Source organism: Sorex araneus, chromosome 5, assembly GCF_027595985.1.
Source record: "Sorex araneus isolate mSorAra2 chromosome 5, mSorAra2.pri, whole genome shotgun sequence".
In the NCBI taxonomy this organism is placed as follows: Eukaryota; Metazoa; Chordata; class Mammalia; order Eulipotyphla; family Soricidae; genus Sorex; species Sorex araneus.
The window spans coordinates 170,828,725-170,889,672 of record NC_073306.1 but is presented as its reverse complement, the minus strand read 5'-3'; the positions used below and the strand labels follow the sequence as shown (position 1 = coordinate 170,889,672).

At 48.0% G+C, this 60,948-nt stretch overlaps 1 protein-coding gene across 1 annotated transcript; it reads right to left on the bottom strand.

Moving 5' to 3' along the window:
• Nucleotides 1-5,096: 5,096 nt before the first annotated feature.
• PGM2 (phosphoglucomutase 2) lies at nucleotides 5,097-41,595 on the bottom strand. Its single transcript, XM_055140680.1, has 14 exons — nucleotides 41,461-41,595; nucleotides 38,525-38,692; nucleotides 33,014-33,120; nucleotides 28,925-29,009; nucleotides 25,958-26,041; nucleotides 25,659-25,852; nucleotides 24,086-24,275; nucleotides 22,415-22,512; nucleotides 20,427-20,607; nucleotides 13,710-13,803; nucleotides 11,713-11,842; nucleotides 10,163-10,352; nucleotides 8,697-8,830; nucleotides 5,097-5,377 (listed from the first exon to the last, which is right to left on the bottom strand). The coding sequence occupies exons 1-14, from the start codon at nucleotides 41,551-41,553 to the stop codon at nucleotides 5,275-5,277; spliced, it is 1,851 nt and encodes a 616-aa protein (XP_054996655.1). The 5' UTR covers nucleotides 41,554-41,595; the 3' UTR covers nucleotides 5,097-5,274.
• Nucleotides 41,596-60,948: the final 19,353 nt, after the last annotated feature.

The following is a 60,948-nucleotide window of genomic DNA, read 5'->3' as shown; positions in this document are numbered from 1 at the left end:
TTTTCTTATACAATTCTACGAGTGTCTTGTATATCCTGGATATTAATCCCTTATCATATGGGTATTGGGTAAATATTCTTTCCCATTCTGTGGGTTCTTTCTATATTTTTGTCACTGTTTCTTTTGAACTGCACAATGGAATCCTATGCATCTGCTAGGAGAGATGAAGTCATGAAATTTACTTATAAATGGATAAACATGGAGAGTATCATGCTAAGTGAAATGAGTCAGAAAGAGAGGGACAGACATAGAGGGACTGCACTCATTTGTGGAGTGTGGGGTAGCATCACATGAGGCTGACACCCAAGGATTGTAGATACAAGGGCCAGGGGGATTGCCCCATAGCTGAAAGACTGCTTCATGAGTGGAGAGGAGAAGGCAGATGGAATAGAGAAGGGATCACTAAGAAAAATGATGGCTGGAGGAATCAGTTGGGATGGGAGATGCATGCCGAAAGTAGATAATGGATCAAACATGATGACCTGTCAGTGTCTGTATTGCAAGCCATAATGCCCCAAAGTAGAGAGAGAGAGTATGGGGAATATTGTCTGCCATAGAGGCAGGGGGAGGGTGGGAAAGTGGGGGTATACTGGAATATTGGTGGTGGGGAATGTGCACTGGTGGAGGGATGGGTGTTTGATCATTGTGAGATTGTAACCCAAACATGAAAGCTTGTAACTATCTCACGGTGATTCAATAAAATTACAAAAATTAAAAAAACTAAACAAAAAAACAAAACAAAAAGACAAGAACATGGATCTGATGTGGACTTACATTTTGACTCTGGCTGTCTGGAGAATTTTCAGATTCTGCACCCCTCGGTTAAGGTGCAGCGGTTCCGAGCTGTCGCTCTGACAGACACGACCAGGCTCAGCACCTCTCAGCTGCAGCCCCACCCTCCCCTGTGCCAGGCACAGTATTCGGAGACGATTTCAAAAGCCACTTAGCCCTGTGGCGGGCTCTGAGGGCTGAGCCGGGCTGCTCCGGGGCCTCACTGGACTCCCCAGAGCCTTTCACCAGATCTGAGTGGCTGGTGGGTTTGGTTTGTTTATTTTTTTTTCTTTTTTGAGTGAGAGGAGCCGAGGAGGCCAGGCCAAAGACCCACATTCCCAGCCCCATTCTCCATCCTGGGTAACAGAAACTCATCTGAGACACGTGCCCTCTCCAGCGAATGGGGTGGTTTGGTACTTGGCCCACGTGGATAAATCTACAGAGGGTTGTTCCTGTACACTCGGGGTCTCATCTCTCCAGATGGTGGCATTTTGCTTCTTTTGGGGGCAGGTGGGTAGATTGGGTCACATGAGGTGGGGTGCTGGGGGGAGGGGTGTTGTGGGCGTCACTCTCGCTAGTATTCAGGGGACAGGAGGTACTGGAGATCAAACCTGGCTTTCCTCATGCCAGCAATGCACTTAGACCATTGAGCCACCTCTCCGGCCCTACACAAATATTCTTGTAGCAAGAATGAACAAAGGGGTGCTGTGGGAAATATTAATGTCCAAATAGCCTCCCAGAGTCACTGTTTTGAACAAAACTTGGAAACTTGAAACTTTGTCTTAAAAAAGATGAGAGGTGGGAGAGAGAATAGAGAGGTAAAGGCTTCGACCTAGCATGTGGCTGTGGCCGTGAGTCTGACTAGAATCCTGGCACTGCATAAGGTCCACTAGCCAGGTGTGGCCCTGGAGCCCCGCCAGGTGTGAGCAACAATGACAAGAATACAAGTCTGAAGGGGCCATTAGGGGGTGCTGCCCAGCCTCAACCCTTCACAGTCGTCATCTGCGTGTGTGCGTGTCTCCTGTGAGGCTGAGATCAGGGCTGCGTGTTTACAGTGAGTATCCAGCAAAGAACCTGATTCAGACCAGGACTCAAATATGACTCCATCAATGAACACAGAAATGAATGCATACTTGTATGCAGTCGACCTGGGCTCGATTTCCAGCATCCCATATGCTCCCCTGAGCACTGCCAGGAGTAATTCTGAGCGTAGAGCCAGGAGTATTCCCTAAGCATCACCAGGTGTGACCAAAGAGTCAAAAAAAAAAAAAAAAAAGAAAGGAAGAAAGGAAGAAAGGAAGAAAGAAAAAGAGAAAGAGAGAAAGATAGAGAGAAAGAAAGAAAGAAAGAAAGAAAGAAAGAAAGAAAGAAAGAAAGAAAGAAAGAAAGAAAGAAAGAAAGAAAGAAAGAAAGAAAGAAAGAAATGCACAGTAGCTGTGAGAATTCTGGATGTCAGGATGTAGAAATCACAAGCACCATTCAGACCTCATCTTTCAAAAGGCCTTCAAAAGTTAAGACATCTACATTTGTTTTGTCAAAGCATTTATTTAAAAAAAAAAAAACACAAAAAACAACCAAGTTTCTGATGTCATCAAAGAAAACTTTTCCTTAAGAGGATGCTGATTGAGTAAGTGAAGGAGAGACACTTCCATAACATCATAAAGAAGGTAGGTACAGCTTCTATTTCATAGAAAGGCACCAAGAAAAAACATACAACCATGCACCCAGATCCAAAGGGCTTCCACAAACCAGCTTAAATGTTAATGGAGGGGCTGGAGCAATAGTATAGTGGGTAGGGCATTTGCCTTGCACGCGGTCAACCTGTGTTCAATTCCCAGCATCCCACATGGTCCCCGGCGCACCACCGGGAGTGATTCCTGAGTGAAGGGCCAGGAGTAACCCCTGTGCATCTCAGGGTGTGACTCAAAAAGTAAAAAAAAAAAAAAAAAAAAAAAAAAAGCTAGTGGAACGATGCAAGGAGCAGAACAGGATGGAGATGGAGTTCTGCTCCCCCCTCACTCCCCTGCAGACCTGCCATCTGGGGGTCTGTGGTTCCACTTGACTCGTCCCCCGGAAACCATGAGGCTGCAAAGCTTGGCAGTGGGGGAATGTTTGGCCGCCCCTGCCCGCTGCAGACCAGCTCACAGAACCTCAGCTCTGGCCTGGGCGTGGGTGAGCCTTCTGCCCAGGACAGCTGCGCGGGACTCATCGCTGTTGACGGGGGGGGGGGGGGGGGGGGCACAATGAACTGCCATGTAATTGAATGACCCGAAGCATGAACTATCCCCAGAGACCTCGACGTCCTTTGAAATCCCTTCATTTCAGCATGACAAAGCAGTCACCCAGAGTCTATTGATTATATCAATAGATATAATCTATTGATATAATCAATAGACTCAACTCTCTGGCCCTAGGTTCACTCCTAGGGCCAGAGAGTTGATGGATTTGGACAAATGTCTCCCAATATACACTTATCGTGATTTTTGTGTCACCGCATCCCAAAGAGGTGGCTTGTACTGCTCGAGAAATCCTGTATTTGCCCATTTATCATCTCTCCCTGCACATGCCTGGCACCAGAGAGATATACACGCTGGTGGCAATGTTGGCAACAGAGGAGGCCATGGGGTGGGGTGGGGGATAGTGCTATACCTCCCCCTCAAATTCCAGTGAACCTACAATAGCCCAGAAACAATAAAACAAACAAACAAAAATCCTATTTAAAATAACAATAAAGCTGAGACTTTGAGAGGCTAAGTGATTCGACCAAGGTCACAGAGCTTGTTTGGTAGAAGACCAAGAATCAGGCCCGAGTGTTTTTCAAGTGCCAGAGGTGAAATCCAGGGACAGAATTCCCCAACACTCGAACACATAAGGGACACGTTCCACTGCTGAGCTGCCACCCCAGGCCCCCCAGAGCCCAGGGCCCGCATGCTGCAAGCTTTATGCACCATACATCAAGCTACCTTGCCTCCCTTCCTCGTAAGGAAAAGCCAGGAAATATTTAGTGAGCACCTGTCGCAAGCTACGTCCTAGAATTCTGGATGGGAGGAGGCTAGGGTAAAGGTCTCTAAGTTTACATTTAGGTTTTATTTGCAGGGGTGCGGGCAGTGAGAGCCACACCTTCTTGTGCTCAGGGGCCATTCCTGACTCTGTCTCTGGAGTGACCCTGGCCCTGCTGGGGACCACGTGTGTTGCCAGGGACTCAAACTGGAGTTGGCCACATGCAAGGCAGGTGCCTTTATCCCTGGATTATCTCTCTGGCCCTGGGTTCTATGGGTGCTGTTCTTTAATCCCTTCCCCAACACACACACACACACACACACACACACGTGCACACACCCTGCTACACCTCTGTTCTCTGTTAATGCCGAGCTTTCTCCAGCGTCAGCTGCCCCTCACCTTGTAGGCACAGTGGCTCATCACTGCTCCCTTTGGGGGACAGAATACACCACCTGTCACTCTCCTGAACTCCGAGTATTTGTGCATGGCCCTGCTGCAAAATCTGAAGATGCAGACTCATCAACTGCCTTGTCAGACTGTGGCTTCCAGTGGTGGACAGCATCTGAGTGGCCAGGGGATGTCCTGGAAATACACGTGCTGGGGCCAGCGAGTGGACTCAGAACGTTTGGAGCAAGGGTTTGGTTTGGAGCTAGGGTTTGGTTCTCACTTTTTCCCCAGGTTACAGTCTGAGACTAGGAAACACTAAAAAAACTTAATCTAACTAATAGCATGACACAGCTGGCAGAATACACAAAACACCTGAAAATATTTCTTCTTTACAAAAATATTTTAATAGCATTGCAAGTTTTCATTGTTTGGAACTATTGAAAAAAACCATTTAGGTCACAAAAATAATTTGCTTTAAAAAATAGAAAATGATATCGATATATAAAGCATATCAAAAACAGTTTGGGATCTGCAGAGATAGTAGAATGGTTAAGGCACTTGCCTTGCACGTTGCCGACATGATTCAATTCCTGTTATCACACATGGTCTCCCAAGCCTTGCCAGGAGTGATCCTTGAATGCAGATCCAGGAATAAGCCCTGAGCACTGCTGAGTGTGGGCCAAAACCGAAACCAAACAAGAAAAAGAAAAACAGAAGTATAATCATAAACCTAAAAGGGGGTGCTCTTACACAATAATTTAGTAAACCAGACTTTCTATTTCAAATACTGTATCTGCATAAAAGGATTAGAGAGAATGTCTATGTTTGTGACTCATCCTAATCAATTCATATCCGTTATATTTTTGAAATTTAATTATTTTTTAAATCTTCACTTTTGCACTCGGAGACTGCCCAGGCTCAACTTTTTCAGAGGAATGTTTGTTAGTTTAACCATCATTTTATTTGTCTTTAGGATCAAACAATGAGCAATGTAGGTCTATTTTAAAAATATAAATACTTGTGGCGATCGTTTAAATCATTTGGTCCTTAAACATATTGCTTGAGCGAATCAGTTTCGGCGCATGTGAACTTCATGACGCCTGCGGACGGGATATTTCACTCGGCCTTTGGCTGCAGGTTGTATTTCTGTGGCTGGAAAAAGTGTTCTTCAATAGCACTGACTAGTTCGTTGAGCTCTTTCTTCAGCTGCTCGGGATCACTGAAGAGTAAAGGGAGGAAATTCCAGATCAGTGGTCTATGGCGAAGCATGTTTTAAACTCACCCTACATCAATCAAGAAATATGCATCTGTTGCCCTGGACAAAAATAACCCAACTAAACCCAAGAGACAACATTCCAAATTTCCCCCCAAGAGCTTCCTGGAGTCTCCGCTCTATAAACAAAACCAGCCCTCTGCGCTTCTTCTAAGAATTCCGAGGCACCCCTGCGTGCCTGGCCTGGCCCCGTGTGCGCTCTGTAGCATTTGTTCCTTCACTGCGGAGAGAAAGAGGCTCCTGACTCCAGTGCTTATTAAGCCCCGCTGCACTTTGATGATCGACATCAATGGCATCTCTGGAAGCCTTTGATCTCCAGGACACAAAGGTTCCTGATCCTGTTTGTTCTCAAACCCTTGCCCTAGTCTGCGGGGAAGGCCCTTAGAGATGGAGATGGGGGGCCCCCTAGCGGGCGTCCCACCCCAGAAACGCGGACTCCCCTGGGGCTTATCTTCAGTACTGATGAACAACTGAAGCGGCCAACTAGAACATGGAGCGCACCCCTTCGCACCCCTTCGTAGGCAAACGGGCGGTGAGCACCGCACGGCGGGGTGGCCGCGGGACTGGGAGCAGCTCGCGCACAGCCAGGGCTGCAAACCGGCCTTCCCCAGAGTGCGGGCACTGCACCTGGCGGGCACCGGAAGGACGGGGAGAGAGGCGCAGTGCTGGCATGGAGCAACTGATTTTCTCTTTGTTTGCCTAAAGAAGGCAAATTTCCCCGGGAGTGCTGAGCAATTTTGTTGTCCTTCTGAAAAGGCGGCAGGCAGGCCAAGCAAGTGTGGGAAGCTTTGAACCAAAAAGTCAAATATGAAACACTGAATTTTTTTTTCTTATTTTGCTTTTGGGTGACATCCAGTGATGCACAGGGGTTACTCCTGGCTCTGCACTCAGGAATTACCCCTGGAGGTGCTGGGGGGACCATATGGGATGCTGCGAATGGAACCCGGGTTGGCTGCGTGCAAGGCAAACGCCCTACCCGCTGTGCTATCGCTCCAGCCCCCAAACACCGGAATTCCTGAATTCTTAAGTTCAGAACTCCCAAGGCTTCATTCCACCTAGAGCAACATGCAAACTGAATTGTGAAAGAAATGGCAGGCCTTGTAATTAGCTCAGGTAGTTCTTTTTTTTTTAAAAAAAAAAAAACCAACACTTTAAGAGTGAAACAGTATAACTAAAACCATCCTTCTTGAGATGGACATTAACTCGGACACCTCCCCTCCCCATCTACCCCCTGTGTGCCCCTGAGCCCAGAGGCTTTGCCTCCCTGAAGCCGGGAATCCGCATCTGTCAAACTGGGATAAAGCTTTTACCTTCTCCAGAGAGTTACTGTACAGATTAGGGCAAATTATATAAAGCAATTAGCACAGAACCTGCCCCACAAACCTGAATAAATGTAGCTATAATGGTAATTTTTTAATACCCTTTGGTAACATATAAAGTAATTTTGCTTCATTGCTCATTTGAATCACAGGTCTTTGTTTATTCCCCCTTCTCCAGAAAACATGACAAGGAAAATAACAGTTATCAAGAAGGCACATCACTAGTAACTTTCTTTTTAACACACTTAAATCTAAAACTCATATATATGTATACGTGTATATAAGCATTTAGAGATATTTTATATATGTTATTAATCACATAAAACACACACATATATTATATCTCTGTTTAAGCCAGCTGATTTTCTCTCTGGCTCTTGGGTAAGATAATTATATCTAAGTATTTATATTTGAGACAGTAAGGAAGTGTCCTTGATCTTTTATTTATTTATTTTTGCTTTTTTTTTCTGGGGGGGTTTACACCCATTGATGCATGGAGTTAATATGCCTGGTTCATGCACTCAGGAATTACTCCTGGCGGTGCTCGGGGGACCACATGGGATGCTGGGAATCAAATCCGGGTCAGCCGCATGCAAAGCAAACGCCCTACCCGCTGTGCTATTGCTCCAGCCCCAACTGTCCTTGTTCTTAAGAGAGAAAAATAAGTCTGTGACTTCCTTCCAAATAGTTCAGGGTGGGGAGCGAATACCCCATTTTTAACAGATACAGTGGGAGGGAACACATCTTACAAAAGCTCTCGAGGGCTGGATTTTGGAGGGGGTAGGTGACCCGGGCTCCCCAAAGCCTGGGTTTAGGAGCAAAGTTCCAGTGGATATGGCCAGACCGTTCCTTTATGTCTGTGGCTGCTTTTCTGCTGCCACAGCAAATCAAATAGTGGTGACAGGGATCACATAGCCCCACAAACACTCCAGCCTGAACTCGCTAGCTCTTGAGGGAAATGGTGAGCCAACCCTGGGTCCAGGTGAGGAACACGTGGGTAGTCCTTGCTTTATTGTTCAATGCATCTTTGGTTTGACATTTTCCAAAATCCACAGGTGGACCGCCCTGAAGACATCTATGTTTGGGTAAGAACGTGGCTCAGGGGAAGAGCACAGTATGCGCTTTGTAGGTGTAACGCCCTGGATTCGATCCCCAGCACCACCAAAACAGAACCTCTAAACCTAGAAACATTTACCCTACCCAAAGTGATTTTATGAGCAGGGTTGTATGCAAATCAAGGGCTTCTACTATCTCTCTGGCCTGAGAGAGGTTCTTTCTTTTTTTTAACTATCCCTGAAATTAAGAATGAAATTTTCCCACTGAGAGTTAAGAGGCAATTATGAAATTAATTAGGATCTCTACATTCTTGCCCCTGGATGCTTCAAGCAACCATTCATATCACAATATTTCTTTAAGTTTTGAAACAATACCCCCAATTAAAGTATCTATATAATCTCATTCTTCCGTTTTTGGGCCTCTCCCAGTGCCACACCTGGCAGTCAGGGGACCTCTGCGGTGCTGGGATTTGAACCAGGGTTGCAGCTACATGCTGGGCAAGTGCTTTTTTAGGTTTTTGGGTCACACCCAGCAATGCACAGGGGTTACTCCTGGCTCTGCACTCAGGAAATACCCCTGGTGGTGCTCAGGGGACTGTATGGGATGCTGGGAATGAAACCTGGGTCGGCCGCGTGCCAGGCAAATGCCCTACCCGCTGTGCTATCGCTCTGGCCCCCTGGGCAAGTGCTTTAACTCACTCTGTACTATCCATTTCTACTGGATCTCTTTTTTGGGGGGTGGATCCAGGACTCTCTAGCTAAGCCTCACTCCCAGTTCTGCTAAAGTAGCTATCTGGAAAGGTGATATATGTCACTCAGTGAACGTGTCACAGAACTAACTCGGGAGTCAGGGAAGATGTGCCACAGCAGCTGGGCCCATGGTGTTCATACCTGTTTCCGGGCGGCGCGCATAGCTCCGAATAATACTTGATTTTGGGCTCTGTTCCACTGGTCCGAATGGTAGCCACACCTCCATTAGCAAAGGTGAAGGTGATCATTTGGCTGCTTTTACTCGTTGGAAGGATCTAGGAAGGAATTTACACATGACACTCAACTAGGGTCAGCCGAGAGCAAGGTGAGTGCTGTACTGTCTTAACCCCTGTAGTATAGGTCCAGTTCCATACTAGTTGTCTTTTAAAAACATACATGTCACTGGCACTGGCACTGTCATCCCATTGCTCATTGATTTTGCTTGAGCAGGCACCAGTAACGTCTCCGTTGTGAGACTTGTTACTGTTTTTTGGCATATTGAATATGCCTCGGGTAGTTTGCCAGGCTCTGCCGTAAAATATGAGATAAATATCAAAGAACATCTCTAACATTTCTTACTCTCTTTCCTTATCTTAGCCATAATCTTCTGTCATATTGGAGCCTTCTTGGATTCCAATAGTGGGGAGGGGGAGTGCAGAAGGCAAGTGGGGGTCTTACAGCATCGTGCTTTCAGAGCAGAGGTAAGCAAACAGTGGTTCCCAGAGTCAGTCCCGTAACGTTGGTCTCAGCTGGGAACTTGCTAGAACGGTCATTTCTTGGTCTCCACCCAGATCTACCCAGTCTTAAATATTACAGCCAGGAATCAGTACCTGGTGTTCGTGTCAGGCTACTCATGATTCTGAAGCTTGGACAAGTCTGAGAACAGCTGGTGAGAAAAGCTACAGCTTGAGTCAGAAAATGTAGATTATACCCCATTATCGGTTGGGCGTTCGCCTTTCACGAGGCCGACCCGAGTTCGATTCCTCCGCCCCTCTCGGAGAGCCCGGCAAGCTACCGAGAGTATCGAGCCTGAGCAGCAGAGCCTGGCAAGCTACCCGTGCATATTGGATATGCCAAAAACAGTAACAATAAGTCTCTCAACGAGAGACGTTACTGGTGCCCACCTGAACAAATCGATGAGCAACGGGATGACAGTGGCAGTGACCCCATTATCAGCACTGTGTGATCTTTGGGAAATCCTGTACTTTGGGGACTTTTTGGTTTGTTTTTTTGTTTTCAGGCCACACTTGGTTATACTCAGGGCTTACTCCTGGCTCTGTGCTCAGGGGTCACATCTGGCAGGGCTTGGGGGACCTAATGGGATGCCAGGGATAGAACCAAGATCAGCCACAAGCAAGGCAAGTGCCTTAACCGCCGTACCACCTCTGCAGCCCCCAGATCCCGCCCTTTCGAGCACTGGTTTCCTTTATTCGCTCAACAACGCCACTGGCTCTGGTGGATACAGCGAGAACTCTGGGTGCTGGCTCAGGATGTGAGCTTCTCTACTCACCTACCACCAACTTCGACGAAGGGCTTAACACAGTAAAGCGTTCCAAAGCACAAGAGAGGTTAAACAGAAAACTTCATTCCAAGTAGACGGCACTTACCGCCTTCTTATTCGGTTGGCTATCGTCATAGCCAGTTGTAAGGTCGCGAATGCCAGAAATTTTAAATTTTCCACAAGTTTTCGGATAATTATTCTTCCCATCATAATTTCTAAGGTTTTCAAACAACTTTTTAATGATGCTTTGATCGTGACAGATAAAATACGAAGCTTTGGTTATATGGTAGCCATACCTATCAATACAAATACACGCAAAATAAGGAACAAATCAATCGGCCGCTGATTCATTTGCTTTTAAGCAAGTGAAGCAAATGACCATAATTCGCTTCAAAGGAATCATTGAGCATGAAAAAAGAGGAACAAGGAAGGAAAGTGGGGACATTGGTGGTGGGAAATGTACACTGGTGAAGGGACAGATATTTGAACATTGTCTGACTGAAATCCAATCAGGAACAATTTGTAACTGTGTATCTCATTGTGATTCAATTAAAAAAATATTTTTTTAAAAGGTAGATCTCTAGGGGGCAAAAAATAAAGGGAAAAAAAAAGAGGAACAATAACCTATCCTAGGAACTGCTAAAGTAAACTGCTGTCTGGCCTTAGATATACTGATAAGCAGTCATTTATAAGTCTAAGTTATAAGCTGGTTATCTTGGTTTGTTTTGGGGCCACACCTGGCAGGGTGGGTGTGGGGGGAGCAGGTTCGGGCTTGGGGACTCCGTGGCTCAAGGACTGAAGCTGGGCCTCCCCCGTGCAATGCCTGGCTCGCCTGTGCTCCAAAGTGCCGCCGGCTCAGCCCCCACACGGGCATTCCCTGGGACAGAGTGAATTCACACACCCATCACCTTGTATTGTGTCTGGCTGTGTGGCACTACTAAAGTCGAGTTGAAAAATTGATAAAAATGATTGACTAGATGTTTCACAAACACATTTTTTTGACACTACACATTTAAATTCACACTTTTAACTAATAACTAGTTCTGCGATTAGATCTCATTCATTAGGGAGTATGGCAATCATAAGTATTATTAAGTAGTTAAGCATGAAAAGGTGATTTCTATCTCTAATTTATTTATTCTGGGGCCACACCAATGGTGCTCAGGGCTTGCTTATGGTTCTGAGCTCAGGGATCACTCCTGGCGGGACTTGGGAGGCCACAGGGCGTGCCAGGGATTGAAGCTGGGTGACCCATGAATGACTCAAGCTCCCTACCCACTGCTGCACTATCTCTCCGACCCCTCAAAAGGTGATTTTTAACTTCATGGTTTTTTTTTTTTTTTTTTGGTGACACCCAGCGATGCACAGGAATTACTCCTGGCTCATGAACTCAGGAATTACTCCTGGCAGTGCTCAGGGGACCAAATGGGATGCTGGGAATCGAACCCAGATCGGTCACATGCAAGGCAAACCTTGCTATCGCTGTGCTATCGGTTCAGCCCCTTAACTTCATGTTTTTAAGAAATAGGATTTATAACTGAAGTAGGGACATTAGAGAGACTATCAGTATCACACACACAAGAGCATAATAAACCGTTAAAAATGGATCCAAAAATACGGGTTATTTTGATTAAGCACAGTCAGTAGGGAACTTACTCCACATAGATGGCCTTTAGCTGCTGGGACAAACTCAGGTTCCTGGTGGCGAGAAAGCTGGCCAGCTCCGCGCTAATGACAGCCGCGCTGACTCCGTCTTTGTCCAGAACAAAGGGGCAGCACATGTATCCTGCAGGACAAGCCACCCCTTAGGCTGGGTGCTCACAGCACACACGGAGGCTCCCTTGGGTCTGGGTGCCTGCTTCCCTCCATCACCCTGTGTCTGGGCAGAGCAAACCTTCCAGCGGCAGATGCTGAATAACGGGTAAGATCCTTCCCCTCCACACATCACGCCCATTCTCCAGGAACAGCCCAAACCCGACTGGCTAACCCAAATCATTTCTACGCTGACTCTTCCCAGGGATTCCCAGGGTTCTTGTAATTCCCTCTATCCAAATCAGTGCTTCCCAGAGTGGGAAATAACGCCCCCTGGAGGGCACTGGAGCCACCCAGCACTGGCAGTGGCAGGCCAGAAGCCTTAATATCCAAGGGGCCCCTGAGTCTTCCCCTCCCCCCCTCCCCCACACCCCACCCTCCTCCCCCTGCAAAGGGGGGCCGGCGCCTCTGTCTGTCGTCAAGGTTGCCTGTCACTGATACCTAGCCAATCCTTAACAGATATAAAGAGCTTTTCAAACAAAAATCCATAGAGAGCAGGCCTGCCCATCCTGGCAGCGGAGCACACACACGCGTGCACGCACACAAGCACACGCATGATTTGCTTAGTGGGAGGCTCGACAGCATCTTCGCTCTGCTCAGTCAGTAGCCTGGAGATCACCGGACCCAGGGGCGCGGTTTCTGCGGGGACACACACCTGCAGCTCCGTGACGGACACCTCTGTTTTCAGGGACACAGATTCCTTTTTTTTTTATTTTAATTTTTTTGGTCTGGCCGATCTGAATAATCTTTATTATTATTATTATTATTATTATTATTATTATTATGGTTTTGGGGCCATACTCAGCACTGCTCAGGGCTTACTCCTGGCTTGGTGCTCAGGGGTCACTCTTGGGAGGCTCAGGGAACCGTATGGGATACTAGGGATTAACCCAGGTCGTCTACGTGCAAGGTGAGAGTCTATCGCTCTGGTTCCTATTATTATTATTGTTGTTGTTTTCAATTTTAGCCAACTTGATTTATAGTTTTACAGTAAGGGTGTGGATTCATGTATACAACATTGTAACACCAGACTCACCACCACGGCGCCCATTTCCCCTCACCCTTCACACACACACAAACACACACACACACACACACCCCTCATCATCTCACACCACTCCCCTCCCAGCCTGCTCTCCCACACCACCCCGTCCTTCTCACTGCTCTGGTGAGCTCCGTTCTATAGATGAGATCTTAGATCTCGGTGCACTGGGCTTCTGCCGTCCCTTACTACACCTCCTTAGACCCCACATATGAGCGGTCACTCTGCCTGTCCCTCCCCTGCCCTCAGCACGATACCCTCCAGCTCCATTCCCATGGCTGCAGAATGCCTTCAGGCCCAGCCGAGCAGTATTCCACCGAGTCTAGGTACCAGAGTCTCTATTCAGCCACTAGCTCTTGGACATTCGGGTTGTTTCTGGATTTGGGATACTGTGGGGATTGCCTTTCCTACATCCATGACTTGGCTATCAAGGCAGGTTCTTTTATTTCGGAAACAAATCCCAGAGGCTGGTTGGGGGGACTCGAAGCTCTCTCCATGCCGTGGAAGCCAGCAAACCACGTGGGGCTGTTTCACTGCCCATCATCTGGGTTTGTGTTCTATGGCCACTCCCTGCTCCGGGAGTGCTCCCCTGGTTGCTCCCAAAGGTGTTCAGAGCACCACAGGGTGCTGGATATGGGACCAGGGCCTCCCAAATGCAAAGCGTGTGTGCTAGTGACTGTCATCGCTCTGGCTGCCGCTGCTGATTTCCAATCTCTAGAATCCAAGTCCAAACCCAAATGTCTCCCGTTAAATTGCATGCTGTAAATTATGAGTCTTACTCATCCCCAAGCCGTCTTACCAATTGCCTCTTCAAATGCAAATAAGACATTCTTCCCCTGGTCCATGAGCTGTTTCGCCCGGTTTCCCATCCACTTAAAGCCGGTTAGCGTTTCCTAAGGGGGGATTGGGAAACAAAGAAATTCCTTAGGCCTTGGACAGAGACACTAAAAAGATCAATCCAGCCCCACCTCCATCCCCAACTGTAGGGAGCCATTTTACAAGCCTGGCTCTTATCCTCTAGTCAAGTGGAGGCTTACTTGGGATTCCTGTAACAAGGTCACCACTGCTGACCTTACTGATCTTATCAGTTCGCCATTCCTCTCACTAGCCAACGCCCATACCTGATCTGCCCAACGCCCATGCCTGATCTGCATTTTACTATTGTTCCTATGGGGGTCCAAGCATGCGTACTGCCCCCTCCCACCAAGAGGTATAAGTATTGTAACTGCTGTGAATAAACTCTCTCTCTCTCCTCCTCCTTCTGACTCTGCATCTGTTCATTCGGTTACGTCCCCTCCTTAGCCCCACGAGGGGTCCTCCCTGCGGGACAGGATGGGACCCCACATCTGGCGCCCAGCGTGGGGCACTAGGGGACCACCGAACGCCCGGTCAAGTTCACGTCGGCCGGCGAATTCACGGAAAAGTGAGTGTCTCTGAGGGTCGCCTCTCTCTTGGCGCACACCCTGGTATGGGACCGGGCTTGAATACAGTCTCGTGTTAAGGACGAGACGGTCACTGGCGGAAAGGCTTGAATTCCCTTGTCTTGTGTGTATGTGTGAGTGATTGTGCAGTCTTGGACGTCCTCGTCCTTGTACTGAGTCTGTGGCTCCACGACTTGGCATCCTTAAGATCCCTTTAAGGTTACGGAGTCCGATTGGGCTGTCTGCGATTCCACGAGGAACATATGGTCTAGGGTGGTGCTGGTTTAGACACCGGCCGCAAGTCACCTCTCAGGCTGATCCACTATGGCTAAGTTCCTCACCGGCCAGACATGCATCTGAGTGGTTTGTTATGAGTGTCCCCATCCCCCCTGCCCCTTCTTGTGTCTTTTGTGTTTTCATTTCGGTCGAGTTGGCAGAAACTACCTCCCAGTGTAGACAGTCACTGGTGGGAGGTCGAATCCCTTTGTCCTGTGTTTTCATTTCTGTCGAGTTGGCAGAAACAGCCTACCAGTGACCCTTTCTTTTCTCTTCTTGCTTTATTGTCTGCTTATCCTCTGTTTCCTTCACCTGTGTTCACCCTTGGGAATTCCCCGCTTGTTGCATCTTTATTCTAGCTATCTTTATCCTAGCTGCTATTTCCATTTTTGAACGGTGCCTTTTCCGATTCCGCCCTTTTACTCCCTAGAATTATGGGACAAAAACCTTCTAAACAGGAGCTCTTTATCAATAGCCTGAAAGACTCCCTTAAAGACCGTGGAGTAAAAGTAAGGAAAAAAGACCTAGTGCAATTTTTTCTCTTTATAAAAGATATTTGCCCCGGGTTCCCTCAGGAGGGGACTATTAGTAAAAATAAATGGGCCAGAGTAGGTGATTGTATGGAAGATTATTATAAACGGTTTGGTCCTGAGAAAGTTCCTACTTCCGCTTTTTTTTATTGGAACTTAATAAATGAGACTCTTAAGCCGCAAAAAAGACAGCCGGAGAATCAGCACCTGGTTTCTGAATCCAAGACCTTTCTAAGGAAAAAGTATAAGAATTTCAAGGCTCCCTTAGTTTGTGGGGATGAGGTCCCCTCCATGCAGAAGGCTGACTCCTCAAATTCTACTAATGTATACTCTGACCATTCTGCCCCCCTACCTGAGCCCTCCCGAGCGGAGGCACCTCCAAAACTTTATCCTGTGATTTTTGATATCCCTGATCCTTCTCCTCCCGAACCCGAATTCTTACCCCCAGAGGACGGGGCTATCCAGGAAGATGAGGTAGCGAGGAATCAGCCCTCAGCCCCTTGGCCCTCGTTGGAAAACAAGCCACCCCCTTATCTGTCCCATGCCACTGCCTTTTTTAATTCCCCATATAATACCAGTGAGGCAGTCCGCCAGCTCACCCGGGACACTGCTGTCTTACGCGCAGTCCTACAACAGAAGCAGGAATATGTCCACCTTTTGACTCAAATAAGGCAGCTAGATAAAGAACTAGTAAGTGCCCAGCAGCCTTCTGCCCCCTCTCAAGGACCTAGTAAGAAAAGCTCGGTCTCTCACACTTTAGCGTTAAAACCCGTGGCTGCTTTTCCAGTTACCAGGTCCCATTCTCGGGCCCCCAATTACCCCACCTCCGCCACGGCTCCACCCGATGATGATTCCTCAGATAGAGAAGCGGAGGAGGCCGATCTGCCTGAAGAAGGGGCACACACTGGAGAGGAAAATCCCCCTAAGGACGTAATTCCTCAGGCACCAACCCGCCAAAGCTATAGTAGATTAAAATTTGGGGACCTGAAAGATTTAAAGGCTGCTGTTTCTTCTTGCGGCCCTACTGCTCCCTTTACGCTTGGCCTTTTGGACTCCCTTAGTGAGGGATGGCTCACGCCAAACGACTGGTTCTCAGTCGCTAAGGCTGTCCTCAGTAGAGGAGACTATCTCTTGTGGAAAGCAGATTATTCTGATCAATGCCAAGATATGGCGCGCGGCAATGTCTCGGCAGGAGGCTCTTCCTCATCCTGGGTCTTTGCTAAATTTCAGGGTCAAGAACCATTTGATTCTAACGAGGTGCAGGCTCAATTTCCCCCAGGGCTACTTGCTCAGATACAAACCGCTGCCCTCCGGGCCTGGAGGAGACTTCCCTCTAAAGGGTCAGTCGTAACATCCCTAGCCAAGGTTCGTCAGGGAGCTAGTGAGCCCTATAGTGATTTCATTGGCCGCCTCACAGAGGCAGCTGAAAAACTTATGGGAAGCGAAGAGACAGATAATGAGCTGATCCGCCACCTGGCCTATGAGAATGCTAACTCCACCTGCCAGGCCGCACTTCGCCCCCATAAGCGTGGGAAGACCCTTTCAGAATACATCCGGCTATGCTCCGATGTCGATCCCACCGCCCAAAAAATAGGGCTTGCTATAGGGGCGGCCTTCAAACAGTTTGCCATTCAACCAGTGAACAGCCAGGACAGGCTGTGCTTTGGCTGTCAGCAGCCTGGACATTTTTTAAAAAACTGTCCCAATAGAAAATCACAGCCCAGGCCTAAAACTCTTTGCCCTGAGTGCAAACAGGGCTTCCACTGGGCATCAGAGTGCCGCCAGAAGGCCAAGCCGGGAAACTTGATTCGGGGCCAGCCCCAGGCCCCGGAAAAACCAGGGGATGTTCCCAGCTGCAGCCCTTCTCCCCAGTGTGGAGCTTCAGAGCTCCAGTCAATAGATTCACTACAACCAGCCACTGCAGGGAGCAATGTGTTGGATATTCCCTGTCCTGATACAGTTACCATTTGCCCCACTCAGAGTCCCAACATATTAAATTCTGGTGTAAAGGGACAAGATTTGAGCCCCCAGGTAGAAAGGGAGCTTGCTCAAGTGAACCTTGCAAGCAGCACATCAGGTTTTCATGGTTGTCTGGAGGATTTCCTGACAGTGAAGGTAAAGGCGTCGCCAATCTCTGACTCCACTCATGGAGTGCATCTAGAATCTCAGCAACAAGCGGCTGAGTTCAGGGAACAGGAAGCTATCCCGCGTATGGGATATGCAGAGCTGAGTTCTGTACCTAATGGGCATCAGGTTTTGAGCCAGGATAAAAGTAAGGAAATTTGGAATCAAAGAGTTGTGTCTATTGGTGAATTTGCGCTGGCAAACCAAGCAGAACTTTGTATAAAAGGGCTCAGCTACCCTGAGAGGCCTCAGTCAGGTCAGAGGTGGAGAAAGCCTTGTCTAGTTTCTAGTCTTAATTCCAAAGACCATCAGTCAGGAACTCAGTCTGGACAACTGAATCTTAAGTTTTTTATCAGAACCTGTGGTGATATGCTATTTCCAAAGAAGATTATTCAAAAATTCAGGCTGGTACAGTTTTATTTTTGGGGAAGTGAACTTCTACTTCTAGTTCATGAGATGCCACCTCTAGGAAAACGGCTTCAGGGCCAGTGGGTACGTGGTTATTCTCCCACTCAGCAATTGCTTATTGACCCAGGAGGCACAGAGACACCTCATTCCTGGGTGCTCACCCACTCAGCCACTACAGATGCTGAGTCTGGTGAGGGACAGAAGGCATTGTCACTAGGATACTTCTGCTTGTGTGTGTGCATGGTTATGAAGCAGGTTATTTTGGATACCAGAAAAGAGCTTCCAATGAAGGCTGTAACTTGCCACATTGGTTTTTTCATTGCCCATGTGCCAGGGCTGGCTAATATCATCTCAAACTCAGTTTATGCTGTTGGTTTCTTCCCTGGTATTATGACTATGCCTCTAAATGCATCAAACACTATAGTTCAAAAATTGCTTCAGCAGCTACAAGCTGTTTTACAAAAGTGCTCTGAATTTTTTTTTTCCTTTTCCTTTATTACTTTTATCTGATCTCATTCTGGTCTGACTGGATCTATGACTTGAGCACAGTTTAAAAAAAAAAAAAAAAAAAAAGGAGGTATGCCCCGTTTGACTCCTTGTCCTTGACACTGTTCACTTTAAACTTTTAAAATTTACCTTAAGGAGAGCCATATACAGCAGCTGAAAGGCATTTTCAGGAAAATGCACAGACTCAGGAAACTACTAATTCTCCTATGTGGATTAAAATTGACAAATTGGATAGCAGGGAGACTCCTCACTCGAGGAAAAGGCTATGTTTTTATTTTTTTTTTTCAACAGACAACCCCACCAAGAAACTTTGGGTCCCGTTTTGCATTCCATCAGGAGCTGAATTCATCTGCCTGCTTTAACTTTCAGAACTCTGCAGTTTTATAACCCTCCAAATTCCAGCCACAAGCCATCACCAAGCTGATTTCAGCTGGAAGCCACAAGGAAACCAGAGGAGGAGCTTGCATCAGAGGGCCTGCAGCAAAGGCCTCTAGCTCCTCTATCATATCACAAGGCCACATTAAGAGCATTCCTTGTATCCTTCTTTTACAGGTTGTAGAATGGAAAACGCCAGGACCCCATATTTTGGATTAATAATTCTTTACTTTTACCCTTTCCTTGGAATTCACAGGTGCCTCAGTTTCCAAAGGAGGAAGGAATGACTTTTAACAGGAACACCTTCTCATTTCTCTCTAGGATATCCATTTGTATTGGAGCTTTTCCTCTGTCTCTTTATCCACAGGCGTGGAGATGTACCAAACCCCAATGGTCGAAGCCTCTAATAACTTTAAAAAGTAATTTTTCCAAACATAAGCTAGGTTGCACAGATATGACTGCTAGTGAACCTGACCAGAGAATGGCTGCATCCCTCTGCTGAAGGACTCCTGACAGAAGTTGTGATGCTCCTGTTCCAGTGCTCCCTGCCTGATGCAGTACTTCATGAAATTCATCAGACTCCTATAGCTGCTCCTCTAGGACTCATTGCTGTGACCACTACTGCTGCTGCTGCAGAAACAACTCTTCAATTTTGATCCAGACACTTCATTTCTTCAGAATGGGACTAACTGACTCTCATCATTGGTGACTTGCCTCACCCTTGGACAGTGCAGGACAATTGGACGCTTTACTACTACAAGCACTGCTCTGGCCAAGGGTCGGACTGAAATTTTACTACAATTTATAAGACTGTATTGTGTTTGGAATTGTTCCTCTTTCTATTTCAAATTTTTGTAATTTTGTAAACAGAAAAGGGGGAGATGCTGGGATATAGCTCTAATAATTTGGGCCTGATTTTGGTGAGTCCTTTTCTCCCTTGCTATGAAGACTTCAGCTTTATTTGGTATTAAAGTCGAGCCTATATAGGTTCACTACCATTGGCTTGATTTGCAGGACGCTTACATCTCCGTTCAGATTCAAACCTCATCCCCCCCCTAGTTCTCTACCTTGAGGATGCCGGGCTCCCAGGAATTTAGTCTTGTGGTTCAGGTTGCCAGGCAAAGCACTGCAAGGGAGGGCTGATACCCGGGCCCGGCTCCCTGTGAGGTATTCCGGTATAGCATAGAGGTTGCTCCAAGACCAGGGGACTGATAGGGCCTGTGAGGAGCCCCCTGCATAGACCCGATCATCCCTTCCCTCCTCTCCCTGCAAAAATGGAGTTTTTGTGTCACAAGGGATACCGGACAATGCCTCCCCTGACCACATTTAATTTAAAACAAAACAGGGGGAGATGTAGGGAGCCATTTTACAAGCCTGGCTCTTATCCTCTAGTCAAGTGGAGGCTTACTTGGGATTCCTGTAACAAGGTCACCACTGCTGACCTTACTGATCTTATCAGTTCGCCATTCCTCTCACTAGCCAACGCCCATACCTGATCTGCCCAACGCCCATGCCTGATCTGCATTTTACTATTGTTCCTATGGGGGTCCAAGCATGCGTACTGCCCCCTCCCACCAAGAGGTATAAGTATTGTAACTGCTGTGAATAAACTCTCTCTCTCTCCTCCTCCTTCTGACTCTGCATCTGTTCATTCGGTTACGTCCCCTCCTTAGCCCCACGAGGGGTCCTCCCTGCGGGACAGGATGGGACCCCACACCCAACACACACACACACACACACACACACACACACACACACACACACACACACACACACACACACCACGCACGCACGCACGCACGCACGCACGCACACATGCACATGCATACGCATGCACACAAACACACACCCCTTACCTCGAAGTGGAACCCTTACCTCGAAGTGGAAGCCCTCCTTTAAGGCAATGGCCCGCAAGATTTTGGAGGAGACGGTGCTGGACAACATGTATGTGTCTTTGAGGGCGCTGTGATCTTGGTTCTTTGCTTTCCAAGAAGTGAAAAGCCACCAGCCTAGGAGGGCCCCCAGCTCGTTGCCCGAGAAGACCCTCCACTCTCCACTGCAAGGAAAAGCCGCTGGTGAGAGTCACGGTCCTCCCTTCCCTCTCCCCTCCCCTTCGGCTACTTCTTTGTACAAAAACATTTCATAATATAAATGAAATAAAAAAATTTATTATTATTTTGGTTCGGGGGACACATCTGGCTTGCTCCCGGCTCTGTGTTTAGGGAGTGACTCTTGCTGGGGCTTGAGGTGCCATGTGTGGTTCTGGGAACTGAACCTGGGTCAGGCCTTGCGAGGCAAGAGCCTTCCCCGCTGTACCATCTTCGGCCACCCGCTCTCTTCTTTCCTCCCACACATCGGCCCTCCCTCCCTCCCTCCCTGCCTCCCTCCCTCCCTCCCTTCCATTTTTGGGCCACGCCTAGCAGTGCTCAGGGTACCCCCAGCTTGGTGCTCAGAACTTGCTTCCAGCAGTCCTCAGAGGACCATGTGATGCCAAGGACAGACAACGGTCCCCCAGTGTGCAAATCCCACACTCGGGCCCGCCGAGCCCCCCTACTGTCGCTGTCCTCGTTTAAATAACTGCTACCTGGCAAACATGTAATAGCTCTCATCAGCTCCCAGCTCTAGCCGGTTTGCCTACACACCCTTGATCTTTGAAGAACAAGTGCACCAGTGATAACTTAATGCTTTTCTTCTTCTTCATCTACAGCAAAGACTTTGCTTTGGCTTTTTCTTTTTTTTTTAAATAGGGCTCCCCCTGGCCATGCTGGCGTGCAGGAAGGCCAGAATCTCCTGCATGTTAGGCACGTGCTCTACCACTTGAGCTAGCTCCACGCCCCCCTGGTTTAAGGTAACAGAAACAGAAATGGCAAGGGCCCCTGTTCACAGAATTTTTTATATATCTCAGTCTCCATCCAATCAGTTCAGTCGTGCTCAGTTCGAGAGGCGGGAGCTTCTCGTTGCTTGAGATCTGGTCTGGGGGCCGGGCGGAGCACGCCGAGGGCCCGAACACGTGCTCTGCCTGCTGGAGCTGCAGGCTTGATTCTCAGCCACACCCGGTTCCCCAGGTCACTGTCCTGGGAAGAGCCCCAAGCACCACCCGATGTGGCCCCACACCAAATCAACAAGAGATCAGGCATGGCCCTGAAACAGTCGGGACATGGACAAACAGGGAGGGTCGTCTAGTGCAGGCGGCTGGAAGTTTACATTTTCACATTTCATCATGCATCACTTTGTGTAACTTTCTAAAAACACGTAGGACCAAACCTACCTGACTGTAACCTAAAAGGCATGGCCTCCAAAACGTCACATATACCCAGGGACATGCAAAATGGCAGGGACACTGCAGAGCCCCCACACCCACACCCGCCCCTCCCACCTCCACCCATCTCTCCTGACACCTCTGTAAACGCTGATCACACCAACCTTGGTACTGTCTCAATACCCGCCACACAGCCCTCTCGGGGCTGCTCAACCCCAGTGCAACACTTCCTTGAAGGTCCATCTCTTAACCTTTGGAGAACCCTTGGCATGGACCAAGCAGCAGAACCAGCACCAACCAAAGTATTTCGTCCTCATCAGGCACTGAGTCATTACTTAATAAAATCAGTGCCAGAGCCAGGGGGAATCACAAATCCTCATTTTGGCTCCAAACCCACAGGCTGGGGGTCCCTGCCGAACTCCCAATCACGTGGCTCCCAGCTCAGCATCTTGCTCTGTTAAAGTATCCGACAGGATGTTCAGGGCAAGAGGGACCATTGGCAGAATAAAGGGGGACTATTTCCATAGGTCCAGAAACGCCTCACTGCTGACTACCTCCTCTCCTTCGTATATTCTGTTACTAAGGTGATCCCAGGTCCTGTTACCTGTCTTGTTTTTCTGCCACAGCCAGTCTATCGGCGTCTGGGTCATTTGCTAAAACGATTTTGGCCCCAACTTTGTCAGCCAAAGCAAAAGACAAAGTCTGAAAAAAAAAATAGGAAGAATAAGAATGACTTCAATTAAGAATCATGTTTTAAAGCAATTTTTTTAAATATTCAGTTCTGGGGCACAGTGGGTTAGATGCTTTCCTTGACTGTAGCCAAAAGTGGGTTCAAATGTTCAAATTGGTGGTGGGAAGTGTACACTGGTGAAGGGACAGGTATTAGAGCATCATATGACTGGAACCAAATGATAAACAACTTTGTGAGATACACACACACACACACACACACCCTCAAAAACAAAATTGGGTTTGACCCCTAGCACTGCACAGGGTGCCCCAAGCACCGTAACCCCTGAGTGATCCCTGAGAAGAAACCCTGAGTGATGCTGGTGTGGCCCAAATCCCATCCACCACCACCACCACCGGCATCAAAATTAAAAAACACTCAGTTCTAAAAGAATGAAAAGATTTTTCCCCAAACTGAGGCCCGCTAGGGTGGTGTTCTGTGGGGCGAGGGATCAATCCCAGGTCTTGTGCTTAGACGCCGATCTGTATTCAGGGGCCCTCAAGGGCTGCGTTTTAATCTGGTCTTGGCAGTTCACATACTATTCCCTCAACCAGAGAGACCATGGAGCACCCAAAAACACCCACAGCTGGTGGTGGGGTGTCATACTCCTGACAGCATACATGTGGGGCTACTTCCTGCCCTCACATGGGTTCAGCCCCGTGAACAAGCCAAAGCAAACAGCCTGTCTCAATATCATTGTTACCCTAACCTTTAGAAGGGGGTCAAGCACTATATTTCAAATCGCATTTCTTCATACCAGAAAGAGGGCAATTAAAAAATCAAGTCCTGGGGCTGGAGTGATAGCACAGCGGGTAGGGAGTTTGCCTTGCACGCGGCCGACCCGGGTTCAATTCCCAGCATCCCATATGGTCCCCTGAGCACGGCCAGGGGTAATTCCTGAGTGTAGAGCCAGGAGTGACCCCTGAGCATCGCTGGGTGTGACCCAAAAAGAAAAAAAAAAAAGAAATCAAGTCCTGTGATGAATCTCTATACCAGAGGGTTACGAACCATTTTGTGCTATTACTCCCTTCTCAGAAACAAATGATGGTGACTCTCTAAAAATCCACCTTCTTTAAGCAAATAAATAAAAAGCCCAATAGGAATGGCCCCTGGAGAGTTTCACATATAGCTCTATACCATTACTACTTGTGTTGCTGTGGTCATCGTTGTGGCATCAAGGAAGCACTACTGACAAATAAAACTTTAAAATCATTTACTTTAGGGGCAGCAGAGAGCGAACAGTGGGCAAGGCACTTGCCTTACAGGCAGCTGACCTCGGTTACATGTTTAAATCCCCAGCATCCCATATGGTCCCAGAGCCCTGCTGTGAGTCATCCCTGACCACACAACCAAGAATGGTCTATTAAAAAAAAAAATCATTTCAGTTCTAGCTCTCGCATCTGATTTGAAATTTTAGAAATAGGGGACTCAGGACTGCCACAGTGAAAGATTTGGGGGCAGCAAAGTAACAGAAAAATCCATTTTACCTGACCCTAATAGTTTTGACTACATAAGGTTAATAATGAAAAAAAAAAATGAGGTTACCAAGACGCCTTTCCCCTCTTCGGGATTCGGGTATTTCACTGTGGGGAACTCCGGGTCTGGGTCTTTCTGTTCGGAAACAGGCGCGGGAGGAGCAAAGTCGAAGGCCCGGAAGGCCGACTGCACGAAGGCGTGGCCCACGCCGTGGACTGCCGTGTGCACAAACTTCACGTGGGTCTCCTTGTTCACAGGCCTGGAACCAGACACAGGGCAGAGAGAGAGTCAAACGGAAGGTCTGCAAACTAGGAAGGAACCGACTCCCAGTGGAAGAGGCCACTGCACAGAGAATGCGTGCGGCCAGTGAGTACCCGGGTCCAGGTAAGCAGAGAGGAGGAAACAGCCAGGATTAATATGGGGTGAGGCTGCGTGTGTCCACTGAGCATCACCGGGAGCCCTGGAAGTGTCTGAACTCTTGGGGCCCGAGAAGCACCTCCCCTTCCCCGCCCCAACACTAAAAGGTCCTGCTGCAGTGGCCAGGAGATGCCCCAGGCACCCCCTTGAGAGGGGAAAGAAAAAAGGAGAAACACAACTTACACACTCTTGCCCAAACACACTTCCTCCTCCAACATGTTCTGTTCTAAAGTTTTTTGGTTTCTTTTTTCTTTCTTTCTTTTTTGCTTTTTGGGTCACACCCGGCAATGCTCGGGGGTTACTCCTGGCTCATGCACTCAGGAACTACTCCTGGTGATGCTTGGGGGACCATATGGGATGCTGGGACTCAAACTCGGGTTGGCCACGTGCAAGGCAAACAAGGCAAACGCCCTACCCGCTGTGCAATCGCTCCAGCACCAAAAATTATCTTTTTTTTTTTTTTTTTTTTTGCAGTTTGGGTCACAACTGGCGATGCACAGGGGTTATATATATATATATATATATATATATATATATATATATATATATATATATATATTCAGGAATTACTCCTGGTGGTGCTGGGGGACCATATGGGATGCTAGGAATTGAACCCAGGTCTGCCGCATGTAAGGCAAATGCCCCACCCGCTGTACTATTGCTCTAGCCCCAGAAAATTATCTTTAAATAAGTGAGAAGCTGCGAAGTACTTCACCTGGCTCACAATGAAAAAATATTGACTAACAATTTGTCAGAAAAGTTACTGGGAGGGGCTGGAGTGATACTACAGCAGCTGACCCAGGATTGATTCCTGGCATCCCATATGGTCCCCTGAGCCCTGCCAGGAGTAATTCCTGAGTGCGGAGCCAGGAGTAACACCTGAGCATCACTGGGTATGATCCAAAACAAACCAAAAATAGGAAAAAAGAAAAGGAAAAGTTACTGGGGCTGGAGCAATAGGACAGCAGGTCAAGATGCTTGCCTTCCACACAGCCGACCCAGGTTCAATCCCTGGCATCCCACATGGTGCCCCAAGCCTGCCGAGTGTAATTCCTCAGTGCAGAGCCAGGAGTGACTTTTGGTCATTGTCAGGTGTGGCCCCCAAACAAAAGAAAAGTTACTGACTCCTGCTGTGCTGCTTCAAGAATCAGACGGAGCATGGGTAGAATAAACATGGGTAGAACCCATGAACCGATCCCCAGAGGTGAGTTCACCGTCCATTTACCTGTGAAAACAGTATTTTTTCAGGTCTTCAAAGTAGTCTTTGTTGATGGACGCCAGGGGGTCATGAAGAAGCGGGCTGTTGTCGATGCAGGAACTGTCCCAAGCCTGGGGCCATGGCTCCAGGTTCCCTTCGATAGCTTGGGAGATCCCTTTGTCATGGGGAGAGATGATCTGAGCCCCATTCTCCCAGTAGACCTGGAGACGGCAGAGCGGAAGCGTGAACGGACTCCAGCCCCTTCTGCCTCACTCTGTAAAGGGCTCGGATTTCTGTGAAACGCGTGGAGGGAGAAGCCGGGATACCTTATAACCGTTGTCCTGCTTGGGGTTGTGCGAGGCGGTGATCATGATGCCAGCACAGAGCTTCAACCTGGAGACTGTGTACGGCTGTGACCAGAGGCAAGAAGGAGAGCGTCAGGCAGGACAGACGAGAGCCACCGGACACATCTACTGCCTGTGGCCTGCCTCTACAGCTCGCTCCCCGTCCCTGAACAGGCCATACACATGTCATCATGGGTCACTCAACATGGGGCACCAAACCTCCCCTGTTTACTCTATTTTTTGTTTGTTTGTTTTTGCTTTTTGGGTCACACCCGGAGATGATCAGGGGTTACTCCTGGCTCTGCACTCAGGAATTACCCCTGGCAGTGCTCAGGGGACCATATGGGACACTGGGAATCGAACTCGGGTCAGCCGCGTGCAAGGCAAACGCCCTACCTGCTGTACTATCGCTCCAGCCCCCCCTGTTTACTCTTGGTACCTTTGAAACTAGGCTGCTGCTCAAAATTCTGAGAAGTGTGTTCTAATAAGGACAGGACAGTGAGTGTGTGTGTGTGTGTGTGTGTGTGTGTGTGTGTGTGTGTGTGTGTGTGTGTGTGTGATGCTGGAGATCAAACTCACCACCTCATACATGCAAGGCTTGACCCCATCACTCTGTCACTGTGTGTGTGTGTGTGTGTGTGTGTGTGTGTGTGTGTGTGTGTGTGTGTGTGATGTGTGATGCTGGAGATCAAACTCACCACCTCATACGGTGAGTTATATGTAAGGCTTGGCCCCATCCCTGAGAACATCCCTGGCCCCACTGTCTTCTCATTCTATCTTCTGCCTGGCAGAGCTAGAAAACTCTCCAAATAAAGGGATGGTCTCATCCTCCGTAGCACATTCCTTCAAAATTTTGCTTGGGATAAGGGCTTAAAAATCCTGTATTGGGGGGCTGGAGTGATAGCATGGTGGTTAGGGTCTTTGCCTTGCATGTGGCCGAAGTGGGTTCGATTCCCAGCATCCTATATGGTCCCCTGAGCACTGCCAGGAGTTATTCTTGAGTGCATGAGCCAGGAGTAACCCCTGTGCAATGCCGGGTGTGACCCAAAAAGCAAAAAAAGAAAAGTCCAGTATTGGGACTGGAGCAACAGTACAGCAGATGGGGTGCTTGCTTTGCACGAGGCCTACACACACTCTATCCCCAGCACCCCACAGGGTCCCCATGAGTCCCACCAGGAGTGATCCCTGAGCAGAGCTGAGTGTGGCCCCTCCTCTCCCAAAGGAAGACCAGCATCTTCCTTTCCTTCCCATTGCTTACTCTGCTCCTCTTCCTTCTTCTCTCGCTCGCTTTTTTCAAATTTAAAATGTTATTTTGAGGTATGTGCTCCACCAGTGAGTCACATCCCCGGGATCCCATCACCTTGATCTGCAGTTTTTTAAAAAAGGGAGTTTCCTTAGGTGCGTTTGTTCATTGACCTCCCACTTTGGGGTCAACATCCTCTCTCGATCTTCTGCTGAGCTCCCAGCTCTCCGGGCTTCTACCCCCCTGTGGGTCAGTCCTCCCCCAGCTGTCTAGGAGAGCAATCCTCAGTGCTACCCAATGTCCCGTCAGCCCTACAACAGCCCACTGTGCTCACTGGTCCACTCGGGAGTTACTCACAGTCTGCGGGTGTCTGGAGCAAAGGAAATGACAACACCATATGGGAAATGAAACACCCATTCATAGTTGGTATGAGAATAACAGCCCTAACATTTTTGTACCAGAGTAAACCAAGGATGCTTGAGATTGTGGCAAGTTTTCTGCCAAACAGTGACACTGAAATGGCACTTGGATGAGATGCTAAGTGTCTGCCAGGCATTGCTGTATCACCATGGTGCACTAGAGGGAGAATTGGAGGCTGGTAGTTACATCCCTTGAGTTTGGGCCTAAGTTACTTTGTTTGCATTTATTACTCTCATTTATACTTGGTGTAAGCAACTGTGTATCAATCATATTCTTTTTTGTTGTGTTTTGGTCTCTTTTGGGGGCCATACCCAGTTGTACTCAAGGGTTACTCCTGGCTTTGCACTCTGGAATTACTGATGGCAGTGCTCGAGGGACCATGTGAGATGCTAGGGATTGAACCTGGGTTGGCCACATGCAAGGCAAGCACCCTCCCCACTATACTATCTCTCCAGCCCCACTTTCTAAGAACATAGATTCTTAACATCTGGCCTCACTCGTACATGTCTCCCAATTATAAGAGCTGGGGACAGGGGTGGCAGGGAAGAATTACAAATCAAAAAAAACAAAAGAAAGAAATTTGGCTAAAATTACCTAAAATGGGGCTGGAGTGATAGCACAGTGGGTAGGGCGTTTGCCTTGCACACGGACGGCCCAGGTTCGATTCCAGCATCCCATATGGTCCTCTGAGCATTGCCAGGGGTGATTCCTGAGTGCAGAGCCAGGAGTAACCCCTGTGCATTGCCAGGTGTGACCCATAAAGCAATATATATGTGTGTGCGTGTGTGTGTGTGTGTGTGTGTGTGTGTGTGTGTATAAAATTACCTAAAATATTCCTTGAATGCAAACAATATTGTACTTAAAAAATTAAAACGAGAGTCAGAGATATAGTATAACAGGTAGGGTGCTTGCCTTGCAGGAGGCTGACTCAGGTTGAACCCCTGGTACCCCATATGGTCCCCCGAACCATGTCATTCATGAGCACAGAACCAGGAGTTCTTCTATTATCAAACCCCAACAGCACTAATGACTGTAAAATTCCACCAGTGCTTGGGGCCAGAGAGACGTACAGCGGGCAGGGTGCCTTGCACGCAGCTGACCAGAGTTTAATCCCTAGAAGCCCATACGGTCCCCTGAGCCCTGCCAGGAGTGACTCCTGAGCACAGGGCCAGGAATGAGCCCTGAGAACCACCAGGCCTGGCCAAAAGCCTAAACTAAACCCAACCTCCAGTCACGTCCCACCCCTGACCCCACAAAAGGGAACTGTAAAGGCAAAGGTCACTCACCACGAAAGGGGTTGGAGTTATGTCAGAGAAGAGGTAGACGGGAACGCCCTGAGTGATAAACGTGGTCGCAGCGAGTTGGGCAAACCTGGAGAGGCAGGGGTGGGGGGAGAGCAGAGCAGAGCCGTCAGGACCAGCGGGGAGGGAAGGAAGGAGTGTCTCCCCACTTCTCACGTCTTGGTCTGGCGCGGAGAGACCAGAGCGAGGAACACGGCCATTCCGACAGCTACTCACATTCGCAGAACACTGAGGCCGGGGGGATTCCACCGTCCCACGGGTTAGTTCAACAGAACCGGGGCTACGGCCGAGAGAGCAGAAAACTCACCCCAGTACAGCGGCCAACTGGCACTGAACCACACTTGAGGGCACCCAGTCTGTGGACAGCTTGGGTTGTGATGGGGATGGGGTGCTGTGAACACCCAGTGGGTAGAGTCAGAGAAGCAGCTCAGCACCCCCAGTGAAGAATGACGCAGTGGGTGCGATGTAAGGGCACAGAGATGAGCTGGTCTAAGCGACCCCGTCCAGCACACACCCCACAGAGCCTGGCACTGACGGGGCACACTGATAAGCGTGTGCATATGCGTCTACCCTGTGCCCCTCAGCTCCATGCATGCAGCCCTTCAAAGGCTTCACTGTTTGACACTTGACAACTTTACAACTTCTGGAGCAACTGGCTTGGGGCAGGACATAAAAACACGGTATCAAATCTTTCTTCCTACCCGGGGGGAAAAAACCCACAAAAGATGGTGCAATTCATGTTTAATGAGCACATTATACACACTAGGACTAAGCCACCAGATCAATACTCATTCTCTCCCTAAACATGTCTCCAGCATCAGATTCACTGAATGCTCTGTTGTGAGCTGCTTGGGCAGAAGAGATCTCTACAGTGTAGTGTGACAGCTGAAATTCCAAGGATCGATAGGGATACAAGAATGATTGAGAGCCCCCACCCCATGCCTTTAAACAGAAGAAAGAAATTAAAAAAAAATTAAAAATTTAGCAAAAGAATTTCAACAAAAGGGGGACAGGGTGATAGCACAGTGGGTAGGGCTGTTGCCTTGCATGCAACCAACTGTGTTTCCATTTCTGACATCTTGGACCACATTCTATGTGGTCTTCTAAGCCTGCCAGGAATAAATTCCTGAGCACAGAGCTAGGAGTCAGCCCTGAGCATCAGGATGTGGTCCAAAAACAAAATACAAAACAACAAAAAAAGAACAATAAAAATCTGAAGCAAATCCAAACTACATTCACTCCAAGGCACAGACATTACTCCTGCCCTCATAAAACATCTATCAAGTGTTCAGTACCTTAAGTTAGTAAAGAGACACTAAGGCACAGAGAGGAGTCTATGTATTCTCTGAATCTCTGATGTCCTGAATACTGTTGATGTCCCCACGCCACATATTAAATATCAGAAGATTAAATAACTAATAAATACTCCCTTGGGTAAAATTCTGGAACCGTGGCAACTAGCAACTCTTCAAGAAGATGCCATTTGTCCATCACCATACTTTATCTTGGATTGGTTTAATACCTCAGTTGCAATTCCTACATGTCTTACATGTTGCAAGCGATACAAGAACAATCCTTGGTTGCTCTCCATCTTATCCTATAAAGTTCTGAGACTTGAACCACAAAACCATGTAGAATCAATAACATCTGAAACTTCTGGGGGGTTAGAGGGCCATATCCAGTGATGCTCAGGGGAGCCATATCGGATGCTGGGGATACTACTTGGACCGGCCACACGCAAGGCAAGTGCCCTACCCACTGTTCTGTCTCCCCAGCCTCAAACATCTAAAACTTTAAGGAAATTTTTTTTTTTGTCTCTAAGGCATAAAGTTAAGTTAACTGACATAAGACATAAAGTTAAGTTGATCGGTAAGTTAAATGACAGGAAAAACACCACAGCCAAAGGATGTGTGGACTAGAAGCAGATGGTCAGCCTCAAATAAATTCATTTGCCACCAGGTCGAGTTGCCTACGTGGATGACCTGTGCCTGCTTGAAGGGAGGGTCTGATGGGCCCTGGGGGCTGCTGAAAGAGCTGAGGAGCTAATTGATAACCGACCCACTCGGGTTCTGGCTTACAATTTGTCACGCTCCTGTAAACACAGCGCACGTGCTTCTCCCTGGGGGGCTTCAGCCTCTCTTGCTTTCCTGGCTAAACAATGCTTCTCTGTGTAGCCTCACAGCTGAAGGCCAAATGGCTCCCGACACACCAAGTTCAATGGAGGGGTGAAGCCACCTTTTGGTCTTGCTCTGGCTGCTCCCCTCCGCAAAGCCACACATTTGTCCCTGTCAGTCTTCAAAGCTCCAGACAGGAGATCAGGACCCCATGAATGTATCTGGTACGGATAATAAGTGCCAGATGAATTCTAAATATTTGTATATTACTCGGATCTAAAAAGCTACACCCTGGATCGGTCTTTTTAAAAATTCACCAGAGAATTCATCTGTGAGTAAAGAAAGCTGCACAAAATGACTGAAAGTAGAGGCTGGTGGGCTGGAGAGATAGTACGGGGAGAAGGTTCTATGCACGCGGCCGACCCTAGTTATATCTGGCACCTGAAGTGTTGTCGGAGTGAAGCCAGACGTGACCCCTCTGTACCGAGTCAAGAGTAATTCTTGCGCACAGCTGGGTGTGGCCCCCAAATAATCAAACTACAGCTTTTTTGTAAATAAAATTTTATGGGAACATCACTGTGTCCTTAGTTATATATAATTTAGGGATGTTTTTATGCTAACATGTGCAACCTCCACTCAACACAGAGAGTATATGACGTTTACTGTTTGCCCTTTAAGGGAAAGTTTCTTGCTGGAGCACATTCTTCACATGTGGGAGACCTGGGATTAAGCCCCAGCACTGCATGCTCCACTGAGCACTGTCAGAAGCAATCGAGAAGCACAAGGCCAGGAGGGAGGAAGAAAATGTTTGTCAGTCTCTCTATGGTTAAATTATAACTCCTCCGCTCTTATAATCTTAGAGCAGAGAGATAAAAGCTTATCCCTTACGGGCTGCTCTATGGATCAAAGAGAGTAAGTGCATAGTTCAGCTTCAGCATGCAGGGGATTGGTGCGACTCTACCACCATCACCACCACCATCTACCTACAGTTCCAAAAGACAGAGACAGCACTCTTGGTCTGGGAAGCGTGTAAGGATGCAGCTGAAAATGAGCATTCATGGACTTAGGAATATTGGGGCTGAGTAGGAAGCAAAAAGAATGTGGGAGGGAGAAATAATAGCCACTAAAAAACTTTTTCCCACTTAGGTATTAAATTTTAAATGGTCTGATTTCATTTTCTTTGGCCACATATAAAACAAGAATTATAAAAAGTTGCTAACCGAAGGCGCATCATTTTACAGGGACTGGCAAATGTATTTACAGTCAAGCTATAAAGTCCTGGGATGCGGCTTGGTGGTAGAGCACTTGCCTTCCATCTGTGAGGCCCTGGGTTCGAACCCGGCACCACAAAAGACAGAACAACCACAACAGAACGATGTAGAAGTGGTCATTAGAAATAAACGCAGAGATTTCATGGTTTCAGTCCTGTTGAGTCTGTGTGTTGGGTATATGGCTGCACGCCTCACTCCTATCACTGGCATAACAGGAACCCTGGTGCCTGTTCACGCATTACTTCTCGTTTTTTCCTTTGCCCCTGGATTTCTTTCCCTCTCTGTCCATCTCCTCCCTAAACATTAGATCTAAGCGGCAACCACTGAGACTTCATAATGTGCCGTCAAGTTGACAGGTGGAGAGACTCTGGGAACACTGGTGGAGGGAAGTTGACACTGGGGGGGGGGGGGGGAATTGGTATGGAATTATTGTGTGCCTAAAACGCACCTATAGTAATTTTGTAAATCATGGCTCTTGAATAAAAATTAAAAGAAAAAGAATGAAAAGCAGAACACAGCCGATGCCGGGGAAATGGTTCAAGGGTTGGAGCACACACCTTGCATCCGGGGCCCTGAGCTCAGTCCAGACCCTCCCCGTGTGGCCTGGGTGCAACCCAGGCCCTGCAAATAAAGTAAGTCAAGGAAAGTCAAGAATCCACTCCAGAGAGTTCCCCTGAATGTTCAAATACCTTCTGCTGTTGCCTCCGCTGGCGGGGTGGGCCCGGGCATCAAAGCTGATCACGACGCCTCTCTGCTTCAGGTCGCTGAACTGCTTTTCCAGGTATCTGCAAAATCCCTAGAGGTTCCCCATTGGCCAAAACAGAAACAAAGACAAAAACAAAACAAAACAAAACAAAAAACAAAAACAAACACACAGACACACACAAAACATTTGTTTTAATATGTAATATACACAGGCTACAAAAATTAACCAAAGTTTTTCTGTTCTACAAGTGAACGTTCATTCACTAGAGAGGGGAAGAGCCCCCCACCCCGTGCCCAAACCCCGCGGTGCAGGAGAAGCTGAGCTGACTGCCTGCCTCTAGGCTCCAGGCTCTACGCTGGACACGAGTATGAGTCTCTATGGCTATTCATTCCAGTTCAACTCTGGCAGATGGGAAGACTAAGGCTCAGTGACTTGCCCCGTTGTGGAAACAGAAGTGTCAGGCCCTGGATTTGTCCCTGGGCCCTGGTCAGAGATAGTTCAGTGTAGTGAAAAGTACGTGAAGAGGTTGGAGTACCCAGCAGGTAGGGCGCTTGCTCTGCATTCAGCTATATGGATTCGATCCCGGTATCCCATATGGTGTCCTGAGCCCACCAGGAGTGACTCCTGAGTGCAAAACCAGGAGTAAGCCCTGAGCACAGCGAAGGGTGCTCCCCTCAAAAAGAGCGGGGGTGCCCTGTCTGGCATACTTCAAGCAAGCGTGTCCGAGCACTGCGGCCCGCATGAGTGCACCCACATCCTTACCCCTACCTTGACCACCACAATAAAAAAAGGTGTGGAGAGGTAAGGACACAGGAGACCGGGGCTGGGGCCCAGGGGTGAGGCCAGAGTTTGATCCTGGCACGGTCCCCAGGCTCCCCTGGGAGCCAGCCCCAGGTACCACCCTGGAAACGCCTCCCAGGTTCACAGGGTATGCCCGGAAACTAAGAAAGAAAGAGGCCAAGCACGCAGAACCTATGGGTGTGGACGCCTCCCTGCTGCCCAGTGGCAAAGCAGACCTTGCTGAGCGGTTCAGGGCCTCAGTTTCCCTCCTGTGAAAGAGGAGTAGCAACAAGTACCCACCTCAAGGCCAGTATGAGGGTTACAGGAGTGCAAGCGTGTCCACTGCTGAGCACCCCGGCCCCGGGAAACTCTAATGTGTCTGCTCTTATGAGAGTCCTTATTGTTCTTTTCCTTCAGAACTTCTTTTCTCCCTTAACGTTATTCCAAAAGGTCTGGTTGCAGACAGGAAAGCAGTTCAGACATTCCTGCCTGTTTCAACCTTAACAGGTCAAAAAAAATCTATCTGGTAAGGTTTTTTTTGTTTTTTTTTGCTTTGTGGGTCACACCCGGCAATGCACAGGGGTTATTCCTGGCTCTGCACTCAGGAATTACCCCTGGCGGTACTCAGGGGACCATATGGGATGCTGGGAATTGAACCCGGATTGGCCGCATGCAAGGCAAATGCCCTACCCGCTGTGCTATCGCTCCAGCCCCTATCTGGTAAGGTTTTGATAATGAGCAAACCTAAGCTCATTTGTCTGAAACTGCTGTCTGCCAGGCAGAGGCCTTGCAAAGGGCGTCCATCCACCGGCCTACAGCCGGGCACAGTTGTTCATGCCAATGGGGTCACGCTCACCCAGACATGATGGAACATACAGTGCACACATCTTGGCAGGTGCAGTGACATCACTTCAGTATGAAATAAGGAAGATTGAAAACTAGTGAACTTTGAATTTAATAGGTTTAGATTAGAGGATGAAATAGGTTTTATGACAGTTCAAAGAGGATTCTGGTTGATTGGGTAATAATGGTAATTAATTATTACTTCCTCTGTCCCTCTCAGAGAGCCCGGCAAGCTACCGAGTATTCTGCCCGCATGGCAGAGCCTGGCAAGCTACCCATGACGATATGCCAAAAACAGTAACAAGTCTCACAATGGGGACGTTACTGGTGCCCACTCAAGTAAAATTGATGAACAGGATGATAGTGTTAGTGATAGAATTATTGAATTATTACTACTTCAGTCTGGAAGGCTTATGACAGACATAACTTCATTATTAAAAAAAAACCGTGTAGCTTTATTTTTCTTATTTTTTGTTTTGAGGCCACACCTGGCAGTGCTCAGGGGGCAAAGACGTGTCAGGGATCAAACCTGGGTCTCCTGCATGCAAAGCTTGTGCTGTAGCCCTGTGGGCTCCCTTCTTAGCCCGGAACTCTTCATTTTCATGAGTTCATTTGACACAGCAGGCAAAGCAAGTGCCCTATCTGCCGGACTATCACTCCAGTCCCTGCATGCACTTTTCGCTCAAAAAAATACTTTGGAGATGAGCAGTACCAACTTAGAATGCTCTTTTTTTCCATGGAAAAGAAAAAAAAAAAACTGTTACGTGGTCACATTTTCTGGAGGTAGCATGATACAAAGAAATATAAACATGAAATATATATGGTTTGGGGGTGTCCCTCTGAATGTACCGGCTCTCTCACACTCAAATGCTTCTGACAATCACAGGGCCTGCTCCCTGCCTGCAGGTCATTCTGCTGTGGCCCCGAAGTTTCTATGGGCACTGCCTTTGCCCCAAATCCAAAATTGCAAGTGAGTGAATGGCTTCCGGGGGTCCCACGCACCAAGTGTCGCTGAGCTGACCTGCCCTCACTCGCAGACCTGTGGGCGGGGGCACGGAACGTCAGGCCATTCTGTCTGGGGCCATCAGTTATGTGGCTCCAGAGCTGGGACAGAGCCTGTTACACAACCATTCCATGGGATCCACCAATTAGAACAGAATTCCCGGACTCAGTCTATTCTCAGCCTTCCTCCCCTCCTGCTGATCTCAGGAAGTTCATGGCTTAACAGGAAGTTAAGTTCCTGCCAGGGGTTTCCATGGAAACGGTCCTTAGTAGGGGTTCGCCAGGGAGTGCCAACTCTGTCTTTTATGCTGCTAGGTTCCTATAAAATAACTGTAATCATAAGTAGTCATTTCCCAGACTTTTCTCCCAGAATTAAAGCAATGTTCATTTTTGTTTCATTTTTTTGTTTGGGGTTGGGGGGGATGGGTAACACCTGGCTGGACTCAGGGCTTACTCCTGGCTCTGTGCTCAGGAATCATTCTTGGCAGGGCTCAGGGGACCAGATGTGATGTCAGGGGTCAAACCTGGGGGTAAAACCAGGTGTGAGGCCCGTGCCTTAACCCCTGTTCTATCTCTTTAGCCCCAAAGCATTGTACACATTTGGCAAATCTAAGTAGTAGAGGAAACAGAATAATCTGATGCACTTTATTTCTTCTGTAAACAGAATTTTGATCCTCAGTGGCAACTCTTTTTTGTTTTTGTCGAGTACTTCATGTTTAAATCCTTAAAGTTTGGGCTAACTTTGAGAGCAAAATTCAGAAATGAAGGCAAGGGAATTTGGCAATAATTTTCACCCAGATTAGCAATTCAAATCAAATGGAATTGGCTCTTAGTTATTCTGCAAGTTAAAAGAGCTTATCTATGCAGGACTGGAGCAATAGCACAGTGGGCAGGGTGTTTGCCTTGCATGCAGCGGACCCGGGTTCGATTCCCAGCATCCCATATGGTCCCCTGAGCACAGCCCAGAGTGATTCCTGAGTGCAGAGCCAGGAGTAACCCCTGAGCATCGCAAAAAAAGCAAAAAAAAAAAAAAGAGAAAAAGAAAGAAAGAAAAAGGAAAAAGCTTATCTATGCTTGTACAACCCTAACAAAAATAACAAGACGGTAAAAGTTAGCCCAGTTGGTGGATCTGCACCGCAATGAAAGCTCCATGAGGGACTGTCCGTTTTAGTCACTACTGTACCCCCACTGCTGACACACGGTAGACACTCAATCTCTGCTCATCACCGAATAAGCCATGGGCTGTGCTCGGTAACAAGCTCCACCAACTCCAAGAACCTTACAGGAGGGAATCAAAGAATGACTGGTTGCCTCTGGCCAACCCGGAATCAGGGTACTAATTAGAACTAGTAAGTCTGCCCAGGACAAATGGAGCCTGTGGTTACATTAATGAAAAACAAAGGAGACCCTTGAAACAAATCTTAGACCTTAGAGTCCACTTGAGCAAACCCAAACCCAAGCCTGAGATGTTTTAAGATTAAGAACCCCAAGCTAGCGGGCTACCAGGGAGACAGTGGAGAGGATGAGGGCTCTGCCTAGCACAAAGCCAACAAGAGTAAACCCTGGGCACAGCAGGGTATGGCCCAAAAAACAAAACAAAGAAATAGAAGTTACCATATTTTGAGTTACAAAATACCTGTAATCATAATTAGTCATTACCCAGAATTAAAGCAGTGGTTATTTATGTTTTGTCTTAGTTGAGGGGAGGGGGGGCATGGGGTGAGCTCAGGGATCATTCTTGGCAGGGCTTTAGATCATTAATTATACTAATCACACACACGCACAAACCACTGGCAACCGAGCTGCACTGATTCCAGCAGCCAGGATGGAGTCAACCCAGGTGCCCCCACACAGATGCGTGGATGATGCAGGTGCGGTGTGCAGGCGCCAAGAATGATGAATCCATGCGATTCACTACCAGGTGGGTGGCACTGGAGGCTATCGTGTTAAGCGGAGTGAGTCAGAGGGCAGATTCAGAAGGACAAAGACCAGATGGCCTCACTAACCTGTGACCTAGGGCATAACCGAACGAGGGAATGGAAGGGGCAAAGCCTCCGTCCTAGATTAGAGAAGTGAGGACAGGGAAGGAATGACACTGGGAAGGGAGGAAGCAGGGACGAGAGATAAGATTAGTGGGGTGGGGGCCTCCGGGACACTGGTGGGGTAGAGGGAGGTGTTTGTATGTCTCTAACCCACAGGGCCCTGAGTACTGAAGCAGGAGTCCCAACCTACAGTAACCACGCCCACACATGTGCCCGTCAGGGGGGTAGGTGCGGGTGGGAGGGAACCTGGGGACACTGCTGAAGGACAGTTGACACTGGCGGTAGGTAGGATGGTGCTGGACTACTTGGAACATTGCATGCCTGAAATTTTAAATTGTACATCAAGGTGACTTGATAAAATAAAGCCTAAGAACAGACATACACAGACAACTAGGGCTTCCCCAATAAGTCTCCTACTGACACTACAGCCAAAAAGACTATTTCCCTGCATCCACCTCTTCTCCCTCGGTCTCTCCCCTGGATTCTATCAGTGAGGCGCTTCTAAGCACTGACGGCTTGATACAACCTGATTCCAATAAATTTGTGTCTAATAAAAGTCTTTTAAAAATGTCAATATGTTGGGGGCTGGAGCAATAGCACAGCGGGTAGGGCGTTTGCTTTGCACGCGGCCTACCCAGGTTCAATTCCCAGCATCCCATATGGTCCCCTGAGCACCGCCAGGAGTAATTCCTGAGTGCTGAGCCAGGAGTAACCCCTATGCATCGCTGGGTGTGACCCAAAAAGCAAAAATAAAATAAAATAAAAATGTCAATATGGGTCTATCCTTGGACACTGGCATGTGTTCTTCGCGTGGCTAAGAATCGTACCTGTGTGGTTTGGATGATGGTCAAGTCGTTCATCTGCGAAATCCCCGGCCCCATAGCGGCTCGCAGGCCGGCTGTCCCAAACTCCATCCGAGTCCCAAAACATTTCTGGAGTTCTTCCTTGTTATTGTCAGCAACGAGCTGTTTCACTAACTCTGAGGTTAAAGGATTCTGCAAAACAGAAACATCCAACGCAGTGAGGCAAATGAGAGAATGAAAAATCAGAAATAATTTCCTTTAAAAGCCACAATAATTCTAATCTATATTGTGTATGTACACAAAAATACACACAAACATACACACACACACACACACATACATTTGGATTAACTGTTGACCAATCAGATTTTTGGGTGCCTTCCAGAAAGGGCTTAGGCCGGCCTCACATGCCGGGAGAAAAGCAACTCAGATAGAGAAGGGACCACCAAGTAAAGGGTGCTAGGAGGGCACGCTCGGGATAGGAGATACGGGCTGAAAGTAGACTCTAGACCAAATATGATGGCCACTCAATACCTCCATTGCAAACCACAACACCCAAAAGAAGAGAGAGAGCAAAAGGGAATGCCCTGCCACAGAGGCGGGGTGGGGTCGGGTGGGGGGAGGTCAGGGGTGGGGTCGGTGGAAGGGATGCTGGGACCATTGGTGGTAGAGAATGGGCACTGGTGGAGGGATGGGCACTCGACCATTGTATGACTGAAATGCAAGCACGAAAGTTTGTAAGTCTGTAACTGTACCTCACGGTGATTCACTAATAAAAAAGAAATTTTTTTTAAAGGGCTTAGGTCTCAAATTGACAAGAACAAACCTTCCCCCTCCCTCCACCCAGGTTTAAGACAGGGTGCTGAGTGAATAAGAAAACAGACAACTTCACAGTCACACTTGATATCCAGGGATTCGTTAGGTCACAGTATCACAGTATCACTGTATCACTGTATAACTGTCATCCCATTGTTCGTTGATTTACTCGAGCGGGCACCAGTAACGTCTCTATTACACTCAGCCCTGAGATTTTAGCATCCTCTCCTTACTCCTTACTCCTTTCCCAACAACTGGAGGCTCTTACAGGGTCAGGGGAATAAGACCGATTGTTACTGTTTTTGGCATATCAAATATGCCACGGGTAGCTTGCCAGGCTCTGCCATGTGGGCGGGATACTCTCAGTAGCTTGCTGGGCTCTCCGAGAGGTACGAATATAAGGACAGAAAAGGAAAAAGAAAAGCAGAGCAGTAAAGGAACTTTCCAAGAGCCCTGCAACTTCCTGGAAGCTACAAAGTTGCCAGGATGTGAGTTTTCTTCAGGTCACAGTATAGATCTCACAATCGGCCTTTGAGAGCAATAAAAGACAAATGGCCTGGGTGGAAGAACGGGGTCAGCGTGCTACGGCAGCCAAGTGGACATCAAAGGTCACAAGGAGCCGATGGGCGTGAGCAGAGCTGGTGAAGACAGGTCTGCAGCGGGCACAGGGAACACCTCCCGGCCCGGGGGCAGAGAGCCGCCGTGCTCCGGGCAGGCGAGCAGTTACCCATCTGCTGCCCGTCTCAAACCAGAGGATAAACAGAGAGGAGAAGGCAAGACCCAGCACGAGGCGTGGTAGACAGGACAAAGTGGAAAGCAGAGGAACGCCCCCCTCTCCTCCACTTCAGTGGGTGGGGCCCTAGCTCCCCAATCAGATACAGAACTCTGCGAGCAACTAACTGGGAGCTCCTTTCCCCTGGGAAACTGGATGAAGTTAGGACTTCAAAGAATTCTACCCACTGCCAGTGACTAAGCTGTCAGAGAGGGCAACATTCTCCTGTCCTACCGAATTTCAAGCCTGGCATAGGGGGGAGGGGTGGGGGTGGTTAGGTACCTAAGGCCCTTGCATACACCTATATAACCTGGAATTTCACTCCTGGGGGCAGAGGGGGGAGAGGACCACCAGCACCCTTATGGCAGGGATCCAATTTTTTTTTTCATTCATTTAACAGATAGTTTCAGTATCAGCTGTGAGTGCCCACGTAAGCCTCGATCATCTCAGGATGTTAGACAGGGCTTAGATAGGACCCGTTACATAATCTGCCAGGCGCCGGGCAGTTGAGAATGAAAACAGGGACACCCCCCACCCCCCACCCTCCTTGTTCAACATTTGTTAAACATTTCAAAGCAGAACAGCGGAGCATTAAGCCGAGTGCCAGGCGCCTCTCGGGTCCTGTGAAATCAGCCCCGGCCAGGGCGAGGCAGACGTTAAAAGCAGCAAACCTGCAGACCAGTTCTGGTTCGGGCCTTTGGCCAAACCGCAGCACTGAGAGGGAGGGAGCGGGGAGAGAAGTGACCGACCCTCCCGGGGAAGCCCGGTCCGGTGCGAGCCCGGAACACCCGGGAGGAAGAGGAGAAACGAGTTCAGCAGCAGCAGGGGGCAGAGGGGAGGTTCTGGAGGAAACGAGGCAGAGGCGCGGCCGACAGCGGGACAGGTGGGCGGGGGGCGCTGGGCTCCTCGTCCGCTCCCCGCACCCCCCTCCCCCCGGGAGGGGTGTGGTGGGGAGATGCCAAGCGACGCCAGGGTGGTCGTCCTCCAGGGGCGTCTCTCATCGCAGTCCAATCAGGGACCTCCTGAAACTGGCAGGCCAGAAAGAGGGCAGCTAGTTCGGATCCCCGCGCACCCGGGAGGGGTGGGTGGGCACGCCGCTCCGCAAAGACCCCCGGCGTCAAAGGCACGGGAGGGAAGCGAGGGGGGTCTTGGTGGCAGGGGACGCGCCGGCGGCCAGAGTGCCAGGCGGGTGCCCGGGCGTGGCGCAGGCCCCGCGGTCCGATCGCCGGTTCCGACCCGGGCCACCTTCTCATGCACAGACTTGCAAACCTGCAAACCTGCAGCCCCTCCCGGGCGGCCTCCCGCGCGCATGACTCCCGAGGGGCGGGAGCACGCAGCGGGGAAGGGGGCGCGGCGCCTCGGTCGCCCTCACCTTGTCCCATCGCAGCCACCGGGTCACCTCCTGGTCCAGCCCGGGGTCCGTGCAGAGCCCGTCGCCGTCCGGAGCCGTCCCGGCCGCCGCCATCCCCGCCCGCAGTCCAGGTCCACCACGCGCAGGCCAGCTCGCCCTTCCGCCGGGGCGGGCGGGGCGGAGGCGGGGGCGGGGCCGGGCCGACGCGGAGCCAATCCGCGCGCGGGGAGCTCGGCCTCGCCCCGCCTCCGGACACGCCCCGCCCTTCCTCCAGCCGCTGCCTCCCGGGCTGGGGCGGAGCGAGCGCTGGAGGTAGAGGCGGGGCTGCTGGGTCGGCCTTGACTTCTGCGAGGTCCCAGGTCACAAGACCTGTCACGGCTCTCCTAAAGTGCTCCGAACGCTGCTGGGAGAGCGCTGCTGCGTGGCGAGGACTCAACTCACACGGGGGCCTGAAAGATGCAGATGCGTTATTTCTGCAGGTCCAGCACCCCCACCACCATTATTACCAGGAAAACTTTCGGACAAGAGGAATAAAATAGGAAGATTGAGATGAGTTGGCTGATCCTAGGACAAAGTGGGAGCTGGGAGAGAGAAGCACAGGGGTAGGGCGCTGTTGGCACTTGCGGTGAATAGCTCTGGGTCTAGTGGGTTGGGTTCACACAGGAGAAGGAGCGGCTATGCCAGTTTCCTGCCTCACACCCCGTCCGGACGAACTGACACTGCATCTCTCGTCCCTCCCTGAGCGTGAAATAAAACCTCTAGGCAGGAACACGAGAGCACAACTTTGTGATCTTGGCATCCCTAACCTGCCAAGGAGCTGCCTACAGGGAGGATGCACAGGTCAGAGCAAGCTTCTCCCTAGCAGCGTGATGGGTGAGAGAGCCGTGAGCTGGAAGAACTCCAAATGCCCGACAGCAATATGAGGTCAGGTGCACTTAACAACAGCATTAGATTCAGCTCGCTTTTCCAGCAGGCTAGGACAGAAGCTGGGGGAGACCAGGGAAGAGACCATCACGCTTGACCTCGCTCCTTCTTGAACATCTGCGACCTTGCACAGGCGTGCAGCCTTCTGCCCAAGTAGGAGTGGGCCGAAGACAGGAGACAATCCTATCAGTTCCTTGGTAAGAGTGCAGGTGGCACTCCCCAACAGTCCAATAGGTGCGGAAGCAGGGTGGGAAGGGAGTATGTTCACACTTTTATATTGTTGTTTTTATTTTGTTTGGAGGCCACACCTGGCAGTGTTCAGGGATTACTCTTCACCCCCATATGGGAGCTGGGAATCATACGGAGGTCAGTAGTATCCAAGGTAAACACCCTGGCTGCTGTACCACTACTCAGACCCCATATTGCTGTTTTTAGTTCAGGAATTATTGCTTCATGGTGGCATCCAATCAGAACTATTTGAGCCTCCTTGGGACATCAGGGGTCTGTCAACATTCCTGTGTTAAAAAAAAAGGAAAGTGTGCTGTAGGATGTGGAAACTGAGGCATTTTAAATAAGGAAGTTACCAAATCACTGTATCACTGTCATTTCATTGTTCATCAATTTGCTTGAGCAGGCGTCAGTAACGTCTCTCTCCATTTGTCCTAGCCCTGAGATTTTAGCAGCCTCTCTTTACTCGTCCTTCACAATGGTGCCGCATTGGAGGCTCTTTCAAGGTCAGGGGAATGAGACCCTTCATTGTTACTATTTTTGGCATATTGAAAAAGCCACGGGGAGCTTGCCAGGCTCTGCCGTGTGAGCAGGATACTCTCGGTAGCTTACCGAGTTTTCCGAGAGGGAGAACTAGACAATAAGAGATCTCGCGGCCTCGAATGTGGTCATGTGCTTCCAGGAGCTTTGTTTTATAGTCTCTGGATCTTGGCCATTGATGAGATTACACGGCACTTGGTGGGGGGGGGAGGGAGGTGACTGCCTAATAGTCAGCAAATTTCCAAAGTTACCAAATAGTCAGCAAATTTCTCCTCCCTGGAGGAGAATCTGGAAAACAGAGAGAGCTCAGTTACTGTGTCCCCACCCCATTGTCCCCTTTGTGGGGCCAACTGAAGCCGCCTTCCCCGGAGGCTCCTGTACTGAGATGCCAGCCAGCAGTTCTCTGGGTTCTAACAGTTGTTCTACAGTGATCCCCACAGCTGGTCCCAAGGCTGATGAACTGCAGCTCATGCAGGAAGGATTCTTTTGAAACATTTCTGACCTCCCTGTTTTGTTGTTTGATGAAAAAGAGAGACAGAAAATTCCAGAAACCTTCTCCCAGATGCACAGCTGGACTATGACAGAGCTAAGACCCCAGGTGAGCCTCCTGATCTTCCAACCCAGTATTCAGTCTACCCATGACCCCAGGAGTCCTCTGCACTCTCTCACCTGTTTTCAGTGATAATAGTAGCTTCGGATTTTTATTATTATCTCTGACATCAATAATGTTGGGTGATGCTCAAAATAATTTGCTTTGGGGGCTGGAGAGATAATATAGTGGGTAGGCCCCTTACTTGCACGCTGTTGCCCAGGTTTGATTCCCACCACTACCCCATACCCCAAAAGGAGTGATTTCTTTTTCTTTCTTTTTCCTTTTTTTTTTTTTTTGGCTTTTTTGGGCCATATCCGGCTGTGCTCGGGGGTTACTCCTGAAGGTGCTCAGGGACCATATGGGATGCCGAGGATTGAACACCGGTCCTACCTGCCCAAGGACTGGTTCCTGAGTGCAGAGCCTGGACTAAGTCCTGAGCACTGCTGCTGGGTGTGGTCCCCAAACACTGTGAGTAAATAAATAAATAAATTGAATTGTTTGATTCCCAGACTATTTCACAGGTGGATGCATCAGGTCCTGCTTGTGAAACGCTTAGCAATTCTCCCAGTTCCTTTGTATTCAGTCCAGTAGTGACTATTTTTAAAGTTCTAAATTGGGAAAAATTAACATTTCAAATAGTTCCTAAAGTGAATTTTCGTCTACCACGAGTACAGCATATCAAGGAATCATTCAACATCTACCCTGAGTGCAGCAAATTATTCGAGCAACTTGAAGTTTCTGCCTGTATTTTCTCACAATTGATTCACTGGAGGAAGAGAGTCATTTGGCCTCTGGTGTTTTCTGTAACTCTGGATTTTTCTGATTCCATGGGGGTGAGAAGGGGGCGGGGTGCTAGGCTGCTGCTCTGTCTTGGAATGGCCAGGTGTGCATTTCTGCATCATTCACCCTTCATGCTCTCTTCATCACTAAATCGTGAGCTCATCAAGGAGGGTGTTGGTTTCTCGGTTTTGTTAGTTGTTTATTCTGGGTGGTGCTCAGAACGCTTGGGAGGTGGGAGTGGAAGGATGCCCTTCTTGCAATTCCTGGACAACTGGGCCAGCAGTTCAATTCATGGGGCCTCTGGATGCGGGTGGAGGGGGCCTCTAGGGCTGCACCCAGCCATGCTTGGTTAGTGTTGGAGATCGAGCATGTCCCTTCGAGCATGTCCCTTCACCCCTCCGCTATCTCTAGGGCCCCGAAGCACGGTGCTTAATCTTCGCCTCCCCAGAACTGTGGGTGTCTAAGCTGGAAAAGGGAACTTGGAGGGTGACAGCTGGACCGCATGCCACTCCTTGTTCCCAGGGACAGGCCTCGTCACCTCTTGTGGCCTCCGTTTCCTTGTTCTAAAGTGGAAGCAAGCACAGCGTCCACCTCCTGGGGATGATGTGGGGCTTACTGAGGACATTTGGATCAAATACTTTGGGTTTAGTAACAGCAAATATTTCTGTAGTCCAGCTCGAGTCTAATGGTCTTTCTTGATGGAAAAAAAAATCCAACATCTATTATTCATATCTATTTTCATTAAGGAACTTCACAGAATGGCTACTTTTCTCAGTCCTCAATTTAATATGCCTTTGCACTTGAACTCGCACTAGGTGTGTGTTCAAAGGGTGTGGGCGGACGCCGCGTGCATTCGGTGGCCATTGTGAACACACAACTAGACTTTGCTCACTTACCTTTTCTTCTTTTCCTTTTTCTCCCTCCCCCTTTTGGCTTTGGAGCCACACCCAGCAGTGCTCAGGGGCCACTCCTGGCTCCACGCTACAGGGTTATGCCTGGTGGTGTTCAGGGTTTGCCACCTGGGGGTCAAACCCAGGCCTCCAACAAGTACTTAGCCCATAAAGCCGTCTCTCTGCACTCTGCTCACTCAACTTTAACACCAGCCCAGTCTGGGTTCCCCTTTCCAGGGTCCTTTTTGCACATTATTTTTCTTCTTCATACTGCCCAGGCTTTAGAACGTCTCCCGACCCCACCCTAACCTCTCACAACTAGATCTCAGGAGAGGAGTCATGGGTTCTAAGAAGACAGTTGCCAGCCACTTAAGCATCATTGCAGCCTTTTCCCTGTGGTATCTGAGTATTTCGCCGGGTCCTGAAGAGTGGAGAGACTCAAGAAGCAGTCAGGGCTCTGGAAGGACTTAATGGTGGACGCATCTGCCTTGAGTTTGATGTTTGACGCCCCCAGCCCGGCTCACATGCTGAAGCATTATACCAATGACTCTGCTCTGTGGGGCCCCCTGGCATTGCCAGCAAGCACCACAATTTAGTGTATGTGAGACTCCTCACCCCCACCAGTAATCTAAATTATGATAGCAAAGGGGGAGAGGGCATAAGAAGGGGGGAAAAAGCAGTCACTGCATTGTTGGGGCTTGTCTTCTCTGTTGGCCAGATGGTGTGATGAGTGCAGTGTCATCAGAGTCGGAGGGTAAAACCATCCAAGTAAGGGGTTTGCAAACCTCAGCCCCCTGCAGAGGGTTGGCACCCTCATTCTGGTTTGGGATGAAGCCCCGCACTAGAAAATGCCTCTCTCTAAGGTGCTAGAGTGAGGAGGCTTTTTAGGAAGAGGAAGTTTGCCGTTTATATTTTATTTTATTTTACTTTTTTGCTTTTTGGGTCACATCCAGCGATGCTCAGGGGTCACTTCTGGCTCTGCTCTCAGGAATTACCCCTGACGGTGCTCAGGGGATCATATGGGATTCTGGGAATCGAACTGGGTCGGCTGTGTGCAAGGCAAACGCCCTACCTGCTGTGCTATGGCTCCATGAAGTTTGCTTTTTAAATCCTGAGAACCACCTAATCCCTGATGTCACTGGTTCCGACAACCACTATTTGGGAAACAGAACATTCAAGTCCTGTTCTTGAGTCAGAATCTTAGAACCTCACTTTCAGTTTGGGGAACCAGCCTTGGGAAATGAGGTGTACCCAATAAACTGGCTCCATGCAATAGTTTTTTTGTTCATCAATATATTTTCCTTTAAAATTTTTTTTTATTTCATAAATTAGTTCACCATATTTGATTACATTTAAGATTCAAACACCAGGGGGCTGGAGCGATAGCACAGCGGGTAGGGCGTTTTGCCTTGCACGCGGCCGATCCGGGTTCGAGTCCCAGCATCCCATATGATCCCCTGAGCACTGACAAGGGTAATTCTTGAATGCAGAGCCAAGAGTAACCCCTGTGCATTGCCCAGTGTGACTCAAAAAGAAAAAAAAAAAGATTCAAACACCAATCCCACCACCATTATACCTTCCCACCATCATATTTTGGGTGTTTCCATCCCGAACCTTAATTCCTACCCCAAAGCAGAACCAAAATAATATAATATTCCCTCTAAGGTTGGTTGCCTCGTACTTTGAATCCCATCAGATGTGGTGCGGTACTACGGAGTGTGGGTAGGGTGTGTCCTATGAAGTGTTGCGAGGTCCAGGAAAAGGTTCACTTGTGGGTGAGGTTTGGCCCGAGCGTGTGGAGAGGCTGAGAGCAGGGCAGCGGTTGGGTTCTGGAGGTTTTCGGCTCCTGGGACCGGGTTCCTTGGGTAGGGAGGGATTACACCCGCCCCCCTCTGGGGCGCCCCGAGTGAAACAGCCTGGTACAGGGTCCGTCGGCATGGTTATGCTCCCTTCTGGGAGAGAAGGACGTGCAATATGGATGGTGACTGATGACGAGATTATCTGGCGCCAGTCAGGGGTGTCTTATGGGCGTGACTGCTGAGTTGCCAGAGACAGGGTTGAGGGAGGGAGGGATACTGGCACAGGATGTTCATTCCCGGTCCTGTTGAACCCAGAGTTCTCAGCCTCAAGGTCCCACATACCTGGGTTTTTCCGGAGATTCACTCATGGGTGAGGCTTGGCCCGAGCATCAAGATATTTTCAAGACGTTTTGTGTTATTTTTGTTGTTGTTATTTTGATTTTTGGACCTGAGCACACCCAGCAATGCTCAGGGCTTACTCTTGGATCTGTGCTTAGGGATTACTCCAGTGGGTCTCAGGGGACCATATCACTGCTAGGGATGGAACTTGGGTTGACTTTGTGCAAGGCAAGCACCCTACCTGCTGTACTATGGCTCCTGCTACATCATTTTCTTTTTTTCAGTCGGGAATACAATAAGCAATGCTAAGGGCCTAAAGGTCAATGCTTGGGCCCAGAGTCCCGAAGGCAGAAGGTGCAGCAAAGCCTCTTCCTAAAGTGCTGGGGGAGTAAGAGGGGTACCTGATGAACCAGGCTTAAACTGTGGCTTTGAGCCTAGGGCCAGCCCCCTTTAAGGGAAAGTATGGGAAAGTATCAAGTGTTTTCTCTCCGTTATTAAGATCCAAAGCTCATCAGTGCATACATACATCTGTCCACAAAAATGTAAGGGAGCATTATGACAGAAAGCAAAGCAGTGAATCACTTGGCATACAGAAATGATCATTAAAAAAAAATTCACTGACAACCTTTAATTATTGAGATGCCCAACTATACAATCACTTAAGCCTTCCATTTGAATAGGAGCCTGTCTTGAGCAAATTATAATTGTCAAACCACACTTTAATAAGATTTCATCAAGTCAAGCCATGACATAGTATTTTCAGAATGCGGTAATTGCCAATTTCAAGAACCATAGATTTTTTTCCCTTTGTGCTTCATCGCAGAAAAGTGGGCATCGTTGGAGGGCTTTTTGAAAAGTGCCAGAGGGAACATTTAGCAGTAAAATCTTTTCAATTATTTAAGGACCGCAGTGCCTGGAGTTTGTTGAGAAACGATTGGTTTGTTTTCCATAGGAAGGAAGCTAAGATCCCTAATTGTCTCTTCACACACCGACTCTGGAGCGTGAGCCCTCATTGGCAGGCAGCAGCGAGAAGGCCTGACTTTGAAACCCAGACACGCCCCTTTATTCCCGCCATTCTCAGGGGTTGAGGGAGAAGCCAGGAGGTAGAGCATGGGCACTGGAATAACCAGGAGGCCCCGAGTCCATCCCCGGGCCACGTGGTACTCCCAGGCCCCTCCACCAGTAGGTCTGCTATTTTCTGAGTTCTGCTGAGTGTGGCCCCAGTACCCCAAAGCTCATCATTGCAGGGGATGCCCCCTGCTTGGAAACTAAGTCACTTGCAAGCAGATTATTAGTGAGGTTTGTATTTTTCTCCCTTTTGGATAGAGACTCAAACAGAAGGCAGGTGACTCCCAGCACCAGCGTGGCTGTGCTCAGTGCCTGGGCCCCCATGCCGTGTTACTCAGGCCTAACAGCACAGGGACCCCCAGGTTACATATACCTATTCAAGGTAGCTACTCTCTGCTGAACCTAAGTCCAGGGCTTTGCAAGACCGGGTGTTTCTCTCTTGGCCACACTACCCAGCAGTGCTTTGGGTTCAGGGACTACCCATTGCTGCCTGAGCCTTCTCTTCCCCACAGCCCCGTGATGGCAGTGGGTGGCAGAGCAAGTCGGAAGTTGGCCGTGTCTGATGAAATTCATGCTCAAGGGCCAATGGGCAGGACAGGGATTTGGATACTTGCCTTGTGTGTGGCCTACCCCAGTATGTGGCACTACTATGCTCCCCTGAGCCCTGCCAGGAGTCAGCCCTGAACACAGAGCCAAGAGTCTGCCCTGAGCTTGACAACTAGGTGTGGCCCCTAAAGAAATAAAACAATAAACTCATGTTCAGATGAGGGATCACTATGACAATGATAGTTGGAAAGAATCACTCTGGACAGGAACAGTGTTAAACTGCCATTGGGGTATGAGTGTGTGTGTGTGTGTGTGTGTGTTTATGTGTGTGTGAAACTAGGGACATTGGTGGTGGGAAATGTATAATAGTGAAGGGATGGGTGTTAGAACATTGTCTGACTAAAACTTTGCAACTGTGTATCTCACAGTAAATCAATTTAAAAAGCAAAAATAAAACTCATGCAGGGCTGGCGTGATAGCACAGCGGGTAGGGCGTTTGCCTTGCACGCGGCCGACCCGGGTTCGATTCCCAGCATCCCATGTGGTCCCCTGGGCACCGCCGGGAGTAATTCCTGAGTGCAGAGCCAGGAGTAACCCCTATGCATCGCCGGGTGTGACCCAAAAAGAAAAAAAAAATAACTCATGCTCAAGTGGTTCCCATGCCTTCACACAACTCTGTGTGTGTGTGTGTGTGTGTGTGTGTGTGTGTGTGTGTGGTGCCAGGGGTCAAGCCCAGGGTCACATATATTGAAGTATTCAAGGCAGATACTCTCTGCTGAGCTACAGCCCCACCCTTGGCACCATGGCTTCTGTCCTCACATTGCACTCAGAGAAGCTGGACTCTGGGCCCAGCCCAAGGCTGGCAGCATGGGCATTACTCCCTGAAGGGACTCGGATGGTACTGCAGGGAGGGAGGTGGAAGTTATGGAGAGAGACTCTCACAAGGAGAACAGGCAGAAAACGGGGTTAGAGGAAGGCCAACAGTGCTCTGCCTGGGAAAGTTTACAGGTCATACAGTGTGGTGGTTTTTGTTTGTTTGCTTTTGTAATGCAAGTCCCTGCTTGCTGTACTATCACTCCACCCCAAGTCTTAACTCATTTTTTTCTTAAATTCAACACAACACCATAATAGGATTTGATGGATTTTTTTTTTTCAGTAGATTGTGCCTCCTTAATTGAGGATTTGTGGGTTATCTTTGTTGCATAACTTTACTTGGGAGCTGTACACACTTGGTGTTTCTATTGTTTTTTATTTATTTATTTTGGTTTTGAGGCCACACCCAGCAGTGCGTGGGATTATTCCTGGCTCCATACTCAGGAATCACTCATGGAGGGCTCAGGGCACTCTATGGAGGTCTGGGGATTGAACCCAGTTTGGTCGTGTGCAAAGCAAGCACCTTACCCACTGTACTAGCTCTCTGGTTCCATCTCCCCTCTATCATTCCTCAGAAATATGAGTAAGAAAACAAAAGTATGAGTTAGGGCTGGAGAAATAGTACACATATTAAGGCACTAACTTATCTAGCATGCAGCTGTGGCTGCGACCCTGGTTTGAATTTCAGTATCACATATGGTTCCTGAACATCATGAACACAGAGCCTGGGGAGGAGGAGGAGGGGGAGGAGGATGAGGAGGAAGAGGATGAAGAGGAGGAGGACGAGAAAGACAAGGACGAGGAGGACTAGGAGGACGAGGATGAGGATGAGGATGAGGACGAGGACGAGGAGATTTTCTTTTTGATGAACAAGAACAAATTTTTCCTCAAGATTTTGGACTTGAACTGGGTGTGCTCAGGTACAAAAATCAAAACAACAAGAAAAAGAGCACAAATATGAAACTGTGACCCTGCTACCAATCTAAAGGGCTCATCTTAAGAGCCAGCAGAGTGAACTTTCAGAATGCCTTACCCCAAAGAAGAAACCATAAACCATAAAACCATAAAACCAAAAAACCATAGACCATAAAAACAAATGAGTGGCAAAGGGAAGACAGATAGGCAAATTTGGTCAAAGGGAACGTGGACAGGTGTCTGAGAAATTTTAGGCTCTCTCGGAGTTGGGATTGGCTATCTCCCCCCCACCATCTCCCTGTACTTCCGGAAGGCCCAGCAACCACGCCCATGAGCCGCCTTTGCTGCCATGTAAGCTCATCTACTGACTTTGTTCCAGAGACTCATAAATAAATCTCGGAAAGATCAACTAGCTTTCTCAGACACAGTCCAGTTAAAAACTTAACTCCAGCTAAACTGTCCAGTTAAAAAATTTCCGAATTTTCTGGCATCTGAGTTTGCATTCCCAGCTGCATGACATCTTCAAACTTTATAACACTAACAATCCAGTAGTAGCATACCAGATTTGATGTAACATGGAAACCAGCCAATTTTTTAAAAATTTTCATAAGTCGTTTACATTAATTTATTACATTCAATATTTCAACACCAATCCCACCACCATTACACATTTCCACCACCATTACACCTTCCCACCACCATTAGTTTGAATTTTCCCACCACCATTTAAGCCTGCCTACCAGAGGCAGATTCGAGATAATTTACTTTCTATTGGCTTATTATAAATATCACGAGAGGTTATGAGGTCGAAAATGTGGCTGTGCGAGAAGAGGCCAGGCAGTCTGGTGAGCAACGCGGCCGGAGAAATGCTCCGGACCCGAATCCGGGCCAACAACACCAGGGATCCAGACGGAGGAGGTACAGCTGGTACACCTTCTCCGGATGGAACCCTGGCGACACTGAGAAGCAACTAACACGGCTCCGGGTTGTGGGACTGGAACACATCCGAGCCACGGGGGGGCACTGGAGTGGGGCAGCGCCTGCCCAAACTCCAAATGGTCCCGGCCGCCAGAAGTCCCGCCCTTGACCCACCCTCGGCGCCATCTTCCCACCTTCAACAGAGAAGAGGCCAGGCAGTCTGGTGAGCAACGCGGCCGGAGAAATGCTCCGGACCCGAATCCGGGCCAACAACACCAGGGATCCAGACGGAGGAGGTACAGCTGGTACACCTTCTCCGGATGGAACCCTGGCGACACTGAGAAGCAACTAACACGGCTCCGGGTTGCGGGACTGGAACACATCCGAGCCGCGCGGCCGCTGACGCGGCCGCGCGACCTTTTCTAAAAACTGAAAACATACAATCTTTTAATGACAAACCAATTATCAAATGCTTCCTTAGTAGGGCTGTCTTCCTTGGGGGGAAACTCCAACAACAATAGTGAGTTTTGTTTTGAAATATGGAATGTAAGCAAGGTAGAGAGAAAATGAAGTGAAATTCATCAGTTATACAGTTAGGGGGGCTGTGGCGGGGGGTATACTGGGGATTTTGGTGGTGGAATATGTGCACTGGTGAAGGGATGGTGTTTGAATATTGTATAACTGAGACATAAACCTGAAAACTTTGTAACTTTCCACATGGTGATATAATAAAAATTTAAAAAAAAAAAAGAAAAAAAAAAGAAAATGTGGCTGTGCACTCCCAGGATTCTAAATATGTAAATGACTGGGGTCCAGAAACATCTCTGTAGGGAGCTAATTCATTTTGAGATTCATTTGTGAGTCTCTGGATCAAGGTTGGTGTTGTACTTAAATATGGCCTTTCATGGGTGTGAGAGCCAGGACCCCGGAGGGCTGGGGAGACGGGAAGGGATAAACCACCTCCACTGCCATGTGGTCTGATGTCTTCAGACCCTATTCCTTCATACCTGGGTTTTTCTTCTGAAAGTTTGATACTAACCAATTTTGGTTAACAAAAATATTAACACGGAAAGGTTTTTCTTTCTTTCTTTTTTTTTCTTTAAAGAAATATTTTATTGAACCACGGTGAAAACAAGAAAAAAAATACAAAGCTTTCAGGTTTAAGTCACAGTCAAATACTGATTAAACCACCATCCCTTCACCAGTGCACCCGTTGCACCACCAAGAACCCCAATACACCCCCCTCCCACCCCACCCTTTTTCTTTAATAATGTAGGAGTACTGCTATTTATTCAGCCATTGATTAAGCTGATTAAATTGGGCATGAACTCATATTTCTTTTTTTTATTCTATTCTGAATATTAACTTCATTTTATTATTCTATTATTATTTCTCCTCCACCCCTTTTTTTTTGATTCACTGTGAGATACAGCTATAAAGCTTTCATGTTTGAGCTTTAAACATGTCATATAAACATCAAACACCCACCCCTTCACCAGTGCACACTTTCCACCACCAAAATCCTCAGTATTCCCCCACCCAACCCCCATTCCAACCCTCCTTCTGCCTGTGTAGCAGACAATTTCCCCCATACTCTCTCTCTACTTTGGTCACATTCAATATTTCGACGCCAGTCTCATCACCACTCAAACCTGCCGAAAAGGCAATGCTTGATGATTTGTTTTGTATTATTTGTTATGGAGAAAATACAATGTCCAGGAAATTCGGTGTCATTCTTTTCTGGGAGCTTTAGTTTATAGTCTCTGGGTCTTGGCTATTGATGAGATTACAGGGCGCCTGGGGCAGTTTGTGGGTGTGACTGCCAAGCTTCTGGAAAACTGGGGACCTGAGGGGAGGAAGCCCATTTCTGATCCAAGCGGGCTTGGAGATCTCAGTAAGGGTTCCCACATATCTGTGTTTTTCTGCTGGTCTGCTTTCTGGTGAGGTTCATCCTGTTTTGGGTGAGGCTTGTGCTTTCTTGGGTGAGGCTCATCCGAGCATATAACATGGAAAGTTTAACTTGTTACAAATCTTAGTAATCCCCCAGGCAAGGACTTAATGTCTCCATGATGAAATACAACAATTTTTACTCATTTTCTTCTAAGGAAATATTTTTTGATCATTCTATTAGCCATTTATTGATCACTGTATCACTGTTATCCCATTGTTCGCTGATTTACTTAAATGGGCACCAGTAATGTCTCTATTCCTCCCAGCCCTAAGATTTTTTTAAAATTTATTTTATTGAATCACCATGTGGAAAGTTACAAAGTTCTCAGGCTTATGTCTCAGTTATACAATGCTCAAACACCAGTCCCTTCACCAGTGCCCATATTCCACCACCAATAAAAACAAAAACAAAACAAAAACAAAAAAAACCCAGTATACATCCCATCCCTCACCCCCCAACCCCCCCCACCGCGTGACTGATAATTTCACTTCCTTTTCTCTTTACCTTGATTACATTCCAGATTTCAACACAAAACTCATTATTGTTGTTGGAGTTTCAACACAGACTCACTATTTTTGTTGGAATTTATCCCCCAAGAATACAGCTCTCTTGACAAGGAAATATTTGATAATAAGTTTTTTAGTGCTGAGAATGAGGAGATAAAAAGTTGCGCGGCTGCAGTAGTGGCCATGCGGTTTACAATTTCTGTATTATAGTAATTAAGTTCAGGGGGATTTAAGTTGGAAAATGAATCATTTCCCTTCCTGGAACAGCATGGAGCAAAAGCTTAGTTCACAGTCTGCATACATGGTTGCAAGCGCTCGCTGGAACCCCAAGTCCTAAGGCTGTCTCTGGTTCCTGCTCGTTCCACATCCACTCGGCTGTGCAAAGGCATGGCCAACCGGGTCGAATCTCGGCCAGAGCCCGAGCTCCGGCCCCGACCAGCCCTAAGATTTTAGCATCCTCTCCTTACTCATATTTCCCAACAATTTGAGGCTCTTTCAAGGTCAGGGGAATGAGACCTATGGTTACTGTTTTTGGCATATCAAATACGCCATGGGTAGCTTGCCAGGCTCTGCAAGCTAATATTATTAAGAAGTAGAATTGAGATAAATATTTAAATGGTGTTGGACTAAAGAAAGGAGAAACACACCCCTAGATGGTATTTCACCCTTAGGTGGGTCATCTTGCTGGATGAGAATTTGTCCTAGGAGATGTTGGGGACACTGTACAGCAGACAGGAATATTTTCCCTTTTTCAGCTGCCTTCTGGAAATAATTTCAGAGACAGTTTTCCTTTTTTTCACAGAAAAAAGGCTGGTCTTTGACATGCAGATCTTAGATGCTAGCCAGGCCTGACTTGACATTGTAGATTCCAGGCTCTGGCCTAGCCTAGTTTTTGGGATGTAGATTTCAGGTGCTGCCTAGCTTGTAATTGACATGTAGATTTCCTGTGGCAGCCCAGCCTGGTCTTTGGGATGTAAATCAGAGTGCTTTCAGCCCAAGGAAGGTTTTGGTTTTGGTTTTGTATCTTCTTTCCGGAGGCCTAGATTACTGGCCTACAGATACAAGAGAATAATGTTGTCTCAATGTCCTTCCTGTAACATCTTTTGGTGCCATTTGGTGACATCAATGTATTGCGCCTTTGGAAGTGCCATGATCAATAAAAGGAGATCCCTGAGGCCCTCTGCTTTTGCTAAGAGCCAGAGCGTGCCTTAGTCCTCCAATCAATGCATTTCTTCCGCGTTCCTATCTCAGCGCCTCCGACTGCAGGAATGTTCATGCAACAAGGAGAAGCTTCCCCAGAGGGAAGGACTGAACATTTGTTGATTGTATGACCATACCTATATGTAATGGTTACCCTAGCCCCTCATGATTTGGGGATATAATTAAGGCTGTAAGAGTGGGGAAGAGGAAGGAGAATCCAGGAGAATCGGGAGAAGGAGAATCGATGGGGATCGAGAGAATTGGGAGAAGAATGGGGATGAGATTGGAATACACGGTAACTGATCACCAACTAGCCGGGCCCTCGTTTCCTCCTTCATCTGCCCATTGCCATCAGCTGTCCCTGGTGGGGGTAGAGGCCTGAGACCACCGAACGCAGACGGCGAGATTGCACAGGCAGTGAGAGCACCACGGCTTTGTACTCATATTTTGAATACACAGAGTTCTCTTCAGCAAATACAAAATCAAGTTAACAGTATTTAAGATATTTGGTTATGTTATAATGGAGATTCACGAGACACAGATGAGCACCACTTAGAGAGACTGAAATGGGAGTCGATTTCAGAAGCCAAGCTGTCCCGACCCGCGGACTAGTCAATGTGGGTAACCAGGAGAGGGTGCGCGGCGCGAGTGGTAGAAAGAGAGAGAGAAAGAAGAATGGGAGCAAGACAAGGCTATGATCAAGCAAGCAAAAACAATTTATTTCTCTCAAGCTAGTTTTTTTTTTTTATCATTGATTACATGAGGAAGTAGGCAAAATGGGGAAGTAACAATACGTGCTCATTTCCAGTGACACAGGGTGCAAGCCCTAACAGCGGGTGCATGACGGTTATCTCGGGTGTTGCTCAGAAGCTCTACACAATGTGTTCTAACATTTTCCCGAGAAGAGGTTATTTCCTTTTTTTCCTTTTTCTTTAAAATAATATCTGATAAGAATTTTATTTTATTTTATTTTTTATTATTTTTTTTGTCTGGTTGCTTTTTAAAAAAATTTATTTTTTTTTTAATTAGTGAGTCACAGTGAGGGTACAGTTACAGATTTATACATTTTCGTGCTTGTTTTTCCCTCATGCAATGTTTGAGAGCCCATCCCTCCACCAGTGTCCATTCTTCACCACCAATGAACCCAGTATCCCTCCCACCCCCCGAAATCCCATCCACCCCACCCCACCCCGCCTCTGTGGCAGGGCATTCCAATTTGATCTCTCTCTTTCCTTTTGGGTGTTGTGGTTTGCAATAGGGGTATTGAGTGGTCATCCTGTTCAGTCTCTAGGTCTACTTTCAGCACGCATCTCCCTTCCTGCACGGGATCTCCAGTCACATTTTACTTGGTGTTCCTTTCTCTATCTGGGATGACTTTCCCCCAGATTGTGAGGCCGGCTTTCAAGCTATGGAGCCAGCCTCCTGGTATTATATACTACTATTCTTGGGTATTAGTCTCCTACTCTGTTATTTTATATTCCACAGATGAGTGCAATCTTTCTATGTCTGTCCGAAGAGGTTAATTTCTTTCTTTCTTTTTTGGTTTTTGGGTCACACCTGGCGATGCACAGGGATTACTCCTGGCTCTTCACTCAGGAATTACCCCTGGCGGTGCTCAGGGGACCATATGGGATGCTGGGATTAGAACCCGGGTTGGCCGCGTGCAAGGCAAACGCCCTACCCGCTGTGCTATCGCTCCAGCCCCCTCTTTTTTATTTTCTATCCCTGGTCCTCTCCGTGAACTTTTCTTTCTTTTTTTTATTAATTTATTCTTTTATTGAATCACCATGTGGAAAGTTACAAAGCTTTCAGGTTTAAGTCTCAGTTATACAATGCTCGAACACCCATCTCTTCACCAGTGCACATATTCCACCACCAAGAATCACAGTATACCTCCCCCACCCCCCGCCTCCCCAGCCGAAGAGGTTAATTTCTTAATGTAAGGACATTTTTCCAAAAAAGGTTGGGTCTTTAATTGCAGGTCAGGCTATACTGACATTTTGGCTCCCAGCACCAAGCAACCTCGTGCAGACTTGAGTCTCAAAGAACCCAGTCCCAGACCAGTCAGGGATAGTTTATAAAGGCAAAAATCACATCCTAGTCAGAAAATGGATACGTGGGTAAGGGGCTGCAGTAATCAGCTGTGATCAGCAAATCAAGTTACGAAAGCAAAATAAGCCAGTTAATGATTACTCTGGTTTACAGTCATGAAGAACAATTGGCTTGCCATTGTGGGAACCAACCAGGATGGGGGGTGGGGGTGGAACTGGGAGTTGAACAGTTTGTTTATAGGCTGCACTTGTTAAGGGGTCACATCTGAGAAATCGAGTCCCTTAGTTCAGTAACATCATAAGGTGATAGCAACAATAAAGGTGACAATAAAGCCATCTAAACCAATTATTATAATGCCATCAGGACCTTGCCAAAAAGTGAGAGAAGCGGATTACACAAGAATTAAGGGCAGCACCATAGGGACATTTATTTCAATGATTAATAGTTAGCAGTACTCTGTAATGAGTGGGGCAGTTGTTCTCATACCCTGCAGTTAGTCTAAGACTGGTAATAACGATGGCTTCATTTACAAATTAAGAATGTGAGCTATTTCCCGCTTAATTCGAAAAAGGAATTATTATATCTGAATACATACTTAAATTAAATTTCCAAATTTCATGATTTTGGTCTACTGGACCTTGTCATTGGAGCTTATGCTCCTACTTTCAAACCAACAAACAGTATTATACCGTTTTAGAGGTGAAAAACTAAACAACTTCAGAAAGGTCATTCATATACGAATCTTGAACAAGATAAAAGTTCCCCATCATGTATAAATAATCTGGTCAAACACCCCTCCCATACTTAGAGGCCTCTCAACACTTCACACACTGATTTTTAGAGATGCTAAGAGCAACATTTGTACATCAGCTGATACCAGAAGGCTTGGCTGATTCATTGTCACTGACTATGTGCCTGGCCGTGGATGAGGTGACTGAGCATTCTGCATGGGTTGCCAGAGGCTCCACTGCTTAGATTCCTGGGTCTGGGATGCCAAGGCACACTAGAGCCATTTATTGATAACAAGGCATCCCAGAGCCAGTTATTGATAACAAGCAATATAAAATAAATTAATGTGGGCCTACTACAGGGGCAAGCTTGAGGGGTGGCTGGGAAAATGGAGACAATGGTAGAGCGAAGGTGACAGTGGTGGTGGGATTGGTGTTGGGATATTGAATGCCTGTTACAAACCATCATGAGCGACTTTGTAAACCACAGTGCTTAAATAAAGTGTGTGTGTGTGTGTGTGTGTGTGTGTGTAAAGCCATAGAAAAACAAAGGGGGTGTGGAGATACCTCAATGGGCAGAGGGCAGGCTTTGCAAACAGGGGTTGGTACTTCATCTCTGGCACTGCATGGTCCTTGAACATCAGCAGGTGTGACCCCCGGGGCACAGAGCTGGGGGAAACATCCCAAAATTTCTGGGTATGATCCCTAAACAAAAACAATCAAACAGAAATGAAAAACAGAAATACAAACAGAGCTGTCTTTGGGCTTTATGGCGCAGAAGATGTCTATCACAGTCACTCAACTCCATACTGAGGTTGGTGAGCACCTATATGTGGCATGGAACAGAGAGATATTGTTTATGTTGCAATAAAACTTTATTTGTAGATGCTTAAGTTTCAATTTCATGTAATTTCACATGGCGCAGGATATTCTTTTCTTTTTTCTCCAACCATTTGAAATGTAAAATTTTACTCCCACTTGTGGGCCATACAGTAATAAGCAGGAGGTCAAATTTATCTCTAAGGGTTAGTCATTCCTGGGGCTGGAGAGATTGGTCAGTGGGCAGAGTGCTTGCCTTGCATGCAGTTGACCTGGGTTCAACCCCCAGCACCACGTATGGTCCCCTGAGCCCCACCAAAGTGATTCGGTGTAGAGTCAGGAGTAAACGCTGAGCACCACGTGGTGTGCAGCACCCCGATTACCTGCCTCTCCCTCCTCCCCCCAGTAATTGGTCAATCCTGCCTTAGAGGAACAGTTGCACATGTGCAGTGAAGGTTCGTGCTGGAAGATTGCAGCAGGGCTGCCTGTCATAACAGCAAAGGAAAAGTTCATTACAGAGCCGGAGTGATAGTACAGTGGGTAAGGTGCTTACCTTACATACCACTAACTGAGGTTCAATCCCCAGCATCCCATATGGTCCCCTGAACACCACCGGGTGTGGCCCCCGAACAAACAACCCAGAGAAAATTCATTACAGCTGCAGAGATAACCAGCAATCATTAGTGATAGTGTCAAAGTATGGAACACTCACAACTCCCCAAACACATGCGCTAAAGCCGCATGCATCAGGATGGGTGGATGGATTCAAGATATTCAAAGAGCAAGACGCAGACAACTGGATGCCCCATGACCCATTGTTCTGTGAAGAGTAAGTATAAGGTGATGATGAAATAGTAGAAAGGCGGTCAAAATGAATAGAAGGGCAAGGACATTTCAAGGCATTATTCAGGAAGGTGGGTTCCCTAGGGACAAAGAGAGATGGAAGTACATTGAAAGATGTTTTTCATTTACTAGAAGTTTCTAATTTTTAGATTTTCATGCTGGGCATGCAACTTCTCATGCTTTGAGCTGAATATGTAAATAATATACCTTTGTGACTGTACAGTCCACAAAAATGTATTTGATTTTTATTTACAATTTTATATAGATCAACCTGAGAGTGCTTCCGGTATTGCTCAGAGACCATCAGAACCTTGGGGGTAGGGTGGGAGTGGGTAGGGTGGGATGCTTGTGTGTAGCAGGGTCACACAGTGCTGGGAATCAAACCCAAGGCATCACCCTTGCAAGGCTTGTGCTTTGCACCTGAGCTCTAGCCCCAGCTCCAGAAATGTTCTATTTTGAAAAAACATTTCTGCAGAAAAAGTATAGTTCACATTGTGTCTTATTTCCCAGAGCTGTTTGCATGTTGGGGGAGCGGCCAGTGAGTCTTGAATTTGTATGAATGGGCGCCCTCTTATGTCCAGTGTTGGTAATGATTTTGAACGGGTAGTGGGTAGTGTGGACTTAGCTTTTAAAGGCCGGAAATGGGGCTTAGGGATAAAGGGTTATGACAATGTCTGCCCTACAAATGCCTGAAACCTGGCATCAGAGAGACAGTACAGTGGGCAAGGTGCGTGCTTTGCATGTGGACAACCCTAATTTCATCTCTGTACCACGTGGCTCTCCAAGCAATGCCAGGAGTGACCCCTGAGTACAGAGCCAGCACAGCCTGGGGAGGCCCCCTCCTTCCTGCCCCCTCCCCACAAACACCCCAAAAAACAAATCCTCGAAATTCAGAATCATGTGACCAAGAGACATTTTGAGGCATTTTTAAATGTTTATTTTTAAGCAATCCTATTTTATTTGAAATCACTAGGCAAGCATTTTAAAAAATGTCACTT

Coding starts and splice junctions, on each gene's coding strand:
- PGM2 (XM_055140680.1), bottom strand. CDS start 41,553: ATGGCGGCGGCCGGGACGGCTCCGGACGGCGACGGGCTCTGCACGGAC. Junction 20,608..22,414: donor GTGGCAGAAAAACAAGACAG/GTAACAGGACCT, acceptor TTTTCCTTGCAG/TGGAGAGTGGAGGGTCTTCT. Junction 5,378..8,696: donor TGCGCGCCGCCCGGAAACAG/GTATGAACACCA, acceptor TTTACTCTTCAG/TGATCCCGAGCAGCTGAAGA.